General features: G+C 33.5%; 4 protein-coding genes and 1 long non-coding RNA gene across 7 annotated transcripts; 2 read left to right on the forward strand and 3 right to left on the reverse strand.

Moving 5' to 3' along the window:
• Positions 1–5,659: 5,659 nt before the first annotated feature.
• Positions 5,660–13,285, forward strand: LOC120261326 (DNA-binding protein RHL1). Of its 3 annotated transcripts, none has more exons than XM_039269184.1 (13): positions 5,660–5,981; positions 6,059–6,169; positions 6,537–6,623; positions 6,726–6,949; positions 7,762–7,834; positions 8,025–8,210; positions 10,595–10,634; positions 10,732–10,781; positions 10,929–10,974; positions 11,257–11,291; positions 11,856–11,891; positions 12,824–12,898; positions 12,987–13,285. In XM_039269184.1, the coding sequence occupies exons 1-12, from the start codon at positions 5,673–5,675 to the stop codon at positions 12,860–12,862; spliced, it is 1,236 nt and encodes a 411-aa protein (XP_039125118.1). In that variant the 5' UTR covers positions 5,660–5,672; the 3' UTR covers positions 12,863–12,898; positions 12,987–13,285. The 3 variants fall into 3 exon arrangements, with proteins under 3 accessions (XP_039125118.1, XP_039125125.1, XP_039125134.1); XM_039269191.1 differs by having other exon boundaries at positions 8,073–8,210; XM_039269200.1 differs by lacking the exon at positions 8,025–8,210.
• A 600-nt stretch (positions 13,286–13,885) lies between these two features.
• LOC120264749 lies at positions 13,886–14,357 on the reverse strand. The gene has a single exon (XM_039272577.1). It carries the CDS (start codon positions 14,189–14,191, stop codon positions 14,006–14,008), a length of 186 nt encoding a protein of 61 aa, XP_039128511.1. The 5' UTR covers positions 14,192–14,357; the 3' UTR covers positions 13,886–14,005.
• Positions 14,358–18,529: 4,172 nt separating this feature from the next.
• LOC120263172 (plastid division protein CDP1, chloroplastic) lies at positions 18,530–24,266 on the forward strand. The gene is made up of 12 exons (XM_039271063.1): positions 18,530–18,975; positions 19,774–19,887; positions 19,994–20,131; positions 21,031–21,135; positions 21,239–21,361; positions 21,435–21,803; positions 21,885–21,980; positions 22,052–22,180; positions 22,704–22,769; positions 22,851–23,636; positions 23,717–23,907; positions 23,993–24,266. The coding sequence occupies exons 1-12, from the start codon at positions 18,697–18,699 to the stop codon at positions 24,078–24,080; spliced, it is 2,484 nt and encodes an 827-aa protein (XP_039126997.1). The 5' UTR covers positions 18,530–18,696; the 3' UTR covers positions 24,081–24,266.
• Positions 24,267–29,153: 4,887 nt separating this feature from the next.
• LOC120263805 lies at positions 29,154–30,726 on the reverse strand. The gene is made up of 3 exons (XR_005537139.1): positions 30,575–30,726; positions 29,839–29,902; positions 29,154–29,319 (listed from the first exon to the last, which is right to left on the reverse strand). It is a non-coding gene; the product is annotated as an uncharacterized LOC120263805 (long non-coding RNA).
• A 2,364-nt stretch (positions 30,727–33,090) lies between these two features.
• Positions 33,091–35,980, reverse strand: LOC120261783 (thioredoxin-like protein YLS8). Its single transcript, XM_039269803.1, has 2 exons — positions 35,816–35,980; positions 33,091–33,611 (listed from the first exon to the last, which is right to left on the reverse strand). The coding sequence occupies exons 1-2, from the start codon at positions 35,933–35,935 to the stop codon at positions 33,303–33,305; spliced, it is 429 nt and encodes a 142-aa protein (XP_039125737.1). The 5' UTR covers positions 35,936–35,980; the 3' UTR covers positions 33,091–33,302.
• Positions 35,981–72,089: the final 36,109 nt, after the last annotated feature.

Genomic DNA, 72,089 nt, shown 5'->3' on the forward strand with positions numbered 1-72,089 from the left:
ATAAATTTACCAAAATGCCCCCTCTTTTTCGTATTATACCCTAAATTCTTCTCCTATCATGAATTTCCAAGATTTATTCAACTAGACCCTCTAAAGTTCCATTTTTGCATTTTTATTATAATTTTGCAAATAAATCCTCAAGCTTTTACATTTTCACATTTTTCATGCCTTTTCCAATAGACCCTCGAGCTTTTCACATTTTCACATTTTTTCTATGATTTTGTATATGTGTCCTTGAATATTTCATTTTTTATATTTCTCCATAAAATTTTCAAATAAGCCCAATTTATTTTACATTTATATATTTTTCAATAAATTTTGCAACAAAGCCCTTGGATTATTCATATTTACACATTTCTCCATAAATTCTGCTAATCAAACCAATTTTATACATTTTTTTTCATTTCTTGTACTTTTTTTAAGATACATCCTCAACCCTTTCTGTTATTTCATTTCTTCACACATATTGCAAAAGCATACTTAAACATTTCTCTATTCACGACATCTCATCATTCTTTTTTTTAGTTAAAAAAAAAACAGAGAGATTATAATCATAATGCACCTAAATCTTGTCAAAAGTAGATTATTCTCGTCCTACATTTCCAAATTAAAAAATCAAGCTAATCAGATTACCTGTTACATTTTGATTTTACATAGGCATAATCAAATCACATGGTATATCCTACCTCTTTAGGAAAAAAACTCTACGTTCTCAAAACAATAAATCAAGTAGATCAAATCATATAAACTAAATAGATTAGATTACATGGTTCATATAAGCTCATGGATTTTCCTTAAAACAGGAAAGGAAGAAAGTAAAAAGAAAACCTCGATATTGTTGATGATACTTATTCCCTTATTCTCCTTTCGATCTTCCTCTATTAATTTTAGCTTGATTAGTTCCTTTTCCTTCTCTTCTTTTTTTTGTTTTTTTCTTTACGCCTCCTTTTTCTTTATTCGCTGCTCTAGCACTATCATTTTTTTTAAAGAGTTTTCTTCCTTCCTTCTCCTTATTCTTGTCATTTTCTTCTTTTTCTTCTTTCTCCTCTTCATTTAGTTACTTTTCTTCTCTCTTAAACTTTTCTTCTTCTTCCTCCTCTTGTATTTTTTTCTTCATTTTCTTGACCTCTTGTTTTCTCTCTACTCTCAGTTTTTTTTACCCATTTTCCTCTTCTTATCTTTTTTTTTAACTTTATTTTTTAAAAAGATAAATTTGAACTTTTTAATAAAATTTTATTTAATATATGTTTTTATTAATAAAAATCTATGTAAACAATGAGATTTTCCAATATGTGATTATTTTGGAAGAAAAAGTTCAAGACGAAGACATTTGAATGCAAATAACTTTTTAAATGACATATGGTTCAAATTAGCCAATATTTATAGCCTTCAAAAGATCCTTTTAAAGACTTACAAACTATTAGCCCTCAAAAAATTAGTGGTGCAACCCATGAATTATAGATGAAAAGGGGGGATTTAATAAATCAAAATTGTATAATTGTTTTTAAAATAAGTCTTTTACATAAGCAAGTACAATAAAACATCAATAAAAATAAATTCATAATTGACCTCTACGAGTTTTCATATTTTGAAAATAATGAATAATTATTTTATTATCTATACAATCAAAGATATCTTTCTCAATATATGTCACTAGGCAGTTGGCTAAGAATTGATCACTAATTCTATTGTGTAGTCGAGTCTTCACAATTTTCATTGCAGATAAAACCATCTCCACAATTGTATTTGAAATAGGTAAAATCAATGCTAAATTTATGAGCCTGTAAACAAAAGGATACAAAATATTTTTTCTTGTTCTCACTAATCTCATAGCAAGATCATTAATTCTTTGTAGATCATTGAACTCTATGTTGGATCTCACATCAATAATATAAATCTCTAATTAATTCTCAAGAGCAAGGATTTCCACCGCTGGAAAATCATCTGGATATAGCCAAGCAAGTTGAGCTAAGCGTTCTTTATCAAAAGCTGAAAATGAGTCCATTGGACTCAAGCATGCAACATAAAAAAATAGCTTGGTGGATACTTCATTAAAATGGTTATTGAGCTCTTGAAGTTGTAAATCTATAATAGAATAAAATACATCAATTAGATAATGATGCATATTTGTCATCTTTTCTGTATTGCGTTGAGATTGCCCATGAGCAGTATGTCCCTCATCCCTGTTGATAACATTTATATCATGTTTTAGCTATTTTAACCAAATTCATGAATGATGGACTGCAATTGATTTTTAGCTATTTTAACCAAATTCATTACATTCACAATATCTTGATCCTTTCTTTATAGTACTAGTGATAAATCATTAGTCATTCCTAATATGTTTTTCATCAAAATAATTCAAAATACCATATCAAATGATTGCACTGAATCTAGCAAACCACTTGCTTCACCTCTTTTTTCAAACTTTGGATTCTCTATGATCACATCAAGTACTTCAACAATAGAGGAAAACATTTTCACTAAGCTTATTAAGGTATTATAATGAGAACTCCAGCGTGAATCACTAGGTCGTTTGAGTTGATTTTGGCCACTATCACTTAAAAGCTCACTGGTTTCAAGTGCTTCAAAAACTTTGATAGCTTGATTTTCAATGAGAATATCATGGCGCTTGCAAGATCCCCCAATCACATTAACAATATCATCACCATTATAAAAACACACTTCAATAAGAATCTTTAAGACCTTTAATAATGATTTTAGTGGTCTCAATTGCACATTTATAAACAATATCTTTTTGAATATATGGTGAAGTCAATTTGAGATTTCTTGGACATTTATCCAATGTAACCCTTTTAATATCTTCATTATGATCACAAAGAAATTTTAAAATTTTCAAAAAGTTCACTTGATTTTCTGATTCTTTAGATTCATCATGACCACAAAAAGCCAAGCCTTGTCGTAAAAGAAATCAAATACAATCATTGGAGACAGTTAAAGTCTTATGGCAGTCACTTTGAGCTTGATCATTTTTCTTGTTCATAATTGTTTGAATATGTTGTTGATTTATCAAGACTTGACAATTATTCCAAATTTCCAAGCATTATTGTGTGTACTATTAGGACCACCGATATGCTCACCAAATTTCCCTTTTTTTTTTCCAATTAGTGAAGCCTTCGGTAACAAAAGTATCTAAGCTTTTGACATGTCTCTTACTATCCATTGTAAACAAATAACAATATAAGCAATATGTTTCTTCTTTAACAATACTATACTCCAACCATGTAGGAAATTCATCAAACCATGAGTAATTAAATAGTCGCATGGCCCGCATCACATTGCCTTGCATAGTTTGCTTAAAAGTATGGTTTCTAAGTTGTCGTGACCATTTTTGCAAGTATGGCCTTAGAACTTGATCCCTTAAATCAGGATCATATTCAAAAATAAGTTTTCGCAATCCAGGATATGAAGGAAGGTTATCTAAATCAAACTCCATATAAATTCTCTTTGAGTCAGGAGATTCATGATCCATTGTATTGTCTTCCTTTTCTTTTTCTTGAGGCATGTCTAATTCTAATGTTGTTGTTTTATTTTTGTAAAATACCTCTCCATGAAATCTCTAGATAAAAATAAAAATCAAATTAAAAATTACCTTATTAACATACCTCTACATAAAGTTCCTACACTTTAAATATAACACCATAAATCTACTATTAAAGAGTAGATGAACAACATCAAATATATAATTCCATATAAGAGGATTTAAAGATTCAATAAAAATTATAACAAAAACTTAAATTTTGATAACAAAATTTAAAACTTACTCTTAAATCTTAATTCCCCTTCTAAAGCTTAGTTAAGAGTTGATCGTAACAAATGACAATCTAACCCAAATCCAACACAAAATTAAAAAAAAAAAAAAATTAGAAGTGTGGTAAAGAAACAAATTATAAGAACCCTAGTTGATGGGGAAAAAAAACTAATTGACTAATTATAAATTTAACTAGAGAATTGGAGAGGAAAATGAGAACGATGGGTACAAAATTTTGGAGCTTGTTGATGATTGCGGTGGGCGATTTAGAAGGGGGCAAGGGTGTGCTTAAGCACCACCTTGGCTATATATATATATATATATATATATATATATATATCTAAATGTATACATTTATATATCATTACAATATTAATAATTATAATTTGTATGGAAAGTGATATATATATTTTTTTTTTCAAAATTCTACCGCAAATATTTACAATAAATTAAATAAAAATAATAAGATTATTATATTATTTAAAATTGATGTTGGGTGACCATAATAAATAATATGGCTAACCAAACATGGATCTTCAAATATTTTGTTTTAAAGTTTTATATATTTAGATATATTTTTTATTGAACTTATCAATACATTATTATCAATTTTTAGGATATTAATGTTGAAAATAGTATTAATAAATATAAAAAAATAAAACCATAAATAAATGCTATTGATATTTCAAAATTTCTAAAAATAGTCATTGCAATTTGTGAGTTTTCTTTCTAGACTCAATCTCTTATGACTTTTGGGTTTATATTTTATCTTTCATTATAGAGATTTGTTATGTATTTTTTTTTAAATTGTTTTATATTTGAATTAATTTGTTTAATTTTTGTGTGACTTTTGTTGTTTAAAAATATTTGATATTTACTAAATAATTATTAGATATTTGTTAAATATTTGTTTGACTATTTGTTATGAAAATTATTGTGAAAAATGTTAGATATTTGTTGTGATGATTTGCTATGAAAAATTGATTGTTTATAGATTATTTGTTAAATAATTGTTGCATAAATGAATTTATATTGTGAATTGTTGCTAAGTCATTTTTTTTAGTTGTATTATTTGTCAATTTAGTGTTTAAGTGTTAGTTGAGTTATTTGTTAATTATGTAAATATGATAAGTTTTTCAACACCTAAACCAAAATTCTTAAATGGATGTATATTTTATATTTTTGAATTATTGATTATTATTGTCTCAAGTTTGAATTAATAAAGTTATTTAATATTCATAAAATTTTTAAATTTAAATTCAGCAGCCCTTAAATTTTGTTTCTAGTTCCGCCACGGGATGATCGTGACATTGAGTAATTGAAATTCGGAGGCTATTAAACAAAAGAGAGAGATGAGCTATCTTATGATTGCGGTGTAAAAGTGAGAAGAGGCCGTGAGATTTTTATAAAAAATGAATAATAAAAACTAAAGAGTAAAAAGCAAGGGTCAATTATTAAATTGATAGGGGGACAATTAGCGTATATTAACTAAATAAAAATTTTTAAAACAAAAAATTGAAATAATTGCTATCTTTATCTCAAACATGGCTCCGCCGTGGAAAAAAATACTTTTGAAATGTCACATAAGTCTAACAATATCAATAAAAAGTAAAAATACTCATTCAAAATATATTAATTAATTTAATTAATAGCATTGGTTTGCCGAAAGTTACATCTTTTGTCCTAAAAGTTATATTTATTTAAAATTAAGAATCTACATAGCATAATTTTCCTCCTATAATAAATGGGAAATTACTAAGACCTCATTTCGGATCCGGATCATGTAATAACGGATTTTGGATCCAAATCCATATCAAAATCCGAATCCGAAACCCGGAAAGCAAACCCATTTAGCACGAGATCCCCGCGCCGCCTCCATCACTCTCCCGGGCCTTTCGAAATGGGAAAGAAGAAAACCCCCGACGAGCTCCGGCCGGCGGACCCCGAGACGGAGGAGAAGAAGAGGCTCAGATCCCTCGCCGTATCCCAGCGACTCCTCCGCCACTCGCCGGCGAACCCCTCCAACCCCCTCCAACCCTCCAAATCAGTGCTCAAGCTCGATGGACGTGACATTGCCAAGCGTGGCCAGCGTCGGAGCCGCTACCTCTTTTCTTTCCCTGGCCTTATCGCTCCTCTCTCCGGTGGGAAGGTCGGCGAGCTCGCCGATCTTGCCACTAAGAACCCTAAGCTCTACCTTGAGTTCCCTCAGGTTATCTCTGATTTCATTGGTCTTTTTTCTTTGGTTTTGATTCGTGGATGTTGATCTGTTTGAGTTTTTGTACTTAGGGTCGGATGAAGCTCTTTGGTACTCATGTTTATCCGAAGAACAAGTATTTGACGCTGCAGCTCACGAGGTCGTCAAAGGGAGTGGTGTGCGAGGATTGTTTCGAGAGCATGGTTAGTATTTGGTGGTATTTGTTATCTTTTGCTTTGATTGTTGTACTGAGGGATGGCAATGGGAAGGGTTCGGGGCAGGGAGTGTCATTCCTGACTTCCCGACTCCTTTTCCAACCCCAAAACCTGAATTAGAACCATATAGAACAGCAACTTTGAGTAGATTCATATTTCACATTGAAGTAGGGATACCATAAATTTAACAAGTTGGGTTAGATCGCCATCCTAATTGTTCTTTTATTGATTCGCATGGTTGATCAGGAGAAATGACCTCAAATACACAAACTTTGGCATAGATTTGTAGAAAAAATTGTTGTTATAGAAGTTCATTTGATAAGTTATTGCACAACTTACTTACGTGCTTTTGTAGATTGTGTTCTCTGATGCATGGTGGATTGGGCTGAAGGAGGAAAATCCTGAAGAGAAAAGGCTTGAATTTCCCATGGAATTTAAAATGGTTGGTTTTCGTTAGTTCGCTGTTTGGATTTGTCTATATTAGCTTATTTTGAAGTGTGCTACTGTCTAATTTTATTTATTTATTTTTTGACTCGGATTGTAGGGGGAGCATGCTGGTGTTGATTTCAAAGGAGGGGCGGGTGCATTACCTGAAGAAATTTCTGATGGTAACCAACCTGGAAAAGAATACAAAGCAGTTTCTCCCAATACTGTACTTGAAGATGATTCGCAGGATGATTCTTATTCCTTAGCTGAAAAAAATACTGGTAATGCCATGGAAACTACACCAGTTCGTCAATCAGGAAGGACTGCAGGAAGAACACAAAAGTACTTAAAATGCCTCCTATTTCACATATCATATAAACTAGTTGTTTGGAATTCTTGCGGATTATATGATGACACTAGAACTTTCTGGTGATTATTCTGAACAAATTGTGATCAATTTGAATGGACCGTTTATGCACTTTATTTGGTGTTAATCATGCTACAATACCATGACCAATCTTGAGGGATTCTCTGTTGATACCATGTTTATGATGACCATCACGCAAACGGGTTCTTCTTTGCTTTCAAGTGTTGACATCTGGTTTATATTGAGAAATTTTTGAGCTGACTTATTAAATCTCCTGAGTGTCGCTTGAATTCCTTGCTGTAGCAAGAGGCAGTTTATACACCTTTTGACTGAAAGCTTCTCTGTTTTGTTCCAATCTTTCTCAAGTTTGCAGCTCCATTGCATTCTTGTGCTTAAAAGATAAACACCTTTTTGCAACCCTGGTTCTATTTTCTTTTCAAACCATGTTCCCATTTTGCACTTTACTGTTATTTTCTTTTTGTCATGACTTTCGCTTTTTTTTAAAAATTGTTTATTCTTTTTGCATATTGCATGGACCAATTACCTTTTCATTAGTTGCTCCTTTTTCCTCCCTCAAACACATCACAGTACCTATCTTGCATTCAGTATAATCATTATTTAGCAACATAAGTATGCAGTGTGGCAGTTTCTTGCATATAATGAAAACTGTTATCATTTCTGTAGGAGTTAGTGCAAAATTACCATTTGTCTTACCCCTTCTTTAATCATCTAACTTATGTTTCCTTTCTTCTTCTTCTTCCCTTCTTTTTTTTTTTGGTTTGCTTAGTTATGCAGAACTATCTTCAGGAGATGATTCAATCGCTAATGATGATGAAGTAACTGAAGTTATGGATGTAAAGGTGATTATCTAATATAGTGATATGCATGTTTATGGTATATGATTAATGGTTAATATGTCATTGTCTAAATCCTGCTGATTCTTGATAAGTTAAAACTTTCTTTTGCAAAACGTTCTTTATTTTTGGCCTTCCAAATCACAAGTATTATAGTGTTGTGCCAAATGCTGGCACTAATCAACTGATAATACAGATCATAGATACTAAAGAAATAACTATCAGTCAAATTGGTTCAAGTAAGGTGGCTGGCACAATGATCAAATCAGCAGGAAAATGTGAAGAGTCATCTTCATTATTGAAAAGCAATGTGGATTCAAAAAAGAAGGGAACAATGGTACAAGCAACTCTATCTACTTTGTTTGGAAAAGTAGCGGAGAAGGTAGGAACACATAAACTTGACACATACTAGTGTTAAATCCTTATATTTATTGGACTTGCTGTTCTGTGATCATTTCAATCATGATTTGGCCGTAATCCATATCATTATATTGTGTTTATGGTTGTGCTGCTTGAGCTGGCCTTGCTAGCAACTCTCTGTTTTCGCTTTTAATGAACTTGGACTTATATGCCATCTTGTACTTTTTCGTCTTTGTCTGACTGATAAAACTTGTAGCAGAATTCTTGCTTGCTAGGTTTGTATTCCTTTGATTAGGGACTTGTTAGCCTTGGACAGAAGGAATATATCGTTAGAGTGAGAGTATTCTTTCTTTTTTTTTTTCCGAAACAATACGGCTAAAAACCAGCTACCAATGAACAGTAACTTTAGAACTAAGCCTACAATCACTCTCTAGAAGGGACCAAGCATAAGTTGATAGAAGACTATAATCAATTCAATGCACATGCTATGCAATGGGATCACAATTTGTACTGTTTCTCCTTTTGTGGACTTAAGGCATTCCTCCTAGAATGGCTCCTACAAATCAGCTCTTCTTTTATTTGATACCGTAGTCTCTTCTTTTATGGGTGTAAACCCTAAGAATATGGTGGGCCGCTTCCCGCTTGATATGTGCCAATCTGATTTGCTATTTGATATTTTTTTTTAACAGCCTTATTTTCGGCCACGTTTGCTGCTTGATCTTTAGGCTTATTTATGTGCCTGTAACAGCCTCATTTAAAGCCATATTTGTTGCTTGATCTATGCTTGTATAATGGGTAAATTTTTGAGGAGGTCAGTGTATTATGGGTATTTTTCATTTTGATCACTGTGTTTCAATTTGTATCTTTTTGGTCATCACTTTATTATGGATTTTCACAACCCAATTGGACTAAACATGTCAATCTTGTGACATGTCACTTTCCCTTAACCATGTCATCATCCATGTAAGAAACTTTCATCTTAAAGAAAAGAAGGTTGATGTGTCCAGTTCAGCTAGGTTGTGAAAACCTTTTATTATAATGTGACGTGGCATCTCTGGCTGTTACGTCAGTCAAACTTGGCTGGAAATCCATGAGTGACCACCCGGTAATAAGAAATCAATACATGATGAAAAAAAGATACAAATTGAAACACAATGATCACAATGAAAAATACCCGTAACACAGTGACCTCCTGAAAAATTTACCTCTTGTATAATATTATGTGTTGAGCAAATAAATTATGCATGTGCTTTTGCTGAGTTTAATCGGAGGTACATTGTAATGAACCCATGTATAGTCTCACATCGGCTAATTGAGAGAGCGCCCATGTGCATATAAGGGTGGGGCTAACCCTTCCTGTTGGGCCGGTCTTTTAGGCATGTGGATCCCACTTTTGTGTGCATAATAATAGTACTTGGTTTGAGATGCCGATTGTGGGTGTCAGCATGGGCCCCAGATGAAGTTAGACCCTGGTGCCTGGGGTTGGTTGGCGTTGTGCTGGGGCTTGATGTGGGCGTCAGGCTTAACCCATGTATAGTCCCACATCGGCTAAATGAGGGAGTGTCCATGTGCATATAAGGGTGGGGTTAACCCTCCCTAATAACCTGGCCTTTTGGGATGTGGATTCCATTCTTGTGTGCATAACATACATTCATACCAATAATGGAAAAGAAGTTCATGATAAAATGCAGTGATCGTTTAGTATTTGATTACCAAATTATTGGTAACAACTTTTTACTATTCAAATTTTCTTTTTGATTTTTGATGACAATGTGCATTTGATGTGATTAAAATTCTATGTTTCTCGCTTCATCCTAGGGTAAAACTTGGCAATTTAAAAACTTGAGATCCATTGAAAATCTCAGGTTCATGTAGTTTAAATGTGGTAGTTGTTTTTGTTTCGTTGTTGACTCCAATTCTTTTTTAAGATATTAAACCGAGTATCCCCTTTCTTTTTTACATAGTATAGCTCATCTTGAACCACAGGTTTGTGTCATTGCATCTTCCAATATGGCTCTATGATAATGTGCATACTATTTCATGCACTACTCGAATTAAGTATGCATGTAGGGGCCGCTTTGTTCTTCATTCTTGTATTTATTTGACCACATCATGAACCCACCATTAGTCAAATAGTAGAAGCCATCATACTTGCTTTTTTGTCCTTAAATAAACTTCCAAGATCTTACTTATGTTTAGAAAATATTTAGCTTTGATTTATGTTCCTTTCTCTGAAAAAAAAAAATGAATGCAACTGTTTTGAGATTTTTTTTTCTTATCGAAGAATCAAATTTATATGTTTATTCTCTTTTTCTGTTAGTGAAATTGAATTTCCTCTCCAAGAAAGAATTTCTTTCCCTACTTGTATTGATGCTTTTGTCATACTTAATGATATCAAACTTCCAGAAATCAAAGCGCCAAGCAGATGAATCCCCTAGACCAAAAGGTTTTGATTTCCTTTTAATATCTTATTTATTATTATTTCCATCACAGCCATCAGTTGCAACATGTGATTCTTGTATGATAAAATTCTCTGGGTTCAGGAAGGAAGAGGCTACGTTTGGATCCTGAACAAATGGCAGACCAAACTCCAGTAAGTTTAAGTTGTCAACATTTCTTTCTATCAATAAATAAATAAATAAGTGCCTTCCAAAACACTTGTCCATTGGATTTTCTGTGGATATGGTTAAGCTTATAATCTCACCACAGCCTGATTAAATAAAATATTTTCCTAAATTAGGTGAGGAAATTGAAGAAAGAGCCGTTATCTAGGAGGAAAAAGACTGGTCAGTATTTGTTCTCAAATCACAACTTTCTTTTCTGACCTTCAAGGTTGATATTTACATTATGCGGACTCAGCACTAGTTCTTTTGTTCATCACTTTCCATGAGAAATTCTATGTTCATACACTTCTTTTCATAATCCCTTTTCTTGAGTTTTCCTACTGGTTTCTTTGAGATGATGCTGATAATTCATGTAAGGCTGGATTATATGACCATCAATACTAATTTTTATTGTTTTTGTTTTACTTTGTGATATAGTGGCCTGACTTATAGTTTTGAATGCAGGAACTGTGACAGGGACTCTGCAGAAACACTCTCAGGTATCAGCTGATTGCTAAAGGAATGAGTATTGGTTTATTGGCTTGTTTCCGAACTGTTGTTCATTCCTTACATTGTGCCAGAGACAATAATTTTATTTATTTATTTATTTTTTGTTATTCATATTTAACTGCACATATTTTGGTAGCATCTCATTTTTAAATGTATTATTGTCACCATCCTTACTTTTTCCAATCTAAACTTGCCACTGAATACATTCAAACTATAACACTATGCAACTTGAGTAACCATTGATAGTGATTTGATGCAAATGTTCTAGAAAGTGCTATAAATGGGTCTATATCCTTTTTATTACTCCTTTGTCAATGTTGCAATCAAATCGTGCTATCTGATCATATCTGATAAAAATAAGATTTAATTGAACATGTTGATAATTTTCAATGTGAGCTATGTTATAAAAATATTACACGAGGAAGTGCATCTAGGTTCCACAATTGTTTTTGGTTTTGGCTTTATAGCCTGCATGTCTTGGTCATTCAGTTGAAAGCAATAATTTTCCACTATTTTCTCAAAGATGGCTAAATCAGAGTTCTTTTTATATCCAGGATGATGATATAGAAGATATTTCAAGCGAATCTCAGGTGTGTTGGTTGCCATGTTCTTTTTATCATTTCATTATGTGCATGTAGTTTTCCATTTCAATTCTATGTTCGAATTTTATGCTTTTGATGAGAGATTGGTTTATTCTACTCGATCCTTTTTTTTTGGATGGAGAAGTGGCTTGATATCTTGAGAATTACTGTTTTTTTAAAAATCTGATACCCATTTTTATCACATGCTTGTGTTTCTTGAATAGGTCAATTTTTTTTTCAATTATTATTATTATTACTTAATCTTGGAGTGAAATTGGAATAGCACCAAATATACTCTGTCAAAAGCTCTGGATTTGAGAAGTAATCAAGTGCTCTGATTAAGACACCATTTGAGCCAATGCCATAGGGTCATAAATACACATTATCTGTCAGTTGGCATGCGATATCTGCCTCTTAATTATTTGTTTGTTTATTTATTTTTGAGATGATTTCATTTTTTTTTTGTTGTTGAAAGTTATAATGTAATAAAGTTAAAGATATGGATCAGACATGGGGCTTTTTAGTGTATATATATGTTGGTTTTAGTTTTATTGTCTTGCATTACATCCAAATTGTGGATAACATAATCTGCTGGCCATATGTATGGACTATATGTTTCTTAAATATCCTTCAAATATGTAACCACCTGTGCCAAGCTATACATACTTGTTACATGAGTATCTTGGCGTACCTTAAGGTGCGGCACTTGCAATCAAAACTATCAACCAAAACTATCAACATATAGTTTTAGAACAATGGTAAATTCTTATAGTTCTTTCGTGTTTTTATAAATTTCCTATTCTGACAAGGGATGGATCTAGGTAGATAAATATATGTCCTAAATAGAGTTGATAATTGAATTCTTGGTCAGGCTATATTGAACTTGGCAACATGCAGGGGTATAGATTCTTTGTAGCCTCTTAAAACATTTCTGGTTTCAGGATTTAAATGACAGCGATGAAGACTGGGCTGCAGAATAACAAGAATCAGACTCCATGTTTCAACAAAACTTGTTTGTAAGTACTGTTTTCATTTTCTGTATATAATTTCCCCTGCTTCTTGTGGTAATTTTGGCATAATCATCATAAACTTCTAATTGTTCAGGAAAACATATTCTGCAACTGCAGCTTCAAGAACAACCGGAAACTGTTGTAGTTAACCAGAAAGTCTGTAAAATCTATGGAGCATAAAGCAATTTCTTTGAAAGTTTAACCGCTTACTTGCCCGATGAAAACAATAAGAGAGTTGTTATGTGACATAAACAGGTGTTTTGTATGAAAAGAAGGAAAATAATAGCAAAGTTGTTGACATAAACTGGCACTGTTTCACTGCTTGATTGATGTACATAATGCAGTGTATTATTCAGAAATTCCTACTGAGTACTGACCATTCATTTTATTTCATTTCTGTTATATAGTTTTAAGCCACACTTTTGATTGTGTTATTGATATGCTGCCCTTGATCTATTGTTTCACACTCAACATTTTCATTTGTATGATTTCTTATTCTTTTATTGGCATATATCTCCCTGAAATCTTGTGAACTCGAGAAAACCAAAAGAGTAACTTATTGTCTATTTATAATTTTTTTTTTTTTTAAAAAATCTCTAGTTAGAGGTTTTGTTATTTCTAGAGCACCTCAGATCGAACACCCAAAAAAACGAGGAAACAATAAGTGTTTGTTAAGCTTATGGTTCATTTCTAAAGCACCCGAGATTGAACACAAAAATTCACACATGATAAGAATATAAGTGTTTGTTAAGTTTTTAGTTGTGTTCCATCATTCCATGCATGTTGCACATCCTATCTTTCCTTAATCGGGACACTTATTGTCTATTTATAAAATTTTTTAAAAAAAATCTCTTAGTTATTTAAATAATTAAATTAACATTATTGGCAAAATGAGTAAAAAGAAAAAAAAAAAAAAATCTTAAATGTTGATCCACTGGGGAATAACCACAAACATCTAGCATGCAATACCTAATTCACAGCAATCAGAACCTCTAAAAACTCAAACCAATCCATTCATTACAATATCTAAAAGACAAGAGGAAGACATCTGTAAAAATAAAATAAAACAGTTACAAAACTCTAAAATTAAATATATTTTCAAGGGATCAATAGTTAATCCCCAAGTTTCCTTCGGATATAGTCCCTGACGAAATCGGCTCGCGCCTTGGCCCGTGCGCGCTGCGGCTCGACATTGGCGTAAGAGAGATGAACTCCGACTGCGATCAGAGCCAGCCCCGCCGCGAACCAACACCCCGTCCACGCCAGCTGCTTCGCCGTCGGTGGGTACTGCCACACCATTATCCAAATTCTCTGTCTGTAATTACAAAATCAATCAATCAATCAATCAATCATATGATTATGATCCCCTCGATCGGGTATTATGTTATAATCTCATATCCCTTAATTAGATGAGGGACATCAGGCATATAAAGATGGAGTCTATATCCCAAAAACACAAACTCAATAACCCCACTCTTATTTACAGTAAATGAACACTCTTTTAATTAGTTGATGTGAGAATATTTTTTTTAAGGCGACAAGCGCATGTTTCCATGAAAGTGTGAGTTGGTTGCGATTTCACCTATGAGTTAATTCTTCCAACAAAGATTTGAACTTTCACCACTTTACAAGTCACACTAGACCTGTCTATGGGCCGGGTTGGGCCTCGTCCATAATTACTAAATTTTAAATTTGTCCAAATCTGGTCTGCTCTGAAAATTTGAGTCTTAACTCTTGCCAGAACCTGCCCAAATTTAATGACCTCTACCTAAAGCTCGCTCAAGCCCGCCCAAATAAGTTTTTCATCAAATAATATATATGTTATAAAAAAAAGGGAAAATTACTGTTTACCCCTCGATAATTTCAAAACTTCCCAAACAGCCCCTGTGAGTTTTGCATACCTCAGACAGCCCTTCCTTTATTGTTTCACTTCTTTTTTACCCCCTGCATTATGAAATTCCATCATTGCCCTTAAACCTTTTTGCATACATTTTTTTCATTCTTTTTTGCATTCCTTTTTGCATGTACTCATTTCTTAAACAGAAAGCTCATTTTTTAAACAGAAAACTCATTTCTTAAACAGAGAGTTCATTTCTTAAACAGAGAGCTCATTTCTTTAAACAGAAACCTTATTTCTTAATCATTTCTTAAACAGAGAGCTCATTTCTTTAAACAGAAAACTCATTTCTTTAAACAGAAAACTCATTTCTTAAACAGAAAACTCATTTCTTAAACAGAAACCTCATTTTTTTAAACATAAAACTCATTTTTTTAAACAAAAACATTAATATTTAAACAGAAAAACAAATATTTACGTGATAAATTAATCCTGGATATAAAAATCAATTAATCTTGGCCACTCGTACATATTTAAATAGAAACAACGATATTTAATCACTTTTTTAAACGTAAACGCAATATATTAAACAGAAACATCGATAGTTAAACAAAGACAAACAAGCATATAAACAGAGAACTCATTTCTTAAACAAAGAGCTTATTTTTTAAACAGAGACCTCATTTTTTTAAACTAAAACCTCATTAAGTAGGGACATTGAGTATCTCATTGTCGTTGATCTCGCGCAAACGCTTGAGTCCTGAGCTCCAGATCTGGCGAGCGATCTCGAAGGTGGCCTGCTCGTGTGGGGTCTTAAAGGAGAAATCTTTGTCGGCGTTGGCGATCCGGTTGGCGACGTTCCTCGGCGGTCGGAGTGGTGAGGTCTTCGGTGGCGACGTCGGATAAGACGGGCTGAACTTGAACGGAATCATTCTCGACTGCGGAGACCGCAACATGGATAGCAATAGGGTTAGGGTTAGGAATCATTCTGGGGTTTGGATCCATGGTGCCTAAGTCGGTGGCAGGGAACGGCGAGGAAGCGGCGCCGATGAGCGCTCGATCTCGCCCGTCTTCGCCTTCATCGCCTTTCCCCGCCGTCGACCTCATCTCTTTTCATCTTCTTCGCTCGCCGACCTCGGGGAAGACCGCGACGCCCTCGCTCGTCGAGCGAAGGCATCGAAAGGTTGCACCTTTTTTCTCCGGCAAGATCGAGATCTAGATCGAGGTGGAGATCAAAAATTCTAGGGTTCAAAATCCCATTTTTTTCATGCAACGTGATCGTGATTGTGAGTCAGTATGCTTTTGTCTCACCTGGCCCACTTAATCGCATAAAGAGATTTTGGGAGTGATAAATACACCCCAAAAAACTCATTTATTAAACAGAGACCTTATTTTTTTAAACAAAAACCTCATTTCTTAAACAGAGACCTTATTTTTTTAAACAGAAACCTCATTTCTTAAACAGAAAACTCTTTTTTCAAAACAAAAAACTTATTTTTTTAAATAGAAAACTCATTTTTTAAACAGGAAACTCATTTTTTAAACAGAACCTCATACCTCATATTTTAAATAGAAGCCTCATTTTTAAATAGAAACTCATTGCACCCAAGGGCATTATAGTCAAACCCTGTCACACTTGCCACAACTTCCCACGCGAAGGGACAATTTCGTCCAAAAAATTCCAAATTAACTCTATCAATCACTGTTAGATGTTTGGGGGGTTTAAAAAATCATTGTATTCAAAATGAAGGGGTTTTTATGGATAGCCAAATTTAAGGGGAGAATCTGTGCATATTGCAAATTTTGAGGGTGTTTTTAGCAATTTCCACTAAAAAAAAATTTAACAATAATATTAATTTGTGAATATGACAAAATATTATTCTATAAAATACTTAAAAATTAAAATACTAAATACAAATATTTATTCAATTTTAACAAATAAAATTCAATCCATTATAATCAATTGTAATCAATAATAAATATATATTATATAAATATATAAAAAAATTAATTAATACATAATCAGTGGCAATTCAAACTATTATATATAAGTATATACATAAAAAATTAATTAATAATAAAAACCAAACATAGCCTATTTTTAAAATAGTTTTTTTTTTGTCTAAAATCCTGACATCGGGCTTTATATATTTGTCTAAGCCCTCTCATTTTTCAGGTGGGCCTTCAGGTTTGGATGGGTAGCCTGATCCTTGGACAGGTCTACGCCACATGAGAGACTTATTTTGATGCAACTAATCACTTGAATCAAGTGGTTTTGGCGTTCATGTGAGATTGTACATTGGTTTTATTTAAAAAAAAAATGGTAATTTTTTTTATTAAATTTATTTCATTATAAAAAATCTTGTTTGTTAGGCCACTGGAAATTAAATTTCTATCTAATTTCTAGTAATTAGTAGTCGTGTGGTCTATGTTTTAATTGGATAGGAAATGATTATTTGACCTGTGTGTATATATATATAATTTTAACAAATAAAAATAATAGATTTTTATTAAAATAAAATAATATGTAAATATTTGATTTTCCCAGGGTATTGTTATAAAAGAGGTTTTATATAATAAATAAAAAGATAAATATCAAAACATAAAAAATTATCCAACGAGTAATAAATAAAATAAAATTAAAAGAAAAGATGATGAGTGATTTTTCAAGAATTAGAGAGTGACAAAGCCAAGTGAAGGCGCTTAGTAGTGCATGGTAAATGAGGGTTTTAAACCCCTGGCCATGGTACTATTTATGTATTGCCCCCAAACTCAGATATTATTTATATAATAATGTCAGGGGCATTTATTAGCTCAATATAATTTTTACAAATATCCTAAACATATACATGAAAGATTTTTATTACTTTATGTAACGTCTAGCCGAGTTTTTAAAAGATCCATAAATCACTATAATTAATGCAGATTTATACATGCTTGTCTTTTGACAAACTCTTAAGTAAAGACTTTTATCATCTATTGTAAAAAAAAAAAAAAAAAAAAAAAAAAAAATACAAGCAATTAATTATTTATTTTATTTTGACTAATATGAGCCGTAAGAAATCATTTAATTCTCATGTTACTGCCTCAAGCAATTTATTTGATGTTCTTGTCTGATCACCCGTAAATATAACATAGTCTGTCTACAAATGTAAAATGAAATCATTAATAAAAAGTAAATTACTTTATAAATCTTATCAAAACAAATATGGTAACAAATTTTTTTCTTAACAAGGGCGTGAATATTTACTGTAATTTCTATCTCAATTTTTTTATAAAAAAAACCTTAATTAAATGTCGTACATCATATTGAATTATGAAATATAGTTTTAAATTTAAAAAATTGGACGTGATCAGTAAGCAAATTAATTAATTAATGTTTTTTTTTTAAAAAAAAACCTCATGTTTCTGGTTCTGGTGTTGAGAACAGAGACAAAGATTTTTTTTAAAAATTTTTTAAACTATTTATTTTTTATTTAGTAAGGATAAAATTGTCATTTTAAATCCATAATATGACATAAAAATTATTATTATTATTATTATTATTATTATTAATCTCTCCTAAAATTTTATTAAAAAAATAAAATATGTCATATGACAAATATTTACCTCTATAAGTTAATACCAAATTTATTTATTTTAAAAATATATAAAAAAAATTGTTTCTAACTTGCAAAATTAGAAAACTACAAGTGTTATATATATATATATATATATATATTTTAATTTTTAATTTCACTGAATTAATTACATAGAGAAAATTAATTGTAATTCGCTTTAATTTTAGCCCTTGTTCCTTTTGCTCCTTTTTATTGTCTTCTTCTTTCTCTCCGATCGAGTAACGGCTATTCTCCGTCGTTCCGGGGAAACGAATCCCTAACCCTAACCCAGCTTTCATTGCAATCTCGATCTCTCGGAGCTCAAGGATCAAATGGGGAGCTAATTAGGGTTCCGATCCGGAGAACCTATGGCTTTGGCTCATGCTGTATCCATATCTCCCCCTTTGGGCTTCGCTTGCGTTGAAAGTAACGTTTTTGAGAGGCGGAGGACGTCGCCTCCCGGCGTCATGGTCTTGCTTGCCGGCAAAGGCGTAGACGGAGGTCTCAGGCAGCGGGCATTGGGTGATTGGCGGGATTTGGGCCGAAGAGTGGTCCGGAGATCGAGGAGGCTGAATGCGGCCGTGGCTCCGGTGGTGGAGAGTGGGCAGAATCGTAAGACTGTGGAGATCCCTGTCACTTGCTATCAGGTCAGGAAATTAACTAGCTGGATATTATTATTTTCATTCTACGTGTTAATTCATTACTACACTGTTTCAAATGCTATTAAGGTATCAAGCTGTTGATTGAGAAAACAGTGTATATATATATATATATTTGCATGTAGATTAAAGCTTGTGGCTTTAATTATTATATTAATTTAAATGTGCCTTTGTGTAGAAATACTAAAAAAAATTATTCATATAAGTTTCTATAACTTGAGGAACATAGGATTTTTGTACAGATTGCAAGGTATCATGTAAAATTTTGGTGATATTGATAATGCAATGTTGGTAAATAAAGGAGTTGGAGTAGATAAAAAGGATTAAACTTGGTCCAGGTTCACTGTAAAGAACAAACCTAGTTGAAGATCAAAATGAGATCTTCAACTGTAATGAATTTGGGAACTTTGCTTGGAGAATGTTTACTGCTATTAAGTATAAGTTGTAAAACCGCTAAACGGCCAACCTGGCAATCTTATAGTACATAGCATATATTCATTATTAACCATCTGATATAAAACTGACTGGCATCTGAAAAGGATTAGTCCACTAGACATCTATGAAGATGTAGATACCTTCACTGGTTTTGATTTGATTAGTACATTTTTACTCAGATTAAATATTTGAAAGTTCATGCTGTTGTATGTGCTAACAAATTGTTCATTTGCTAGCAAATTTTTTTTTAAGGCATGGTGTTGGGCCAATCGTCCCATTTTGCTCATCATATTCTTATTAGATATAGAGATATTTTCATGTCTACCCTACAACTTTGCAATTAATGTGCAGATTTTGGGTGTTTCTGAGAAAGCTGAGAAGGATGAAATTGTAAAAGCAGTGATGGAGTTGAAAAATTCGGAAATTGAAGATGGGTACACAGCGGATATCGTTAGAATCCGTCAGGTATCAAAAGCTTGTCACAGCCCTCTAGTTAAAACATCATTTTTTCAACATCTCAGCAGAGATCATCAAGCTAATCTGGACAATATTCTTCACCCATTATTCATAGGATATTTTGATGGATGTGCGGGATAAACTTCTTTTTGAACCAGTATATGCTGGTGACATAAAGGGAAACGTTGCCCCAAAAGCCTCACTTCGCATCCCATGGACTTGGTTGCCTGCTGCTCTTTCCCTTTTACAAGAAGTAAAAGTTTTCTCTATTATGTCTTCATCTATGTTTACTTGTTTAATGGGTTTGCTTCAATTGGTTAAATTTGCTGTTGTTTAATTTTATTTCTGTTGTTGTAATCCTGATTGTGTTATAGAAATATTAATTACTAGTTGAGCGCATCAAAGTGCATTGATGAGGTTTCAGTTTCCTATGAAGCATTGATATGGTGTTCTTGAGGAAATACTCACTTAAAAAGTATCCTATGTCTTTAAGATTGTGTTCGCTCATCCCTATTGTTAGCACTGTATAGTCTAGTTCTTGGCTCATGTGGAAATCTTAAACATCATTTCTTTGAGTTTAACCCTCGTAAATTGGAAGGATATTGGTTAGAGAAATTATTAACACAATATAATGGACTATATACAAACAAATTGTATGGACAAAATATGAGAAAATTGAACTCATAGTTCAGATCCTGGTTACTGATATTGAAAATAATTTTTAAGCTGGCATTCCTTCACTGGGAGAAAAAGCCTGACCATATATATCCAGCCAATTCTTTCAAATTACTCATATCTTACTCATATGCAGCTAAGTTTCTGGTCAGCTGCTGCTTATGCTGTAATGTAATATGCACCTTGTGCAACTTTTATGGTTCAATTAATTCATCCGTCTTTCAAGTTTCACCTATTGATTTTATTGAATATATATTCAGATAGGTCAATAAATGATAAGTATCTCCTTGAAGTTATTTGATATATATAATTAACATGATTATTTTTTGATGGGAAATATGATATAATGTGGTGTGGCAGGTGTGCTGTTTTCTTTTGTGTTTTACACAGTCTATTTCTTTTGTAAATGTTAAAACTTCTTGTCCATAGTTTTAGAAAACTTATTTGCTGAATTGTGAGGAATTGTCCTCAATGCAGGTTGGAGAAGGGAAAATAGCACTTGAACTTGGTCGGACTGCTCTACAGCATGCAGATGCCAAGCCATATATTCATGATTTGCTTCTGTCCATGGCATCAGCTGAAGTAAGAACAGGCAATAAAGTGAATAATACCATTGCGTTTATGAAGTAACATTCTTATAATGTCTTCTCAAATTTTTTCCCTGGTTTGTATCACTATTTTGAAGTGCTCAATTGCCAAAACTTGCTTTGAAAAAAGTAAAGTATCTGAAGGATTTGAAGCTCTTGCACGTGCCCAACATTTATTAAGGAGTGAAATCTCTCTAGTGAAGATGCCTTTACTATCACAGGCAAGATATTTTTCCAAGCATTTTCCCCAATGAATTTTTCCAGAATAATTGTGTTTGTCTGGAATGGTTCTAGGTTGAAGAATCTTTAAAAGAGCTTGCGCCTGCATGCACATTGGAGCTATTGGGCTTGCCCTGCACCCCAAAGAACATCGAGCATAGGCAACGGGCAATCTTAGCATTACATGAGCTGCTTAGGCAGGGTCTCAATGCTGAAGCTTCCTGCAGAGTTCAAGATTGGCCTTGTTTCTTGACTCATGCAATGAACAAGTTAATGGCTTCTGAAATTGTAGATCTTCTTTCTTGGGATACTTTGGCCATTGCCCGCAAAAATAAAAAATCTCTCCAATCTCAGCACCAAAGAATTATGATTGATTTTAATTGCTTTTATGTGGCCATGATTGCCCATATTGCTTTTGGATTTTCATCAAGACAAACTGAAATGGTATATGTTCCCCATCGCCGATGATGTTAACCATTGCACCTTGGGATGAATTCATAATTGTCTGTCTCATATCCTATGCAGATAAGTAAAGCAAAAACCATTTGTGAGTGCCTGATGGAATCAGAAGGCACAAATCTGAAGTTTGAAGAAGCCTTTTGCTCCTTCCTTTTGGGGCAGGTATTATCTTTTCACATAGCTTGAAAATATGGTGTTTGTTGGTTATTTTGAAACTCTATTAATTTGATCAGGGGAGTGAGAAAGAAGCTGCTGAAAAGCTTTCCCAACTTGAAATTAAGGGAGCATCAGTCACCCGTAGTTTAGAATCCCCATACCCAATTAAAGAAAACAAAGACAAGCACGCTGTGAATAGGGCACTGGTATGGTACATGCTACTACATCCCATCTTTCATATTGAATTGATAAAAAACAAATTAAGTTAGGAACAATGAGATTTAAATGCTAGTTGATTTTTCCTGACAATGTAACCTCTTGTGATTATTTTGAAAGCTAAAATGTTGAGGTTCCAGGATCATGTGCCTGGCCATTTATTTTGGCAGTTTAAGTGCATTGCATGGAATTTAATCCATTTATTCCCTGTATTTATATCTTTGTGATGGCTACTAAATTCTCTTGTGGAATATGATAATCATGTAACACGAGGCACTCCTCTGTGTGCTATATACAGAATATTATTCCCTTGCATGGCTCTTTCATATTATATGGAGTTTCTTGTTTCTTTAGGTCTTTATATCTGGTTGCTTATCATTTGTTCTAGTGATTTTATTAAAATAAAAAGTTGCCCATTAGTCATGAGTTAGATAATACACACTGTAGCTGCTTAATGAGCTTGCCTCAAAGCTGAAATTGTCTTATGCCAGATGACCTGCTGAAATTTACCAGGAAAATTGGCTGAAGGAGTCTGTTCTTGGTGTTTTTCCGGAGACAAAGAATTGTGCTCCATCTTTGGTGAGTTGTTCTCTTGGAGGTTTTTTTTTGATGTGCAATGTGGCTTGAGACAAAAACTAAATTCTGATCATCATATTGTAGACTGGTTTTTTTAGTGGCCCAAAGCGAATTCTTAGTGGGGGCAAGCAAAAATTAGGCAATGTTGATAGTGTCACACTTAGCCATCGATCATTGCCTCACAGCCTTTCAACAAATCAAGTCCCTGAAGAACCTCTGCATTTGAATTCAACTAGACATCTTGGGGAGGCTGTTAGACAATTGGCACCAGTTAACTTGCAGAACCGGCTGAACATGAGCAAGAGTAGTGGTACCATCAAGGGACCGTCCGTTCAAGTAAACAGAAACCCTGGACAAGCTCATCTTAAATTTTGGGAACATTGGTCGCTGATAGGAGACATAACAGTACAGATTGGATGTGCTACTTTTGCATTATGCATTCTAGTGGGATCATGGAAGTTGTTTCTGCTGCAATCTGGACAGAACAAAAGCATGAATAACCTGCATCCTAGTCAACAAAGTTTGAGCAGAAGTTCCCATATTTGGACCATGGATCATACACCGGATTTAAAATCAAATTTTGCTCGCAAGAACATGTTTGCGCTTTTTGGGGAGCTGCTGGCAATGTTCAGGCACCCCTCCAAGCATGCATCAGATGCGGTATCTTCTCCAAATACCAGACCTGATGATATTTCATCTTTATCTGTGGCATATGCTTCTCCTGCCAACATGCTTCACAGAAGACAGATGCCTCTGGAAGAAGCAGAAGCTCTAGTAAGACAGTGGCAAGACATCAAAGCTGAGGCTCTAGGGCCAAATCATCAAATTCAGGCCCTCTCCGACATTCTGGCTGAATCCATGCTTTCAAGGGTAACATTCAGAGGTCCACTTCCAATCCTGTATTGTGTGTGTTTTTCTATAGTAACAAATGATCCATTTCTGTTTGGCAGTGGCATGACTTGGCAAATGCAGCAAAAACCAGCTTGTGCTTCTGGAGGTTTGTTTTACTGCAGCTTTCTATCGTGCGAGCTGACATCCTCTCAGATGATCTTGGCGGTGAGATTGCAGAAATCGAGGTAGTACTCGAGGAAGCTGCAGAGCTTGTTGATGAATCCCACTCAAAAAATCCAAATTACTACAGGTTACTTATTTCCACCTAAATACATCATCCAACCATTGAACTTTAGTTTTTTTTAACCTCATTATCATGCTTTTTCATGCTGCAGTACATACAAAATCAATTATATCTTGAGAAAACACGACGATGGCTCCTGGAAATTCTGTGAATGTGCAATCGAAGAAGACGTCAGGTAAGACCACAATTGATTTCTTGATATTACTCACAGATTTTCTAGTGAAGCTAATTAGTGTAGTGTTTCAGTTCTGTGAATGGGTGAGTAGGCTACCTGCTATTTGTTTCTTCATTAGTTCGCTTTGCTTGTAGTGCTAACCATTGTTTCAATTTATTGTTATTATAATCAAGCTCACGGTTTTAAGTTATTTGTTGCTGTGAAGCATTTCTAACTAGTTTTATCTACTGGATGTACATGTTTTTCTTCTGATTTTGATTTTTTTTTAATTATTATTGGTTGAGGCCTTTCTATAACTAATCATATATTATGCTTTGAATTTTAACACTATTATTTTGTATTATAATCAATTAAAACTTTAAAAGTATTTAGAGTAAAACTTGGATAATTAATTTATATATATTTTTTGGATTTATTTGAAAGCGGAAACAGATATTCTCTTTGTCATGTGGAGCATTTGTTGGATTGGTAGAATTTATTTTTTATTTTTTTTATTTTTTTATATCAATTTTTTTTTAATGTACATATCAACTATCAAGCCCTGCGAGAACTTTTGTCCATTAAATTGTTATCCAACCGTGTCATGATCATGGTTGCATTATTATGAAAACAGTACAAATATAAAAGAAAATAAAAGATATTTTTTTATGATATTCAAAATCATGCGAAAAATTGATAAGAACGTGCGAGAGGAGGAAAAATACTACATTTATAGTTTTTAATATTATTTTCAAATTATTTTGATTTTTTTTTACATCAATGTATTGGTAATAGGTACCACCATTGGCTCTCTTTTTTCTTTTTCTTTTTTAAATATTTCTATTGAAAAAATAACATAAAATCACAATTGTTAACATTTTTTACTCAAGTCTAAAGTAGTTTGTCCCTCGTTGTAATTAATGATCATCCTAAAATGAAAACAATAAACATATCTGACTGAATAAATAGTTAGCATAAATCAATTTTACATTACAAAATTAATAAAAATATTAAATAAAACAAGCAAAACACGATCAAAACCTAATTAAGAGAAACGAAGGCCTTTCCATATTATTTTGAACTACTAAGGGGCAAAATAGTAATTTTGTTAAAGCAGAGGTGTTGGAAATATTGTTTTGAACAACCAAGAACTTTTAAGTCATTTTTCCCTGAATAGAAGATTCATTATTTAAAAAAAAAACATTTACATAAACACATCTAAAATTTAGCAAAATTCACAAACTTCATCCAAAGTACTCATAATTATGGGATAAATATCTTGAGTGGATATCGTAGTATTATGGTCATTTTTTTTTATTTTAAGTATAAAACTTCAATTTTATTATTTTGGTTAACTTTAATTTGTATTTACTAAGAAAATTCCAAAAGAGTTCTGGAGAAAATTTCATGATATATGCTATGTCAATCTCATGAATTAGTTAATAAAAATGGCCATGTGATATATCCACAGATACCCATGAATTAGTTAATAAAAATGACCATGTGATATATCTACAGATACCGACAAATGAATTGATGTTGAAATAACATATCCGACATATATGTCATTGGAATCTCCGATAAACACAAATTAAAGTTAAATAATCAAAATAATACAAATTAAAGTTCAATGTTTAAAATAAAAAAAAAACCTATTATATGATACCCACCACCCAAAAAAAATTTAGCCCATAATTCTGCATCCCACCATAACCCTAAAACTATATATGCTTCCTTACTTTCCAGTTACCAAGATTCATTGAATATTGTTGGATTTGATAAAATTAATTAAAAAAAAAATCTCTCTTTTATTTTGAATGGGATAAAGTTATATTTATATTTGATTTTAATTAAATTATAACATACCACATAATTTTAATCAGTCAGATATAATTTAAAAATACATTTATTTTATTTTTTATTATATAACATCGGCTCAAGAGATATTTTAATAGTATTAATATTTACCCTTAGCTTTTTTTCTTCCTTAAATTACCCTCAAACCAAAAACATACATTTACTTTACTTTTTCCCCAAAAACATATGTTAAACCCACTATTTCCCTTCTATTCCACTCTTTTACTTTTTATTTTATGAATCCGGACTACACCCTCATCCAAGCAAGCCCTAAAAATTCACAGGGTTCTCTTTCTCAATCTTGATCCAAAGTGGCTACTTTAAACAAAGAAGGCAAAGAAAACTCCAACAAAGAATTGGGATCCATCTCTTCTTCAGGGATTGTGTCAAGGGTTCTGCATTGCTTGCGCTTCTCTCTCCTCAGCAGCACCGGCAGCGCAACCTCCATTGAAATCCTTCCAGCTTTTGGGCTCTCCATTGGAATACTTCAAATCAAAAACTTGAAACCAAAGACTTAGATTATTAGACTAACCAAATGAGAAGAAGAAGAAGAGATATTGAGGAGGTTTAGGGCTTGTGATTCGTTGAAGAAGAGTGGGATTGGGAGCGTTTATATAGGGCTCATATGCCATGCTTCTTCCAAACAAGTAATAATAATAATAATAAAAAAGTAGTTGTTTGGAGCTATCTCCGAAATTTCCCCAAAAAGGTTAAATGCCTCTTGGCCTTTCTTATATATATAAATATATATATATATATATATATTTTAAATAAAAATAAAAATTTTATTTTTATTTTTAAAAAAACTAATTTATCATGTCATCATAAATAAAAATATAAATAATAAAAGAGTTATATAGCAAATGCAGATATTTGAAACTAAAGTATTGTTATTAGAAACTGTGGGCTAGCCCACTGGTAACTAACTATAAGACTAGTCCATTGGTAACTAATCGTGGTTGTGATTGAGAGATCTTGAGTTTGAGCCTTTCATATTATAATTCACTTTTTATGGTCCCTATGGGAGTTATGTGTGAGAAATATTTATCGTTTTCCCTTATAGGGTTGCATGACTAAGGGGTTTATCTCTAGGAGGTCTGTCAAGCCACCGTAGTGAGAGAAATACCTATCTTTATCAAGCCACCGTAACTATTACACCTCTGTACTCACTTGCCCTTTACTTTATCTTTTGTTGACCTTGTTTAAAAAAAAAAAAAATCAGATTGTTGTTGTTACATGTGCTTGGATAATAATATACAATATTGAAAATAAACATGGACCAAAATAAAAAATTAATATTAAGTCATTTTGTATAATTAAATGTTTATCGAGAGGAATTTATATATTTTCAATTTTTTTAAAGAATGATTTTAATTGTCTATCTGACCATGTCTCAACATTATAATTGTTTTTACATTCTTAAAACCCCATAAAATTTGTCATGAATTCTTGAAGTAAACCCTACAAATAGGGAAACATTGATTTAATTTTAAGATAATTTCAAATTCTTTTTACTTAATTAATATTAAATTTTGAATAGGCAATTTTCTTGAAAAAATAGGCATGAAAGCATATTTGTGTGGACAAACATACAATTATTGGTATAAATTTTTTTGATTGAATTATCAAAAATTCATATTTATATTTATATTTATTATGTCTTTGATCTACTCGTTTCAAGAGTCAGAGACGGTAATTAACTCGATATTGAGAACCCGGTAAAAATGGTAGATCTCTACCAAATAATGGCCACATGCAAATATATATTCAAATTAATTTATTGATTAAAATATATAGGGTGTGCATTTGGCCACATGCATGTTATCATTTGATCACACACATTTTCAGTTGTGTTTCTTTTGTCTTGCCATTATTGATTGCAAACAAGAATGGCTGCAATTGCTTGCACGTTTTCCATCATCCTTTTATTTGGAAAACAAACAAGAAAGTAAAGAAGTTCTTTGGACTCATTGATTGCAAGATATTTTTCGGTCTCACTTTCTTTGATTTCATTGTCCTTTTCTTTGTTTCTTTGATTTCATTGTCCTTTTCTTTGCTTCTCACTGAATGCAAGTTTGAATCTTCCTTGAAATAAGTATATTTTGACAAAACATATTTATTCATGTTTGTCTATATATATATATATATATATATATAGATATTTGTGTTTTTATTTTCTAGAAACTGTTAATTGATACGTGATTGAGGATCTAGAAGCTAGTAATTCTATGCTCAATCATGTATCAATTAACCGAACCTAGTAACTTTTTTCAGTATCAGATTATAATATATAAGTAAAAACTTTTAAATTTGGAATTAGGCTCAACAAGAAGTCATGGTTTATTTCTCCTATATTTTTTTTACAAAGAGAACAAGCACCGTCAAAGGAACATGCAAGTATAGAGGTGCATTAGTTATAATGGCTTAGCAACCACCTGTGTATTTACAATGTGGGGCTAGCTAATATACGAGCAATGAAAACTTGTCATATGTGCCCAAGATAAAATATCAGGGGCTTAACAATTTAATGATATCCTTCAATTGTTGTTAATAATTTTGATGTTATCATAGTTGTGGTTCTAATCCATGATTATAAGGTTACTTTTATAATAATCATTAGGAAAAAATAACAACTTAATGTTGCTTGTTAGAAACTTACCTGAATGTTTACTGCAATTGGTAGACGCACCCATAGTCACCAAAGTGACCTCTATTGTGGAACTTTTTGTTTGCGAACAACTAAGGTATTGATACATGCTTATTCTCATGTGGGTAACACATCAGCCCAAAGCAAGGCTATTGTCTGGTGAAGATGCGTTTGCATGCGGTAATGAGTTTTGATAGCTATAAGGTGTTTGTTGTCAATACTAAGTCGGCCTAAAAGAAGACTCTGTGCTTGATTGGATCTTGCAATGAAACTTGATTACTACTATAATCAATACTAAGTTGAATCCTTGTTCAAAGACTAGGTTTAATGTCACATAGGTTAGCTTAAAGATGAGTTGTTATTTGTATGTTTGATTATTAGACATTTGGTTATTTGTGTCACGCCCCAGCCCAACAAGCCGGGTCCACTGACAGATCGGCCGCATCCAATGGAACTGGGCCTCACTGGGTGCAAGGCCTTAGATTAACCTGGTTAGAGTCAACCCTAACAAGCAGAACAGAAACAATAATATCGACTACAGAGAGAGTCACAGAAATATGAATAATACAGAAATGGACCATGACAGTCCTACAGAGTACACAAATAGTTTACATGCCAAAATACACAAACATGATACAAGTCTCACTCGTATAGAATAAAATAGCACACAAGGTTCACAACCTCAAGGATCAGGTACTGACAAATCACAACTACTGAAGAAGCCCCAGAATAACCCACTGAACCTAAGCTTGATCTTTTCCTGCGAAAGGAAAATTCACAGAGTACATGAGCCACAAGGGCCCAGTAGGATCGCAGAAAATAACAGAATAATGCAGATATAGCAGAATAATTAATAATTCAGACAGAATACAGAAATAATCAGAAGATACAGAAAACACGCAGAAAACAGACATGTACGTCTCCCTGACTGATAACAGAAATCAACAGCATGAAGCTGGATCATCGACTGTGAAGTCAGAACAGAACAGAATATCAACAACCGGAGCTGGATCTTCGACCGCAGTCAGAACGGACACGCATGTCTGGTAGCGCTACTACAGAAAAACATGTGCACATGGCTAGGACTTACTTCTCCTAGATGGGTGAGCCAGAATTGGAGATGTACTAAAAATCCGCAGAAATTCAAAATACAGACAACAGAGATACTGAATAAATAATGCAATAATAGAATAAATAATAGATGAAATTATTAAACAATGCAATAATTAAAATAATAATTATTGCCAGAAATACGGAATTATATAGTGCGAGAGCCTACCTGGCTCTGATCTACAGAGTTGGGTTCACCAAGTCCCGCAAACTACAGCTCGCTACGAATCTACCTAAACAGAACTATACTTAGATTACAACTTTAGATCGGGCCTAAACTTACAACTAATACCCAAGAGGATGAATCTGAAAAGAAGATAATATTCTAATTTTTAGAACATCCACTTTACCACTTAACTTAATAATACAAAATAACTTAACAAAACCAAGCATTTAAACCATGCTTTAAATAACATGAAACCAGCCAAATACCTAACCCAATCACCAAAATGAAATTCAGAGAAAATAAATAATTAAATATATAAACATATATATATTTCCATATTCTATGGTAATAAACCAGAACATCTTGCATCAATATTTAAACACACAAATATAATATATAGTTTCATAATATCATGCATTAATATATACACATATACCAACTAAACTAAAAGCATGCTTAAAAGATGCTATGCTTACAAGGTGGATAGGTTAAACATAGATAACATGCTTACAGCATTTTCAGAGCACCTACACAAGTATAAATAATAAACTATACAATGATTGCATGCTTACAAGAAGAATGAAATACATCACACTGAGATATTCATGCATAAGTGAATATGTGAACAAAACAACCAAATCAAAGCTTTAAAATTACTCAAGCATGGACAGAGATGTTCATGGCTTGCCAAACTAGAACAAACATCAAGACAAACTACCAAAAACACAGATTCACCTACCGCTAGCCTCTCCGAAAAGCTACTAGTGAAAAGATCCTCCCTCTATCCCCAAGCTTCAAGTGAAGTTCAGCTGAAATCCGGCCTACTATGGACACCAACAACACCAAGTTTCGGTTGCTTTCAAGGAGGAGAGTGTTGTGGAGAGGAGAATGATTGGTTGCACAGCTAAGCCTTTAAAAGCAACCCTTAAACTCAATTATAAGCCTCCACTAAATAACAACAGGCAAACCAATAATTCCACATTCAGGCAAGATCCGGAAAATAAGGGCAATGAAACAAACAGTGGGGCCCACTCACCAAACACTCAGTCAAACCAGTCAAAGTTCTCACTCAGCAAACATTACAATTTGATTGTGTGCTAATTATTGTTTATTGCTCTCTGTGCAGTTGACATCATGAGTGTTGCTAATATGTCTGTTATACTCAATGGTATTCATGTGCTTAATAGCACAAACTTCAAGACTTGGAAAAATAAAGTGACACTTGTTTTGGTATGTATGTAGATTGTGCATTAAGAGAACCTTGCCCTGCACCTTCGACAAATCAAAACTCCATTAAGGATAGGAGTCTTTGAGAAGTGGGAGCAATCTAACACTATAGGTCTAGTGATCTTGAAGAATACAGTCACAAAGGTTTTTTTGGATTCGATGTTTGAGGAAATGATGCTAAGTGGTTCCTCGACATTCTAGAAGAATGATTTATAAGAAGTGATAAGGCAAAGATTATTGCTACACAAGTAAACTAGTCTTTATGAGATATAAGGGTGATGGGAACATACGGGAGCACATCCTCAATATGTTTTATCTACATGGAAAATTGAAGGGTTTGAAAATTGAGCAGTTAGAAGATGCTTTGGTTAATCTGGTGTTCATTTCTCTTCTTCCTTGATTCAGTTAGTTTGAAGTAAGCTATAATTGTCAAAAGGAAAAATGGATGTTGAATGAGCTTATCTCGCATCTAGTACAAAAGGAAGACTAGTTGAACAACATAAGGTTGAGAGTCCTAATTTGGCATCTTCAAGCTCTTTGAAGAAGAGAAAGTGTTCAGAATGGTTTTGTGAGTATTGAACTTAAAGGGACAAACTCTATAATTGTGGATCCATTCACATTGGCATTATTAGTTTTTCATAAGCATGTTGCTGGTATAGACGTCGTTAGTAGAGATACTTTTGATTAGTGGTAGTTTATATGTAAGTTAGCTTGATACTTATATTAATGCCATGCCATTTTTTAACATATTTTATGAAATTTCTAGTTTACTCATTATTTTACCCTGAACTATAATCTCATAAAGTTTTTAAAGTTGGACTAGTTAGAAATAGGCAAGCATATGTCACATTGGCTTGTAATTTTCATTCTACATATCCACATTTGATCTATTTTGTTAGTTTAGTCAGTATATGTGATCATCGTGGGTTTAATTGCAATGTATTGCTGATGATGCCCCTTTGTTCCATGACAAACGAGCCTGATAGATGAGATTGATTTAGATGTTTTTAAAGTTGTCTATATATTATGGTTGTTGATAGTAATTTATACATAGTTTTGGATTCGCAAAGGTGTATGATTGTGTAGCCTAAGTGAGAGATTGTTAGGTTGTGGACTATACATTATGTAGGGATTTAATAATGAATATGTATTAAATTGGGTAGACATACACGAATCACATTAATAATTGTGTATATATATTACTATTGTTAATTTAAAGTATGATAAATTTTCTCACAATTATGTTGGTAAAAGACCAATATATATGTAATCCATGGGATTGTTAGAAAAAAATTTAGTAAAAATTTATTTAGATGATTAAATAAGATGTAAGTTTTATTTTTTACTCTTAATAATAAAGATGTCTTTTAAAACAAACACATAATCAAAATGAAAAATTTATATGAAAATTAATGAACTGAAATAAAAGTAAAATGAATATCATATGATAACAAAAATACAAATGCTTCATTTATCTACCATATATGACACACATCAAATCTACCATATATGACACACATCAAACTGTTGTGGTGCAATTTTATGACAAATTTTATCCTTATGGGCGTTTATTTCAGAGAAAGCGATCTTAAATGGAGAAGTTGAGAAAATGTCATTTCTCTAAAGTAAGAAAAGTGATACCAGTTTCAGCACTTCTATTGTTCATTTGTCTAAAAGTGAGATTAAAATCAGCAAATTCTGGTGTTGGGTGGAGTTGTATATATTAAAAAAAAAAACTTTGAAAGCGAGAGAAAATGAGGTTTTATAGATTTACTCACTTTCTCTCACTTCAGTAAAAAATACTGAAATAAATTTAGTTTAAAATTCACTTCAGACAAAAATAGGGGAAATATCATTTTCCCCACTTCCCCTACTAGTTTTTAAAATAGGGGAAATCAGACCACTTCCCCCACTTTGCTTCACTTCTCTCAAAATGAACACCACTAAGATGTGGTGCGCTCTTTGTTACATCTACTACATAAATATACATGTACATAGTGATAAACTCACAGAAAGCCACAACCCACATATCAGAATAACATATTGTCATTATCTTTGCATTATTCTAAATAAGCCACATAAAATTTCATGAGCTACTGCAACAAAAACACATGTTTAACAGGAGAACATTGCACCCACAGAATTTCATAAGATTTACTACAAGAAAAAAAAGCACATATTTAATAGGAAAACATTGCAACATATCTATCAGTTTGATCAAGGGCGTAATGCCAGCAATGTCAGTAACGATACTTGGTGGAGTAATCTTTGGGGGCGATGACCAAACCGCGCCCTTTCCTTGCGCCTCTATATACAGTCTCAATAATGTCGATGAATTCTTGTTTGTCCTTCAAGGCCCAATTGATCTTGTTGTTGTTGCCAGTACCAAGATCGATCATGATATGCTTGTTGCGGAAGAAGAACATCACCGTTGAGGGGTCATACAGTTCATACATGGTGTTAAAATCAGGCACCTCGGTGATGTCCACTAGGTATAACACTGCAAAGTTTTTTATGGTCTCGGCAACAGAAGCCAGCACTTCATCCATCTGTGGCAAAATTTAAAAATTCGAGTCACTTTCTGAAGCAAGGAAGAAGAGAGACAGAATTTACTCAGAATTATCCATTTTCATCATGTCAATGAGCTAAACATTTCAAAATTATGTATCATGGCGAAAACCAAATACAGGCTTTGTGTGTATGAAAGAAAGAACACAAGAAACACATGAATCGTGTTGTTCAGTCTGCAAAATATGATTTTGAAGAAGTTTAACTGAAGTCCAAAGGAGATTCTATCTTGTCCATTGCAAGAAGAAAATCCAACAATGATCACGAGAAACAATAAATCAAATATATTGCATAAAACAATTAAATGCACAGATATTCAAATACTGTTGTATGTAAACATCTTCAGCCTCCATCACACTAGATGAGGACCACTATGGAGGCAAAGTCTACAGTGCTCCTTTGATCAAACTTTACAAGGTGAGTGAATGAAACACATCATAAAAATGCATTCACGTAAAAAGTTTAAAATCATTATTTTTTTCCTTTCAGTAAATCTTTCAGGTTTATAACCTGAACACTGTAGTTGCAAACATGTCACAACTATTTTGCATTCTCGTCTTTAGAAAAATAAGAACAAACTTAATTAATGTATGCTCCTTGAAACATGAATGCACTTATTGAGTTAAAAAGAGAACAGTTGGAGGAAGTTATTATGAGTTCAATATAAATATGCTCAGTAACACACATGATGGTCACAAGGTCTTGCATCCTCCAACCTAAATTTGAGTTTGATCTCTCCATGCCGATTGCTTAGAAACTAGATCAAAAGGCTCCAGAGATTTCAGAAGAATGCGAGGAATGCGTCTTTTACAGTTAAATCACATGTTCCCCACATGATCCTACCAAAGGGTTTTTGTTTCACTTATCTCCTTTTCATCTCATTCTTCAATTTAGCCTTTTCCTTTTAATATTAAATCATAATATTATGTTTTATTTTGAAGTACCTTACCTATATATTATCGTTTTGAACTTCATAAGTTTTTATGCTTTTCTTATCTTTATAAATTGATTCTTATATTTCAAAATTCTTTTCATAGTGATTTTTTCGTGATTTTAACAATTCTATTGTACTTTAATTTCAATTTTACTATGATTTAATCTCTTAGAATTCTAAGTTATATTACTTTTAAACAACTTGTTCTTTTACACTGTTCTCCATCCTTCTTAAAACAATGTAGTTCATAGTGTCTAAATATCAACTTGTTTCACTAAAATGTTCCCCACACTTCTAATACATAATGTAGTTCACAGTGTCTAAATATAAATACACACACCATGGTATTCATTAAATTCAAGTGTTCAATACTCTCCTACCTTTGGATACTTAGATACCGTATCAAGTGTCCTAGAATCAGTGGAAGGCTATCATCCTCCTCCCGACAACACAACCAAATGATTGTTTTACCACATCAATCGATGAGAGCAGAGACTTGTTAGATGTAGATGAAAGGCCCCCACGAATATGCATAAAATTACTAAAGTAGAAAGAAAAAAGAGACAGAGGAGAAGGACATAAAGATGAGGCAGAAACAAAAAAGAAAACCGATCACACAAAGAATAAGAGCCAAAAATTCCATCTTCTTAGTAACACTAGTGATTCTATTAAAATTGAATCATTTGAAAGAAAGGGAATCCAAAGGAAAAAGAGACAACTGATATCCATCATGGTGTTCCAAATTACTAGTTCACTAAATATTTTGGGGCTTTAAGGGTTACTTGGGCAAGCTATTTTTGATTTGATAATTTCCAAATTCCTTCTTTTTCACTTTTCGAGCTATCCATTTTATTTATCTAATTTCATAATATTGTTTGAATTGTATAAGTAGATCTTGTGTTCAACAACAAATAAATAAATAAATAAATAATAAAATGATAACAAAAAACAGAATAAAAAATCCCCAACTCTTTACAATGAGAGACTCAAAATCAACGGAACAAAGAAAAAGGAGAGAAATTTATCAATAAATTATCCCCAAATGTCAATCAACCAAACAAAAGAAAACATCTTTCACCTCAATCCAAGCAGATCCCAAACCTAAAGGCCTAAAAACACTCAAAATCAAACAAATATCTATTTCAAACAATCAGACGCACTAAAATTGAAAAGAAATCTAGGGTTTAAGCATAATGAATCATAAAAACCCTAAGAAAAAGCAAAAAAGAGGAAAGAGAGGAAGGAGAGGACCTGCATGCAGGTCTCGTCCCAGTCATGGCCGAAGCGGATGACGACGAGGCGCTCCTCCTCGGCGAGGATGGCTTGATCCACGGCCCATCCGGAGTGAAGGTGCGGCAAGAGGTACGACATCCCCGATCTCTCTCTCTCTCACGCCTGCGCTCAAATTTTCGATTTGGACCCTCGCTTTTATAGGGTGAAATGTTTACAAAAACCCCCTGCTTGGATTTCTCAAAATTTCGATTTGCACCCTGACTTTAATGGGAGAATTTTTTGAAAACCCCCTGTTTGGGTGAACTTGCTCCTTTCCTCGGGTAATCAATATTTTAAATTTAAAGAATTAATTTTAAAAAAATTACTAAGTAATTTATTTTAAAATATTTATCACACAATGAGTTTATTGCTGTTGTATTCATCAAAATGTCTGCCCTCAAGTCACCCAAGTAGTGCTTTAATTCTAATAATCCAATCATTAACTGTTGCAAATCTTAAGCTTAAGAGGCATTTCGACCTTAACCACAACTTATTGAATGAGTTAAACATCAGTCTATAGTTAGTTTGAACTTCATTCTTGTCATAGATAGATCACTCAAGTTCGGTTAAACGATGACAATTGCCTTATGAGTTGCTAGTTTATTTTTTAATAGGTAAATATTGGTCAAAGATGACATTTTCTTAATCTTCTTTGGGGAGTAATATTATTCCTTCCAAATAGCTTTGATGATGAACTCCTAAGCCGAATGACGTAGATGCTCATGTGACGTCCATGTTATATCGCAGATAAATATAAAAAAAAACAAGACTAAAGTAAAAAATCGCAAATAAATACCTATAATGAGTTTTTTAACAAAATTACCGATATTGCTACAAACCTATTATCAACTAATAATATTTTAAAATTAATGAAAAAAATTTATTTTTTTTTATCCCAGTTGAGGTGAGAAACGAACTAACAAATGATTATTTTGCTTATATTAACTAGATAAAATATTATTAATTTAATTTAGTTATAGTAATTAGAGTGAAATAATAATCTTTAATTTAAATATTTAATTATAATAATTAAAAGTGAATAATGTTATTCAAAATATTTTATAAACTCATTATTTATTTATTTATTAAAGTTCATTTTTTGCATTAAGGGTTTGAAGCCAATTTGGAGAATTAAAAAAAAAAAAAAATTAGAGAGATGCATTCTGTGTGTATATAAATATTAGCTTTTTACCTTCTGTACGTATTATAGGTTTGTCCTGGAGGATGGGAGGCTCGAGGCATTTCCGACTATGGCTGGAAGGGATTTTGGCGCCAGATGTGGTGGTCTTGTTGCTAGCTTCTCGACAGTGGTGGGGTTAGCTGAAGATTAATGTGATGGGTGGTGCTTGGGACGAAGAAGGGGACAGATGGTGCTTAGGGCAAGGAAGACGATAGTGGAGGGATGGGGTGAGGGATCGTATCGGGTTCTCGGATCCAGAGAAGTGGAAGATCCAAGAGTGGGTTTTTATTTAAGGAAAAATTAGTGTTTACCCCTCGTGAATTTCAAATATTCCCAAACAGGCCCTCCAAGTTTGGCAAACCCCGGACAGCCCTTCCGTTATTGTTTAACTTCCCTTTTACCCCCTACCATTCACTTCAAATGGGTCCATGTTGTGAAATCTCATTTTTGCCCTTGAAAATGGTGGGGAAAAAAAGCGCACAATCACATCATGTCCAACCTTTATGTGGGGCTTTCTGCTTGCTTTCTGTTAGATAATGTTTAGGAGTTGCATTACATCTTCTTGTTCTTCTCCTCATTTGGTTTGTTCGATTTCAGTTCTGCCAGTTTCGTAATACGTGAGAATTTCTTCGTGAATTTATAAACAATGCAGGTTTATTATGGAGAGTTTTTGTGGTATTGATAGATGTAAATCTGTTTCAAAAAACAAGTCAGGGTGAAGTTTATCATACCCGATAGATATAAATCGGTTTGTCCAACAGAAAATGAAGTTGACTTCCAGCGGATTGGTCAAGTGCACTCCATCTTCAAATGAACTATAGTTGATCTTATTGTCGAGACAGACGATGTGCCATTGTTGAATCCTACTGAAAACGAGTTCATTTCGTTGTAAAGTTCTTCTCGTTTATGTTTATCTAGTTGTATATGTTAAATACTGTTTAACTGTGCTATTCTATGTTTAAATATATTACATATTTGTTTAAGAATTGTCGTCTCTGTTTAAATTTGTCTTTATCTTTTTAACTATTCATATTAACGTTTAAATATTGACCTAACGTGTAAACTCTTTAAGTCTCTGCGTAAAATATTGATCTTTTTCGTTTGAACTGAAGTGTTGGCATGTGGCAGATGACAAGTTTATGGTATCCTGTGCAGAAGAATTAATGACGGCATTAAATTTTCTAAATTTTAACATAAATATCGGAAGACCCGTTCATCGTGATCAGTCAAGCTCGGTCCACCGTGCGTTTCCCTTTATTTTTTCAGATCTGAAGTGTCAACCGGCTTGTGGACTTCACACCATAAATGAGAAGGAAGAACCCTTCCCCTGGACAACACCTCCTTGTCGTCGTCCTCCTCCTCTGCTTCTTGTCCAGGATATTTGCTGGAGTCAGACCAAAATTTTAAGATCAACTCTATCTTAAAGGATGTCTCATGATCCTCCTCATTTTGAGAATCAATCAGCCGTAATCACGAAACAAGTTAAACTATCTTTTCTTGGCCAAGTCAAAATTCCCGCGTAATTGCCTGAATGCAGAGGATTCTCCAGCGGTAGATGACGAGCAAGCAATTAAGTGGGCATTTCGACTTGAGCAAGAAAAGAAAGTTTTCACTTATTGCTTGATTGCGGAGGATTCTCCAGAGGAGGAAGATCATGAAACATCTTTTAAGACGGAGTTGATATTTATCACTTGAGAATTGTTCTCACCCTTTAAAAACTTTTCATCAGTGTACAAATATTATTTTATGTGTTTAACTCTCAGGATCTTCGCTTAAGTCAGACCATGACACATTGATTAATAGACGTTTTTATCAATGTGTTTGCTTAACCTTTTTTAACTGTTTGTGTTCTACGTTGTGTAGGTTCAAGTTGATGCGCATGTTATGCAACCGTCGTGAGCATTCGAAGGTACAGATACTTGGTGAGGAAAATCGAAATCTTAATAGACGAATGAGGGTCGACTCGCAAGTGTCCGAGGTCCGAGAAGACGTTGTAAATATTGTAAATGTTTTATTTTAAATGAAACAAACTTATCTGAGTGTGAACTTCTGATATTTAATCAGAGACCATTGTAAATGTTTAAATATTTTAAATGAAACAAACTTATTTGAGTGTCAACTTGTGATAACTTGTGATATTTAAACAGAGACATAGTAAAAACAATTTGAGAAACAAAAAATGGCATTGTAAACAACACAAAATGTTAAACAAAATCGATTTACTCTTTAAACAGTGACAACGGTGTTTAAGCAAATACATAAAGATGTTTAAACAGTGACATGATAATTTAAACACTATATACCGCCCATTCATATCGTCTCAGGGCAAGTAACTCATCGACATAGTCAACTCTCCAGTTTGGATCTGAGCAGGAGGTACCCAGGAGGTTTTAGAAAAATATCGTTGGTTTTGGCAAATTTATCCATCTTTAACGCGATGTTAGTGAAAGCATTCAATTTAAACAATAACATATATTTTAAAACAGTTAAATCACTATACTTAAACGGTTTATATATTGGTTTAAATGATATAGAAATTATTTAATCAGTTAACTGTTAGTTTAAACACTATATGTAATGGTTTAAACATAAAAAGCTTGACGTTTAAACAGAGACTCATGATAAGGTGAGAACTTTCCTTTGAGCGATGACAATATTGCTTCCTCGGGACAATGGTGGAAAGCGGAGGCCAACTTCTAGACAAGGATGCCCGGCCGAAAAGAAAAGCTGAAGATACGGAAAGAAGAGAAAAAAAGTACAATGGCACCAGTAATATTTATCTCTAGGGATTACCCATTGTCTGCCACTTCAAGTGGGTCCACACTAGTTATTTCCTTTTTTGCCCTTGGGATGGAGGGAAAAATACCACCCAATCATATCATGTCTAACCTTTATGCATACAACTGTGCACTTTTTTGTTTGCCTTTCTGATTGCTGTTTGTTCTTTACATCTTCTTCTCTTCTTCTTCTTTTTGTTCTTCTTCTCTTCATTTGGTTTATACGATTTGGTTTTTGGCCGATATATTATGGAGAGTTTTTGTGGTATTGTTAGATACAACGGGGAGGAAGAGTGCTAATGTTCACAGCTCAGACTTCTTGGGAGTTGGTGTTAGCTGAGATATGTGAGCGATGGGGTCTCGAAGTTTCCCTTGTCAGGGTTAAGTTTATCACACCCGATGGATATAAAACGGTTTGTCCAATAGAAAACGATGTTGACTTCCAGCGGATGTGTCACGTGGACTCCATCTTCAAATGCGCTGTAGTTGATCTTGTTGTCAAGACAGACAATGTGCCATTGTCGAATCCTACTGAAAATGAGTTTTTCTCTTTGGAAGTTTCTTCTCTTTTATTTGATCCAGTTGTATAGGTTCATTATTGTTTAAGTATGTCAGTCACTATTTAAAATCTTGTATTATTCGTTTAAGTTAATTATTCACTATTTAACTATTTAATTTAGCGTTTAAATTTTTAATTTATCACTTAAACAGTTTATTCTCTGCTTAAAATATTGATCTTTTCCATTTAACTGAAGTGTTGGCAGGAATTCAGATTCTGCGAGTGCTCCCGTTTAACCCCATGGTGACCCTGACGGTGTGAGATGTCTTCCTTCTTCGTCAGATCATTCTGAAGTGCTGTCGTTGGATATCGGACAACGTTTTGACGGTGTTGAACATTTCAGGGACGTACTTCAAAATTTTGCAATCAAAAGGAATTTTGACTTCAAATTCATAAAGAATGAAATACTTCGGGTGACTGTGGAATGCGCTGCCGATGGTTGTCAATGGCGCCTTCATGCATCAAAAGAATATAATAAAAATACTTTCAAAATCAAGACAATCAACCCGTCACACACTTGCGGTGGTGGAATAGGTTCGGCGTCACATCCGAAAGTGTCCAAAAAATGGGTAAGCGCACGAGTGATTCAAAAGCTCAAGGACCGGCCCTTGTACAAGGCCATCGACATTCAGAAGGATATGTTGCGGGAACATGGTGTCCACATACCATACAAGCAGGTTTGGTTGGGAAAAGAGCATGCCCGGGTGATCCTCGACGGCAGTGACATCTCCAGCTACGATTTGTTGCTTTGGTACGTGGATAAGGTGGCTGAGATAAACCCGACAGCATTGCGATCGTGGAAAGAGATGACGATCGTTTTAAACGTGCATTCTTTTCTTTCAGAGCGTGTATTGTGGGATTCAAGAGGGCTTGCAGGCCGATGTTGTTTCTCGATGGTACCCACCTCCTTGGAAAGTATCAGGGTACTTTACTGGGTGCCATAGGCAAAGATGGAAATAATGGTTTTTTTCACATTGCCTTTGGTATTGTCGACAACGAGACCGATGTCAATTGGACTTGGTTCATATCCAAGTTAGGCGATGCTTTATACGATGAAGGAGATTATCATGAGATAATTACCTTCGTGTCGGACAGGTCCAAGGGTCTTGTGAACGCAATTGCGAGAGTCTTCCCTTCTTTGCCACATGCATACTGTCTTCGACATTTGGAGGCCAATTTTATGAAAGCCAACGTCAGACTTGGGAAGGCATTGAGGGAGGAGTGCTGGTCTATATGCTTTCACATTACGTGGGCATCCATGGCTAAAGAATTCGATGATACCGTGAATGAACTGCAGGCCACATCACCCGAAGCCCATCACTGGTTGATTAATAAATCGGATATGGCACATTGGTCAAATTATCTGTTCAGAGGTGATCGTTGGGGTGAGATGTATTCAAATGTCATGGAGTCGTTCAATGCTTGGATCAAAGAAGCTCGCCATTTATCGGTGACGAAAATGGTCGACTCCATAAGGTCTTTGAATGTTGATTTACACTTAACATTTGGTGTTATCCTTTAAAACGTTTCATAATTGTTTAAATATTATTTTCTGTCTTTAAATATTATTTTCATCATTTAAATATTTATACTGCTGTTTAAAATATTTTACCAATTATTTAAGTATCACTGTCTTTGTTTAACCTTGTTTGACATTTGTGTTCTATGTTGTACAGGTTCAAGTTGATGCGCATGTTATGTAACCGCCGTGAGCAAGCGAATAAATGGAAGACCTACTTATGGCCAGACATACATGCGAAGGTAGAGATAATTGTCAAGGATAGCCAAAATCTTCGTGTTGGTCGTTGTGTCGATGATCGTTACGAAGTGATAGACTAGTGCAGCAACTCTGTAGATCTTGCCATTAGAACTTGTTCATGTCGAATGTGGCAAGTTTATGGTATCCCTTCCAAACACGCTTGCACTGCAATAATGCAGACAGACACCAACATTCATCGATTTATTAGCGGCTACTTCACCGTCGACAATTACAAACTGGCTTATAAGGAAGCTATATTCCCCATACCCGACGATGACAAGCCTTCGGACGGAAATCGTGAGCTTCGTTTGCGACCGCCTGTGACGAGAAGGTAGCCTGGGCGTCCTAGACGAAAGAGGAACGAGTCGCAAGTGTTTGATGTCCGTGAGTTACATTGCAGCTGCTGCCACGGCTCCGGTCACAATCGTAGATCTTGCAATAAAACTGTCGCCGACTAGGCATTGTAAATAAGCTGATTTCTAAAGAGAAACAAACTTAATTGAGTGCCGACTTTTCATATTTAAACAGAGAAACTCTTATTCTTAACAGTGAACGCATTTATTTAAACAGAGATAGTGTAATTTTAAATAGAGAAATTGTAATTTTAAACATTTAACACTGATATTTAAACGATGATTGGTAAATTTAAACAATGAAACTGAAAGTTAAACAATGACACTTAATTGAATTTAATCTGCTTTACAATTGAAAACAAACAAAATTTACATTGAGAAAATTTGTCATGTTCTTCGAAAACAAAAACAATAAATTGGATTTGAACTGGTTTACATTTGAAAACAAACAAAAAACAAGGAATTTTATCAACCCGCTTGCGACGACCCCCCTTTTTCATGAACGCCGGCTGCCCTCCCCTCCTTAAGTATGCGGGAAACATACTTTAATCTTAGATAAGGGACATCTGTCCGCGGTAGCCGTAGCTTCTCATCAGCGAGTAATTGCTCGATAAACCGCATGACATAGACGGCGCAGTCGACACTTTCTTATTTTCTCGTGGGGTTTCCATATCGTGAACTAGTGGGTACTTTGAGGTCACCGACTCGCCAAACTCCATATCGACACAAATGTCGAATAGATTCCGCTGTCGAGGTATACAAGTTGAGATTAGAATACCGATTATTTACCAAACACTATTAATCGGACACAATTTATTAAAGAACTTACCATGTCCAACGCGTCTTTATCGTACCCCACGCTTTGGCATGAAGAATAATGCTTGTATTCTTGTTTCTCATTGTCAAGGACAACGACATGGAAGTGGCCATTCATGATTATCGGGAGGATGACAATGTCAACATCATGCAAGTTGTGTACGACATCTCCGATCATAGCTATAGTGGTTTCATGTGTGTCTTCCTGCTTTGACATAAACAACGCCAGTGGTCGTGTGATGGAGGCGCGCTTCTTATAAGGATATGACACTTTGCTCAGCGACTTTTGTATTATGCATACGAAAGCGTCCATCACATTGTATATGACCATCTCCTTCCCCTCAAGCATACTGTATAGTTTGTCCCATGTGGTGCTGACAGCGTCATTCTTTCACATGACAGTGCTGAGGTTAAATGATAACAGATATAATTAAACCATATTGTAACTATTTAAATAATATAGACAATTTTTAAATGATATTATAAATACTTAAACGTTACATAGATAAATTAAGTGATAATATATAAAAATTTAAACACTATCATAAAAACTTCAAACTTACCTGTCCATAGGGCAGTTAAGGAAGATCCTTATCAACTCCTGCTCATATTTGTTAAGACGCGATTGGCTAACCCTTTTTTCTTCTTCGGAACAAAGACTTTCTGAGCCTTCTCGTCTAATTTTTGATTGCCTCGATCATATCTCTCATTGCTTGGTCGGGGTCATCATGCGGCACTGTTGTTGAGCCTTGACGGTGTTCAGCACCAGCAACATCTTCCTTCGATGCAGGGACGACGACAGCATCAACCGCAGACATATCCTTACATGCTTCTTGTTGTTGTGGGATTGTGTCTGGCTTCGAAGCGGTACTGTCGGCCGTTGGTTCCACCGTTTCTATGCTTTCGTTGACAACAGAGTCAACAATCTTCTCAACAGTGGCCAAGGCAACAACATCAATGGGAGACACATCCTTAGCTTGTTCTTGTTCTTCAGGGATTGTGTCCATCTTTGATGTCGCACTCTCGGCCGCCAGTTCCACCGGGTCGGGGATTTCGTTAACAACAGAGTAAACGATCTTCTCAACCGTGGTAATAGCAATATCATCTACGATCTCCTCCTCCGTTACGACCATGTCATCAACGGCGATAGACTCAGTAACAACATCAGCCGCCGATGATGTTGATATTGTTTTATCGTCAGCCGGCGGTGGAGACAGAGGCATTATTGTTCTCCTCTTTTTCGCAAGTCTCTTCGAATGTGGCCGTCTTGGAATGGCCACCCGGATGATATCATCGTCATTAAATTCCGACGCCTCCTGCATCCCGGGTGCTTCATTTCTTTGGAGGGACGACGTAGTCGATTGTGACCGTCCTTCTAGTGCCTCAACCTGAGCTACAAGCCGAGGAAAGTCAGTCATCAATATCTGGCACGCCTGCAGAAGAGTTGCAGTGATATCTTCGCCTAGTGCCGTCGATGGGGCTGCCACGGTCAGAGGGGCTGCCATGGTCGGGGGGGGGGACTGCCACAATCGGGGATACTATCGTTGTCGTGGTCGGGGGATTGTTGCAATCGGGCGGGGTAGGGGAGGGCTTCTCCGGCGTTGAGGAATGCGTGCACGTGGTGGGCTGGAAGTAGGAGAACGACGTCAAGCGCGCACGGAAGAGGCTGGCCTCTCATCCTGCCTTCGAGCAAGTGGTTCCGGAGCAATAACATCCATCCGTCGGTTGGCCCGAACAAATATATCTTCTTCAGCATTCGCCGGAACCAGCTCAGGAAACTAACATATGTAAACCAAACAATTTCAGCGAAATCATTCAGTTTAAACAATAAAAACTATATTTAAACAGAGTATTTATATATTTAAACATTATAGAATATATTTAAACGGAGAACAAAATTTTTAAACTTTTATGAATAAGTTTTAAACTATAAATAATATAGTTAAATGCTAAATAATATGTTTAAACATTAAATACTTCTGTTAAACATTGTTCATGATTTATTACCACTTTTCCTTCGAACGATGATAAGCTGGTTTCTATCGTCGTTTATTTCCGGTAAGTACTTTCACCGTAGCACACCATCCTTGGGATCTTGCCGAAACGGACTTTCTTTCTGGTTCTGGTCAGCTCGTAAAACCAGATGTTAAGCGCATCTATCTTGAACTCGAGCGGCTGCTTGTGGAATGTCCTCCATAAGCCACTTGTGCATCGCCTACGGCCATGCGTATCTCCCCATGGCGGGTAGATCATCGACATAATCAACGATTCAGTTCGGAACGAGCATGATGTATTTGGGAAGAGGACTGTACCCATGAGGTACACCATCAGGAGTTTGACAAAATTTTCTTCTTCTCCCCTTTGTCGAACAAGTTGCATAAGAGTGCTCTTGATGGAGTCTCTGTGTCTCTCGTAGGTTTTTAATAAATACCTACCTTCAAAAGCTGAGAGGGTTTTCTTCTTCTGAAACATGACTGCATCGCCATCGCAACGCAGACCAAAAACGAGGGCCACATCTTGAGGCCTGAAACTCAGCAGGCTTTCCCCGATCCTGAATTTATTGGTGCGGCCATCGTACCTTTACAACAAAGAATCAAGAAGGGCCCGTTCTTGGAATACAGCTTCCAACTCAGTAAATGCTGCAAACGGTGTCCTTCGGATGATCTCCTAGTATCGAGGGATCATGTGAACTTTCAATTCAGCCAAGGTCTCCACTACCGGTGTCAAGTAGCATTGCCCATTAACTAGGTTGACCGCCATAATCACTAGCCGGTGACAATGACAACACATTCAGCAGTATTCACAAATTTTTAAGTGGGAAATGAAAAGTTTTAAACAGTAACATGTCAATTTTTAAACAGAGATATCATTTGTTAAATGGTGACGTAGTTTGTTAAACAGAGACAACAATAGTTAAGTGGTGACATATTGTTTTAAACCACAACTCATATCTTAAACGGAAACCTCATTTGTAAAACTGCAACCATATCAAATGAAAGGGGAAACGTACATTATAAACATTACACAAATCATAACAATCGAAAAACTAATTCGATCGTGTAGGCAGACGAAAATGTAAAACAAAACAAAACCCTAGCCGAGAAATCTCCGTGCAGACTAACAAAACCCCAGCCGATAAATCCCCCTGCAGGCTTCAATGTCTTCCAATAAAAACAGAACCACAAAAAAAAATCGAAAAATCTTTCTTTGTAACAGAATAGTTAACATAAAACCATAATCACAACTTCTTCAATACCTTAGATTGCGAACTAATGAAATGTCGAATACTTGCGCGGGACTTCTCCTTCGAGACACTGGTGGAAAGGGAAAAGCTAAAATTACAGAGGATGTTCTGGCAGAGATGAAAGGGAAAAGCTGAAGATGCGAGTTGATAAAAATCAAGTATACGGCTCTAGTAAAGTTATCTCTTATGATTACCCTAACCCCCACTTCCTCTCTAACCGCCGAAATGATGGCAATGCCACGACTTCCCATGCGCGGGCAATTTCGTCCATAAAGTTTAAAAATCACTCCGTTAACCACGGTTACATGCTTTGGGGGTTTGGAAGAGAATGAAATTAAAAGGAAGGGGTTTTTAGGGATTCCCAAATTAAGGGGGTGTTTTTGGAAATATTGCAAACTTTGGGGTTTTTTTTGGCAATTACCACTTTTTTTAATGATTCACTTTCTAAGGTTTTAATTTTTTTTAATTAGAAATAAAGCATCATGTTTGCCATGCCAGAGGCATTAGATGGAAAATATGACGGTCGTTTGCTCCTAAACTAATGCGGCGCATTTTAGAAAAGTAAGGGGACCAAAAAGGCATAAAAACAAGTAGGGGGACCAAACAGGCACATTTTGAAAAGTAGAGGGACTGTACAGAGAATTACTCTCTCTCTCTCTCTCTCTCTCTCTCTCTCTCTCTCATTTTCCCAACAATCTATGCATTTATACGTGGATTTGTTGATGACTCCTATTTTAAGAACTTTGAGGGTTTGAATGTAGGTAATTAGGATGTGTTTCTCTGTTTAATAGTGACTTTCTATGTGTTTATGGTCCCATGTAGTAAGGTAGAGGAAAGTTTCAATGTCAAGGTATACTTAAAAAACCCCATCATGATTTTTCTTAGTGAAACCCTACAAATTGTTGTCTTGTTCACTAGTGCATATTTTTTTAATTGGCTTGTATTTCTCTGTGTATGGTCGGGTTCATGATTGTTTTGTGTTCCTAATTTTTTTTAAATGATTATATCAATAGATTATTTCAAATTTAAGATCAATGAATTTAAGATTTTTCCTTTTAAAGTTTTAGTAAGATCCGCAGATTTATGAGACACCAAAATATTGACATTATGTACATGAATTGCCTAATTTTCCAAATGATTTTAATATTTTGCCACTTCAAAGGCAATGACCTCAAGCCTATCATCTTATGGGCCTATGGTAAAAGAAGTTATTGGAGACATGATGTTGATTCTATCATTCTATACGCCTATCACCTTGTTTAACACATTCTCCATATTTGTATTTTCAATTTGACCTGCTATAGGTTGTCTTGTGACAATTTTCTTTCGAGTTTTTGAAATTGTTTCTCTTTAGTGTCATGCTGTAATGGTTTTGTTTTGGGATACTTTATCAATTAAGTGATGCTTTAATGTTTTTTTCAGTCAATTCATGATTTAATTTACTGTTGTCATCATGTTGAAAACTCAAACTCATCAACTTGTTTGGTGGAACTAAGTCCATAACATGTATGTTACTTGAAATTTTCTTGATGATGTATAATACTTCCTACTAATATTAGTTTGTTTAATTTATATGACAGGTATTGCTCCCTGTATTTCTATAGGTATTCTTGAAGAATTTATTTTAAATATGAAGCAACTGTCTTTTTTTCTTAGATTTGTCATTGCTATTTGCTATGTGATTTACTTATTAATGCCTTATACACATTAAATTTATGTCATGCATCTTGTTTCTCCCTTTTGCATATTATTATGACCATCAATTTTGTTTTTAACTCATTTATTCAGCCTTGGGAATGATTATCTTCTTAAGTTATAGATATAATATGAAGTGCATTGATTCTCATTACTTGTCTACATTTTATGTAAACTAGCTGTATTTGTCATGTTTCTAAGTTCCTATCATTTATTCAACTTTGAGAATTATTCTCTTCTTAATTTTCCATCTTTATATGTAAGGTTGATGGATAAATGATTGTTTTAATTGTTTATGCAAAATTGGTTTTATATGCAGCATCCTTGTTTTGGGTTTATGTTTGCAAGCCAAAGTATTTTTTTTAAGGAGCATTGTAAGGATTTATTCTGGTTGTATATGTCATGATAAATATGATACAATATATGCGGTCAATTTGTTTGCCTCCTTACATGCCTTGGGTAAATGGTCACTATATAACATTTTTCCAATTTGGCTGCTCACTAGTATAGTGCCAATTGATAGCTAGATTTAGGTTATGCATAGATGTGAGTTTATATTACATTGCAAGTTCATAAATTTGTTTGAAATAGTTGATATTCAATATATGTTGTATATGCATTTTGTTTGGTAATTTTATGAAAGTATCATGTTTATTGAAATTTTGTAGCAGATTCTAATCAAGTTCCAGAAACTTTTGGAAACTAGTGATAGTTAGATTAATCAGGCATCATTTTTAATCTGAGTGGGTTTCGGGTTTGGGTATTGGAGCAATTTTTTATTGTATTTGGATAACCCAATGCATTTTATAACACAATAGTGCAAGGGGAATGGAATTTTTTCTCTGTACTACTATTCTTTTATACCGTTCATGGACTGTATATTTGGGTCAAAGTATTGTTCATAAGTACTATTTATTAGGTTCTCGTGTGCATCTCTTGTGGAAGGAACAATAGTTTCACCCTTCTAGGGTTACATGGCAAGAGAATTTTCCTAAGAGGTCCATTAGTCACAGTAACTGGTGCACCTCCATGCCTATCTATCCCTTTAACAATCTTAGTGCTTATTTGTCCCTTTGACAATCTGCCTATCTGTCCCTTTTACACCTATTTGTCTTTTTGACAATTTAGGTATCTGTCCCTTCTATACCTGCTTGTTTTTTTTTTTTAAAAAAAAAATTGTTTCAAAGTGCTATTTATTTGTTTGTGATATGAATAGGAACTTGCTTTTAATAAATGTCAAAATTTTGTTTTAAATCCTTTTCCATGTGGTTTTATTGTCAAATCTAAATAATACAAAACTATCCATAGCACTGCTCTTTTTGTTGAAATAGTATGGATGATATGAATTATAAAATATAATTTATTTACATATAAATAAAAAATACTCTATAGATACCATCTCAAATCTAAAATCTCATATCATAAAATAAAGTTTACAAACACTTTGTGAACAATCAATATCGCAGAAGGGATAGGAATAGATATTTTAAACGTAACTGTATCATACCAAACAACATCACAAATAGAAAAATAATAACACCAAGCATATATCTTAGGGCTAAAAACAAGAAACTCTTGAACGTCCAAGGGCTAAAAAAAACCCTTGAATGTTAGTAATAATATCAGATGTTGTCGTAACCCAAGTTCTTATTGCTGAGTACCTACCTAGTATTTTGAGGGCAATCCTTAATGACTCACCCAATAATAGTGAAAATGTAGAACACATCAAAGCTAATATCTCATATGAGATAATAGCATTGCGAATCTTTTCATCTGGGATCGTTTCTTGCTCGCCAACCCACATCGGGTTATTGATGCCAAATGATAATTTAATTATTAATACTCTAATTCATATGGGAAAATGTGACATATATCCAGAAAAAGAAAATAGACCTAAAATATTAAAAAAAATAATTAGAAAACTATTAGAGTGTATATGATAATTTAATATAATTGATTAAGAATACAATTATGAATAAAGTTATGAATTTTTTCTTTGAAGTATTGTTATTTTATATTGCTCATGAATACTCTTTATTGGGTTCTGGTGTGCGTCTCTTGTGGAAAGAATAGTAGTTTCACCTCTCTAGGGTTGCATAGCAGAGAAATTTTAGCTATATCTTTAACAATCTCTATGCTTGTATGTCCCTTTAATTCCTGTCTGTCCCTTTAACAATTTGCCTGTCTCTCGTTTTCCACTTTTCATTTATTTATTTATTTATTTTAAAAAAAAGAAAAACAAGAGATGCTCTCCGGTTTTCTCCGGTTTCCATGTTTAAAAAATAAAAAATAATAAAAAAAATGGAGAAAACGGAAAACTTTTCCCCTTTTCTCCAAAAATGCGCATTCTAGTAAATAATCCAGAACATGCATATTTTAGTAATTTATTATTTTTTTGTAATATTTAAAAAAAACCCTTAAAAACTCTAATAGAGCTATAGAAATTTAAAAAAAAAACTCTTTACATATTTTTTTAATATATCCTACAAATTAATTGTACAAATAAAAATGGGCTTCTTACCATTTTTATAAATAATATTTTAAATATTATACATTTGCATTTATGTTAGTTTATGGATTAATTAATGCTTTTTTGTTTTGTTTAAAAACCTTTATAAGTTTGCATTTAAGTTATGTTATTAATTGAATAATGCTTTGCCATTTGCTAAAAACCTCTATAAGTTTGTAAATTGGCCACATCACAACACACCCACAAATGGATACAGTTTTTATGACAAAAACCCTAAAAAAAAATAATTTTACATTCAAAATTAAAAAAAAATACTTGCATAAATGTAGACATTTATAAAATGACGTAATATTTGTGTTACAAATAAATTTGTAATACAACATTATATGACGCAAACTTTGTAAATTAAAATTTTACAAATAAAACTATATAAATACATATTTTACATACACTAGTAATAAAGTTTCTAAATTCGCTTTCACATTTATGAATAGCCAACATGGTGTTTTTGCAATGAACTATTATTTTTTATAGTGTTTATTTGGATTTAGTGGCTTAAGTAAACATGAAACCTTATTGTATATTTGGAAATTTAGTTGCTTAAGTAACATAAAAGCTCAATATGAACTTTGATGAAGAACTAAGCTTCTTTTGGTGCCGTCAGCGGTTATTGGAACTTTATTTGAAAGATGTAATGAAATGGAGGTCTATATGTCTGTGTCATGATTAACTAGTATTATAATTGTTAATATGTTATCCCATAAATTAGTTTAATATATTTTAATTTTCATGTGCTTCTCTAAACTTAGAGGGATTTGGACGACCTTTCATTCTCCATGCTCTAGCTCACCTGCCACCTACACTGTCTTTTATTCACCCGTTACCTGTTAAAAGACCGTTCACCCATTCGCTCCAACATATCCACAAATTGGTAGCAACCTGTCATCCAGTTTAGATACTAACTAATAGCAGCAACACATACTGTCAGTTTGAGTTTTAGTGCTGTCAGTCGTTAAGTTATTTGGTCAGTCTAAGTTTTAGTGCAGTCAGTCATTAAGTCATTAGATATATATATTAATAATTTAAATGTAGCAATCGAAATCTTACGCATTTATAAAATTTTCAACAATAAATAAATAAAATAATCATATAAAAGGGCGAGAGCAGGCGGGGGACGGGACTGCACTGCCGCCCAGGGTCTGCTTTCTTCCCTCCCATCCGCCCTCCCTCACCCAGTCGTCCCTTTCCCCTCCGCTTGCTTTTTTTATTTTTTTATTTTTTTATTTTTACTTTTTATTTTTTTAAGTTTATATATATATATATTTTATAATTTTTAAATTTTTTTATATTTTTATATTTTTATATTTTCATTATTTTCTATTTTTTTAATTTTTCATTTGAATAATTTGATTTATTTTCTTTTTTTTGTTTCTTTCTCATTTATTAGATGCTTTTGTTGAGTTTGCTTTTTTTAATTATTTTGAGAAAAATTGTAAAAGTATGTATGATTAATTAATGTGCATTGATTTAGGGATTTGAGAAATATTAAACCTTTGATTTAGTAATAAATAATTTTATTTTAAATTATGGTTAATTTATATAGAAGTTTAAATGAAAGTTATTATTTTTAAAAAATATTTAAATATTGGTTTATTTTGTATTTACTGAAAATCTTAAAGGTAAATAATTTAAAAAATTATTTAAATGAATTCAGATAAATTATTAAAATACATATGTCCTGCAAATGAGATTTTTTTTAATTTAAAATATTATCTATATTAGTTTAGATCATTTGTTTTTTAAAATCCTCATCTTTAGAATTTTTTTAATAATAATTTAAAACAATCAAATTTTGAAAGACTACCAAAAATTATCATAATACAAAAATACTTTAATTTAATATTCAATTTAATCTTAGTTATTTTTTAGATTTTAAAATAATACATTAAAATATTAAATATTTTATTTTAATGCTTAATCAGTCAAATCTTCTTCTTTAACTAACTTTTCAAAATTCTATTGTGATCATATGTACTGGCTTTTCATGCATTTATTTCTCCAAAATTAATATAATATTTATTTTTTTAATTATAAATAAGAGCTTTTATAGTTTTTATATTTTTACAATTTTATTGTTAGACTTTTATTTTGTTGATTTTTATTCATAAATTTTAAATATATCTTTTTATCATGAGTTTAGTAGTATGTGAAAAAATAAATAAACATCTCAAATAAGTATTTATTAAAAAAAAATCTAAATAAATTTAACTTTTATTAAATAAATTTTAGGGTTTATTCTAAATTTTGATAAAACTATATCTATTTTGATACATTAATTAATTTTAATTATTTCTCTAAAATTTTACTTGTTATAAGAAAAATTAAATGTATTTTATAATTTTAAATTTTAATTTAAAAGTTTTGTTATAGCAGCAACACAAACTGTCAGTTTGAGTTTTAGTGTTGTCAGTCGTTAAGTTATTTGGTCAGTCTAAGTTTTAGTGCAGTCAGTCATTAAGTCATTAGATATATATATATATATATATATATATTTAATAATTTAAATGTACCAATTGAAAACTAACGCATTTATAAAATTTTCAACAATAAATAAATAAAATAATCATATATACCATTTTTAATTAGAGTTAATTCAAGCTAATCTAAAAATGATTGAATTATTAAATACAAAAAGATTACTTAACGACATATTTAATTCAAAATAAAATTAATGATCTATCTCACTTTTACAAATAGTAAATTATTATTATGTAGATATAAGAGAAAACACATGTTGGTTGACCATAAGGTTTAAAAAAATTAATACAAAAAATAGAAGCCCACATGTATAGAAGGGACATATAGCTAAATTACCAAAATGACAGACAGGTGTACAAGGGACAGACAGACAGATTGTCTAAGGGACAGATAGGCATTAAGATTGTTAACGGGATAGATACACATGGAGGTGCATCAGTTATGGTGACTTATGGACCTCCTAGGAAAATTCCCTTGCCATGCAATCCTAGAGGGGTGAAATTAGTGTTCCTTCCACAAGGAACGCTCACCAGAACCTAATAAACAGTATTAATGTAGAATTCTTTAACCCAAATATACAGTGCATGAACAATATAAAAGAATAGCAATACAAAGAAAAATTTCCCTCCCCATGCACTATTGTGTCATACTATGCATTGGGTTATCCAAATTCAATAAAATTTGTTTCAATACCCAAACCCTAAACACACTTAGATTAATTTATCTTTAAATCTGATCACATATAAAAAAATAAAATAAAATAATTATTTTATTTCATTAATCTATATAAATAAAAGTTGTTCTAACAAATAAAATAACTATTTTAATTAATGAATTAATTCATATACAAAATGTGTGTAAAAAAAAAATACTCATAAATAAAATGTCGTTGAACCAATGCCATCTTTTTTAATGGATGACAAAGCAGCACTAGTGCCACAACCACCATCTCTCCCCTTAATGCCTGAATCTCCATCAGGCTTTTTTGGCTTAGCCTTCTCGATTCTAACCTAAAAATGATGCCTGATTAATCTAACAATCACTAGTTTCCAAAAGTTTCTGAAACTTGATCGGAATCTGCTACAAAATTTCAATGAACACGATACTTTCATAGAATTACCAAACAATATGCATATACAACATTTATTGAATATCAACTATTTCAGACAAATTTATGAACTTACCATGTAATATAAACTCACATTTGTGCATGACCTAAATCTAGTTATCAATTGGCACCATACTAGTGAACAGTTAAATTGGAAAAATATTATATAGTAACCATTTACCCAAGGCATGTAAGGAAGCAAACAAATTGACAACATATATTGTATCAAATTTATCATGACATAAACAACCAGAATAAATCCTTACAATACTCCTTAAAAAAAATACTCTGTCTTGCAAACATAAACCCAAAACAAAGATGCTGCATATAAAACCAATTTTACATAAACAATTAAAACAATCATTTATCCATCAACCTTACATATAAAGATAGAAAATTAAGAAGAGAATAATTCTCAAGGTTGAATAAATGATAGGAACTTAGAAACCTGACAAATACACCTAGTTTACATAAAATGTAGACAAGTAATGATAATAAATGCACTTCACAGTATATCTATAACTTAAGAAGAGAAACATTCCCAAGGCTAAATAAATAATGTTTGAGTTAAAAACAAAATTGATGGTTATAATAATCTGCAAAAGGGAGAAACAAGATGCATAACATAAATTTAATGTGTATAAGGCATTAATAAGTAAATCACATAGCAAATAGCAATGACATATCTAAGAAAAAAAGACAGTTGCTTCATATTTAAAATAAATTCATTAAGCAAGTGTGTGGAGTAGAGTTTTTAAGCATAAAAAAGAATACCTATAGAACTACAGGGAGCAACACCTGTCATATAAATAAAAACAAATTTGTTGATCTTAAATTTGAAATAATATGTTGATATAATCATTTTAAGAAAATTAGGAACACAAAACAATCATGAACCCGGCCACACACAAAGAAATACAAGCCAATTAAAAAATATGCACTAGTGAACAAGACAACAATTTGTAGGGTTTCACTACAAGAAATCATGATGGGGGCTTTTTAGGTATACCTTGACATTGAAACTTTCCTCTACCTAACTATATGGGACCATAAACACATAGAAAGTCACTATTAAAGAGAGAAACACATCCTAACCTGCATTCAAACCCTCAAAGTTCTTAAAATATAAGTCATCAACAAATCCACGGATAAATACATAGATTGTTGGGAAAATGAGAGAGAGAGAGAGAGAGTTCTACCAATGATTGTGGGACAGGAATAGCTTTGGATTCCATTTAAACATTATTTTCCATGAAATCAACCTCGTCTTCTTAGAAGTCCGCCCCTCGCAAGCACCTCCAACCTTTGAAGCTACTTGTGTAGGATTAAGGTAAACAAATCTAAAAGAAAAAATCCTAGTAGTATTATAACAGTTGTTTCTGAAAGAAAAAATGCCCTAGCTGAGTTTCCTATTTTTCAAAAGATATATATCTGCATAGCTGCTGTCAGAGATGGGTTTTTGACTGGTTGCAAGAGGTTGATAGGGCTTGATGGGTGTTTCCTAAAGGGGATATTGAAAGGCCAATTGCTAACTACAGTTGGAAGAGATGGGAACAACCAAATGTTCCCTAAAGCATGGATAATAGTAGAGAAGGAAACATCAGAGAGTTGGGCATAGTTTATTGAGCATCTCAAGGAAGATCTCTGCATGGGAGAAGGACTTGTGTGGCCTTTGGTTAGTAGCATGCAAAAGGTTTGTAAAATTCAGCTCAATTTTTTTTGTAATTTACCATGAATTTATTTATTCATTTCAGTTATGTCATCGTCTACCTTGCAGGGTCTCATTCATGCAATCAGTAACCACCTTACTTGAAGACATCAGAAAACATACGCGAGACCTTTAATGGGGTTATCCTTGAGGAAAGAAACAAGCCAATAATTGCCTTACTTGAAGACACAAACAATACATCATGAACAGGATAGTTAGCAAGATGAAGCGGAAAACAGAGTGTGGACCCAATATAATTGAAATGATTGAAAAGGAAAAGAGGCAAAGTGGAAGATGAGAGGTTGACTGGATTAGGGGAGCATGCCATGAAGTGTTTTGTGATAACCTTGCGTAGCATATAAGGCAGGGATATGTAGTTAGCCTTGCAACTCACAGTTGCACTTGTGGTAAATGGGATAAAAGTGGTATACCATGTCAGCATTCCATCGCAACAATAGTTTTCTATGGGACAGGCCCTCTTAACTACTTGTCTGAATGGTTCAACAAAGATACATATTTAAGTGCATACCAGTTTAATGTTAGACCACTAAGGGATAGAGAGTTCTGGCCTACCAGTGAAAAGGGAGCTGCCACTCATTGGCAAGAGGATGCCTAGAAGACTTGACAAAAAAAGAAGAAAGAACCACTGGAAGGGAAGCCAAGAAGCTCGACAAAAACTTTCTAGGGCAGGCAGGAGCAATTGATGCAATATTTGTCATGTTGAAGGCCACAACAAAGTGAAATGTCCAAAGACAACAAATAATGTGAGTTTCTTCTTCCTTACATGCTTATTGAGTTGTTTAAATGTTCATGATTCAATTTTTAATATTGTGCCTGTGCAAGGTATATATGATGGTACACAGCCTGAGTCAACCACAACAGTAACTGCTTTAGATGCACAATCATTTAGAAAGAGGAAGAAGTTGTAGCCAAAGCTAAAAGAAATACAAATGCTGCACAAGCAAAGAAAAAAAAAATAAGACCTACTGCTTTTCAAGGAAAAATTAGTATTTTGACAGTAAGTGATCCATTTTACATTCTTATTATTGCTGCAAGAATAACTAACTTTCTGTCTTGTTTGGTATATATTTCCAGGGTCCCTATAGTGAAGGACTTATAGTTGGGAAGGAAGCACCACAAACTTACGCATTCTTCACAGCCAGTGATTAGTAGGAAATCAACGCTTTGAAAGATCTTTGATCTCACCTGGAAACAAGTCCAACAAAGCACTTTTCCCTACCAAATTCTATCTATCCTTGAATGGTTCTTTCATTCGCTGAGCTCTGAGCTGAACTAATGGTAATAAATTTTTTTAGGTGTTTTAGGATCCCCATAATTAATTCTTTTTGGCATGTCTTTGTCGGGCAAGGAGAGTTGAAAAAGCAGCTAGGCAGAGTGTACCCAGAAAACATTTGCAACCCTTGATGTGCCACAAGTGTCAACCCAATAAAGCTGTGCAGAGGAGACAAGCCTAGGATGCCCTTAGAAAATAATGGGTCAATGTTTGTTGTAATGATTCTTGGCTGGAATGTTAGAATGTTTCTTTTTTAGCTAGAATGTTTCTTAACTGAAATGTTATAATGTATCAATATTTTTTGGCTGGAATGTATCTTTTTGAGAATGTTGGAGTGTTTGAATAGATCAGCTTGATGTTGCAAAGTTGGAATGCTACATTGAAAACAATGTCATTTAATTAATTAGTGCAATTTTGAGTGTCCTACAATGCTGGAATGTTAGATTAGCTTTAATAATACTCTGAAGAAATGGAATGTTGTTTGAATGTTGAGAGTCCTAATGACAACTTGAGTGAACATTATGAATTAAGATGTTATGTGGATTTATTTTATTTTATTTTATTTGGCACTATTTTTATTTGGATTTAATGGTAATAAGTGTGAACTTGTGGAATTATTCCAGGACATAGTTGTTCATCATGGAGAAACACCCAATTATTTTGTATCAATGAATGCCTTGTAAAGATTCCCTTGGTTGACGGAGATGTGGAAGATTTCCAGTGGCTCTAATAGATTCAGGAGTTTGTTGGGTTGGCCGACGGTTCAGACCGCAAGATGGAGAAGCCTATCCTGGCGGGTGAGAGACTTAAGACATTTCAGGCGGTGGCCGGAAGGGATTCCGGCGCCGAATATGGTGGCCCCATCGTTGGCTTCTCGATAGTTGTGGGATTAGTCAGAGATTAATGTGATGGATGGTGCTTAGGATGAAGAAGGGGCAAATGGTGCTTAGGGCAAAGAAGGTGACAGTGGAGGGATGGGGTGAGGGATCATATTAGGTTCTCAGATCCAGGGATATGGAGGATCCAAGAGTGGGTTTTTTAATGATTCACTTTTTAAGGTTTTAATTTTTTAATTAGTTATCCACTATATAAAATGCCACTTTAGCGTAACTTGTCCAGTGGGGCATAAAATAAAGCGTCATGCTCACCACGTCAGGGGCATTAGATGGCAAATATGATGGTCATTTGTCCTGGACTAATGGGGTGTGTTTTAGAAAAGTAGGGGGGCCAAAAGGGGACGAAAACAAGTACAAGGACCAAACGGGCACATTTTGAAATATAGAGGGACTGTACGAAGAATTACTCCAAACTTTTTCCTCTCCTCGGGTAATCAATATTATAAATTTAAAGAATTAATTTTGAAAAAAAACTAAGTATTTTTTTAAATTTATTCTTACCACAATGAGTCTATTGCTCTTCTATTCATCAAAATTCCTGCCCTCTATTACCCAAGTAGTGTTTTACCTGTAATTGTCTAATTAATTGTTGTTCCTTAATGTATTCGAAGAAGCAACCAATCTTGCGTTCAAGTGGCATTTCAGACTTAAACTGCAACTCAATGGATGACTTCAACATCAATCCACGGTTTGAACTTCATTCTGGTCATGGATAGATCACTAAGTTTGGCTTCATAAACAATGATAATTGCCCCATGAGTTGCTAGCTCATTTTTAAGGAGGTAAATGGTCAAAAATGACATTTTCTTAATATTCTTTGGGGAGTAATGTTATTCCTTCCGATTAACTTCATAGAACTCCTCGGCCAAATGACGTGAATGCTCATGTGGCATCCATGTCATTCTTCCCCTATCTCTCTTATTTAGCATATTTAAAAAATAAAATAAAAATAAGAACCCTAATTCCTCATGTATTCTTCTTCATCTTCAGTGCTGCCACCCTTCGCATTATAGTCATTGTCCACCACATCCTTTTTCTCTCTTTCTTTGTTGTGAAAAGAGATGGTGATTTTTACTTTAGTAATTTCAAAGAAATTGGGATTTTTTTTACTTCGGTAATTTCATGGAAATTGTGCTTTTTAGTGATTGTGAAGCAAAATTAATCAATTAGTAATCTTTTGAGACCATTCAGGTGTAGAGAATTTGAAATCCAAAGATTAACGAAGAATTAATTATCAAATTAGGGCTTTCTTTCTTACAACAGTGCAAAGAGAAGGTGTTAGTGTAAGCCCTAGCCCCAATACATTGTATGAACTCTTATTATTTGGATAATTATTATGAGACATCGTTTTATCTATTATTATTTCTATGTATAGTTAATAAGATAAAATATCCTTGAATATTGGTTCTGCTCAAGTTGTCAAATACGTGATTTGGATAGTAAAACCTTGAAGCATAAACTAGAACAATATTCTAAATGTCCCTAGTCGATTATTTTCATGGGAATGAAAATAAATTATGACTAGTATGTCTTTCGTGAGATGATCTTGTTTTACGGGTCATAGGATATGAGATATCAATCAAAGGACATAGATACATGTTAGGGAACAGTGTATCTGGATCGATCCGCTCTTGAGAACACTACATGGTTGTAAAATCATAAGTGTTTTTCTCAAGCAATTCTTGTACTCGAATCCTTCGACCTGAAATCACAATGGATCTCGGATGAATTTTTACATGCTTTAAATTACGCCTAACGTCATTTATAACTGAGTGGCAAGTACAGGTATGTTTGGGCATGTCGCGGTTCATGCTGAGAGACATGAGTGAAGAAGTGAAAGGATTGTCTCTCTCTGTAGAGAGAGTGAATATCACCGGCTACTTGATTTGTGAGACTGAGTAGTGCGTGGCCACGCCTAACGGAAATGATAAGAGTTGTCATTTACTTGTTCTAGTCAGTTCACTAAGAGATCAAGAAATTAATTAGCATTAAAATAAGGGTGACTCGCTCCATGCCTTATGCTAATTAAGATATTCAATGGCAAATTATTGTATGAGGTTGCAATAGGTTCCGTTAAATTTCGAAATTGACCTTCATTTATTATTGGGTAATCGTATTATCTTGCTAGAGAATAATTATAATTTATGAGCGTTAAAATTGTTTAAGCTCATTGCCAATGTTAAATAGACCTACATGATCATAAACTAAGAATGCCGGGATCAAGGTTCTTACTTATTGGACCACCTATTTAGGGTTTTGGTGAAAACCCTATATTAGGTGGAGCGAATAGCTTATTCGGGTTGGGTCTTATTGAGTGTTGATCCAATCTAATTGATTTGGTTAATTAAAATAGTTTAATTAATCAAGTAAAGAAGAGATTCCTAATTTGATTTGAAGGCTTTTTTTTTTTTGTAAATTAGGGTTTTGGGTTTCTAATATAAATAAATGGTCTAACCCTAATATAAATGGTGAGGAAAAAAATAGAGTGATTGAGAGATTGTCTTTTAAGAAACCATAGCCGCCACCCACTCTTCTCCCTTGCCCGCTGCCATCGGATCCTGCCACCGCCGCGCCTACAACCCCTTTTCTCTTGAATCTCGGGTTCTTGCTATTCGAACCAAGAAACAAGTGTTGTTTCTTGAGGTATTAGCATACCTGCTTGATTCCCAGAGGCGTTCGTGTGTACGTGATAGTAGAGGGGAGTCACGATTTGTAGTCCCTTTTGATTTCGGAAAAACAAGGGTGCGTTCAAAATCGTCATCAAAGGAAAGGTATAATTTTTAATTATCTATTTATTTAAAATTTAATCCTAGTTCTAGTATGCGTTAGGATTTTATCATGTTTATTTGCAGTTAAAAATTTTGTTATCCGCTGCGTTTTGGCATGTATTTTTCGCATGATAATTACCTTGTAAGAGTGATAAGATCCCAACAGAAGTACCAACTAAAACTGGGGGCAATTTGGTCATTTTGACCCTTTCTTATTTATTCTTTTAGCAGAAGGGCAAACTGGTATATTGTTATTTCCTCAAAAAATGTGAGAGAAAACCTATCTGACTTCTTCTCTTCTTCTTTCTTTCTTTCTTTTTTTTCTTCTTCTTCGGCCGAAAGTTTTTTCTTCTTTAGAAAATCTCCCGTGACCAATTCTGGCGATCCAAAGCCCGAAGATTCTGTCTCTCTTACTCTTGAATTCGATAGGAGCTTTGATCCGAGTTTTTATCCCATATTATGTTCACATTTGTATTTGATTATTTGAAAACCTAGATCCAACTCATAGAGTATGCTTGATTTGTGGGAGATTATGGGCTTAAAATAAAGCCAATGGTCTTGTGATTCATTGTTGTTGATGATTGTAAAGAAATTTCATTGTTTGATGATGTAAATTGAGAGAAAATCATTTGTTAAGGTCGGATTTTATTGTAGCAGTTCTTAGTTATTGTAGCAATCCTGATTTTTCTGTAGCACCGAGATCTTTCTACCAATTCTTGTACTTCTTTGGTCCAAATTGAAGCTCTTCATACTTAGACTTTATTTGAATTAGTTTAACTCCAGTTTAAGGTCATGTTCGACATGTAATATCGCATTTGCATGCATTTTAGTTTTTCATTCTTGTGTCTAGGTAGCGAAGCATCTTCTAAGATGAAGAAAATCTTTAATCATTGAGCCCATCTCAAAGCGAGATGACTAGTTTTGTGAGTGGCTGAATTCGTATTTACATATACTTAATAAGAATATTATAGTTTTTTTTTTTGTATGTTTTATATCATCTTTCTAATATTAAATTGTATTTCATTTTATATGTCAAGAGTGAATTTATTGGACTAGTTAAACCTAGAATACTTATTCGTATTTATTTTAAAAGAAGTATGCTCGTATGTGTATGCATTTACATTGCAATGAAATATGGTTTGATGTGTATTTATTTATTTAGCGATTGTATGATGGATTTCTTGAGTTGGAAAATTTTGAGATATCTATATTGATTGTATTCGACTTTGATGGTGACTTTGGATTTTAGTTTGATATTGCAGTGAAAGTTCCACGGCCGGACCTGATGGGAGGCGGCGTGGTCAACCTTGAGTTTTCCCCTAGTCAAAAGGTGCGTATAGCAATTGATAAGGTTTAGGAAAGGATAATACTTTCATTTATGTGAGAAACCCGGGTCATTACATGTGGATCTCAATGGCAAACACCAAGGAGGGTATTATCTTGGATTTTAAAAAGTTTAAAAAGTTTGCCTTGGTGGTCCCATATCTAGCCGCAACCACGTTTACCTTGGGAATTATGTGAGGCCAACCTATATTTTGAATTGTGTTCAATTTGTTGAAAATTTTACTTGTGCATACTATTGATGAATTATGCTTTAACTGTTAACTTGTTGAATTCTTGGAACTTCTTTTATATGTTATTATTATTATTATTATTATTATTATTATTGTTGTTGTTGTTGTTGTTGTTGTTGTTGTTGTGATTACTATTTGAAATGCTTTATTACTCCATTATGTCTATGTTGTCAACACTCACTGGGTAACACCTGTTACTCACCACTCTTCTTCTTCTTCTTCTCTCTTAGAATGCGATGTTGGATTTGGTTGTGTTGGGCTGCCAGTAAAGTGACCTGTCTTCCCCCTGTGTCTAGGTTAGTTTATAGTTGACATGTAAACTCTATGGATCCATTAGACCTAATTTCTATGTTTTGTTCTTGTATTTGTACTCTTTGGTTGTATTTTGAAACAAGAAGGGAACCCTTCTATTGCCTTAGTGTAAGAGAACCCTATTATGCTTTTATTCTTGAAATTATCTCCTTCTTTTAGTAAGTTTGTGATAGTAGGTTTGTGTTAAGTCTTACGGTGAATCGGAGGAGGGGAGTTGTGGAATCCTCTAGTTGTTGTTGTGGCAATTGCCACGTGCCTAGCTAGGGTCAGGGCGTGACATGTACTATACAAGAGGGCAATCGCCCAAGGAGGAAGCCTTACCATTCTACAGTCCCCAAAAGTTGACTTACCTAGGCCTAAAGCCTACAGTAGGACTAGGAACACCAAAGACATTGACAACTTCTTATGAGGGCTATATCAATATTACAAGAAAGTTGTGGAGGATGCCAAGAAAGTTGATTATGCAACTCTCTACCTCATCGACGCTGTTATGATTTGGTGGAGGCGACGATGTGGAGATATTGAAAGAGGTACTTTGGCTATTAACTCTGTTGATAGTTTCAATCGAGAACTTAAGAAGTAATTCTACCCCGAAAATACTGAGAATAAGGCAAAAGCAAAGCTTCGTTGACTATCTCACAAAAATGGCATCCAAGCCTACGTGAAGGACTTCTCTGAAGTACTCTTGGAAATCCCTAACTACCCCAACAAAGAAGCTCTCTTTGCCTTCATAGATGGTCTACAATATTGGGCTAGAATGGAGGTCCAACAGAGGGGTGCCCAAGACCTCGCTACCGCTATTTCCATTTGTGGAATCTCTTATCGAATTCAAAAAGATGGAGAAACCCAACTCCTTTGAAGACGAGGGTTTCAAAGGCAAGAGTGGAGGAGAAAATAAGAAGGAAAGCTTCTCTAAATTTCATAAGCCTAGGGAGTTCTGAAATACGACGGAAGGCAAAGAACGCTCGCCTCTTAAATGCTACTTATATGATAGGCCTTACTTTGCTAGGAATTGTCAGAACAAGAGCAAGATCTCCGCCTTGGCAGAGGAGAAAGCTCATGAAGAGAAGAAGATGGGGTCCTTGCAAATTCTAGATTCCATCAAAGCCAAGGTAGAGACCAACTTTGAAAAAAGGGCCGCTTGTTCGTAGAAACAAAAGGTAAAAAGCCAAGTTGTAAAGGCCTTAGTAGACTCCGTCACCTCCAACAACACTTACTTAAGTTAAAGAAAGCCAAGAGGTTAGGGGTCTCCTACAAGATGGTGCAAGGATGGCTCAGGGTTGTCAACTCCGAGAACAAGTCCCCATATTCGGTGTAGCCCGTGGAGTAGAGGTATGCCTTGGAGAATGGAGGAGCCAAATTGATTTCTTCATTGTACCAATGGATGACTATCCCATGGTCCTCGGCATGGACTTCATGGATAGTCTCAAGACGGTGCCGATCACCTTCGCCAACACCATGTGCATTATTAGAGAAGGAAACCTGAGCATGATACCAGTGGCAAGGGAGGTAAGCTTTCAAACTAAGCAAATCTCGGATTTGCAACTTTAAAAGGAACTCAAGAAGTCTTGCACTAATTTCCTTGCCATACTCAAAGAAGAAGCCTGAGGCCTTATGAAGTGACAAAAGAGGTCATGCCAATCTTTGAGAAGTTCAAGGATATCATTCCACTAGAGTTACTGAAGAAGCTTCCACCTAAGAGAGAGATGGACCACAAGATTGAGCTAGAGCATGGCTCAACACCACCATCCGTCGTTCCATACCGAGTGGCTCCTCCCGATCTTGAAGAATTGAGGAGGCAGTTTAAGGAGTTGCTTGACACCGGCTACATCTGAACATCTAAAGCACCTTACAGCATCCCCATATTCTTTCAAAAGAAACATGATGAGTCTTTAAGGATGTGCATCAACTACTGGGCTCTCAAAAAGCTAATGGTGAAGAACAAGTATCCAATCCCCCTTATAAGAGACTTGTTCGATAGGCTTAGAGAGGCAAGATGGTTCACCAAACTTGATCTAAGGTCCAGCTATGACCAAGTAAGAATTGCGGAGAAAGATGTGTTGAAGACCCCATGGGTAACAAGGTATGGTTCCTTGAATTCCTTGTGATGCCCTTCGGACTCATTAATGCCCCAGCTACTTTTTGCACTTTGATGAACCATGTTTTTCACGCCTTCTTGCATAAATTCGTGGTAGTGTATTTGGATGATATAGTAGTCGATACTAAAACCTTGAACGAATGCATCCAATACCTACAACTAGTTTTTCAAGTTTTAAGGGGAAATCAATTATTTGTAAAAAGAGAGAAGTGTGAGTTTGTAAAGTTGGAGGTCTCATTCTTGGTATATGTGGTCGGACATGGGATGATCAAGATGGACAAGGCCAAGATCCAAGCTATTGAGTCTTGGGAGACACCAAAAGAGCTATAGAACTATGTAGTTTCCTTGGCTTTGTATACTATTACCTCAAGTTCATCTGGGGACATTCCTCCATTGCTTCCCCTCTCACTAACCTACTTAAAAAGAAGGCATGGGAGTGGGACGTGACATGACAAGAAGCATTTGAGATGTTGAAGCAAGCCGTAATGGAGGAATCCATACTTGCACTTCCAGACCATACCAACCCTTTTGAGGTACAAACCAATGCTTCTGACTTTGCCATTGGTGATGTATTGATGCAAGAGGGACACTCCATTGCCTTTGAAAGCCGAAAGCTCAATAAAATGGAGAGAAAGTACACAGTGCAATTGAAAGAGATGACGGTCATTGTACATTGCTTTAGAACTTGGAGGCATTATTTGTTAGGAGCCAAGTTCAAGGTGAAGACGAATAACGTTGCCACAAGCTACTTCCTTACTCAAAATAAGTTGACGTTGAAGCAAGTAAGATGGCAAATGTTCCTCACTGAGTTCAACTTCACGATGGAGCACAAGCCCAGAAAGGCAAATTGTGTGGTGGACGCACTAAGTTGGAGGGCTGAGCTCGCCTCAATTTCTTCCCTGACTTTTCCTTTGGCAAGCCGCATCCAAGAGGGCTTGCCATATAATCCTCAAGCAAAGAAAATCTTGGAGCCCACAAGTGGAGGCAAGACTCACCAATTTTGAGTGAGAGATGGGCATCTGTCACTAAAAAAGATTGACTTTATGTACCAAAGTGGCAAGGCCTATGAAAGGAGATAATGAAATAATGTCATGACTCACTTGGGCGAGCATTAGGGATACAATGCACCCAACCACTCATTGAAATGGCCTATTATTAGCTTCACATGCGAGACAACATCGAGTTATATTATCAAATCCCTCCCCCGACAGTACTGTTCACAGTACTGTTCATATACTGTTCGCCCGGGATTCTTATATTATTATCATACTGTATATATACTGTACATCCGGGTTCCAGTACTGTTTGGTACTGTTTATATTCATATAAAAAGAGCGCTTGTCGTCTATTATTCAAAAAAAAAAAATTGCAAGAGTGGTTGATGTATTAATAATAATAACAATAATATGGGAAAAAATGTTTTTTTTAATTCTAATGGGCTATTTTAAAAAATTTAATAGATAAGATGGGTTAAAAAAAGCTCATAAACTTTTAAAAAACAAGAAAAACTCTTTTGTGTGTGCTATTGGGTACCGCGGATAAATATAAAAAAATAAGACTAAAGCTGAAAAAACCCTAAATAAATACATATAATGAATTTTTTTAAACATAATTACTGACATTGCTATAAACCTATTATCATTCAATAATATTTTAAAATCAATGAAAAAAAATCTTTTTTGTTTATCAATCCCATTTGAGGGGGAATTGGGAGGAATGCACTGACAAATGATTATTTGTTCATATTAATTAATTAGATAAAACTATTATTAATTTCAAGTAATTATAATAATTAAATTGAAACGATACCTTCACCCAATAAAACTTTTACATTAAATAGTTAATTATAATAATTAAAAGTGAATAATGTTATTCAAAATATTTTATAAACTCATTATTTATATATTAAAATTAATTATTTGCATTAATTGTTTGAACTTTGAAGCTAGTTTGGAGAATTAAAAAAAATTAGAGAGATGTATTCAGTGTGGATGTAAATATTAGCTTTTTACCTTCCGCACATATTATAGGTTTATCATGATTTTTTTATTTTATTAAATATTACATCTAATTAATTTTAATCAAGAAATTTTTCCACCTAAACTGCTTTTATTCCCGTACCATTCCTATTTTTCCAATTAACATGTGTTTGAAATTTTTTTAATAAAGTATACTCTCTTCACTCCTATTTATATATCCATTTTTCAGACTGATTAGTTAATAATGTTAATTTTATTTAAAAATTATACCAATTTTCTAAAATTATCAAAATCTGAGAAGTGTATGATTTTATTAATTTGTTGTTTTCTTTTTCAAAATAGTGTTTTAAATTTTTCAAAAAAACATTTAAAAATTGTAGAAATATATTAAAAATAAAAAATAAGTTTGAAAATATGGTATTGTTTCCAATTTATGTTTTTTTTTCAATTTCATAATTTGAAAACAAAATTAGTAAAACATGTTTGGTGCTTATTTTTTTTCTTTCAAAAAATTTTGACAATAATCTTCATATTTCTAAAAAAAGACTTTTTAAAACGTTTTTAAAACCTCTCACCCATAATAAAACGCCTCCTCTACTACTACTACCACTACTCTCTCTCTCTTCTATTGGTTTTTAATTTTTAATTTTTTTAAAAAATATTTTTCTCTCTCTTTTATTGGATTTTTATTTTTTATTTTTTAAAAAATATTTTTTTATAAATTAATACTAATCGTCTAAAGAAATAATATATTTAAGAAAAATATTTATAAAAATGTTTTATTTGACGTGTTGATATTTTACAAAATAATTTATGTATAAAAAAATTTTATTTTTAGAATGTATTTGCAAAAATTATTGTTTAACCGTTGTTTTTCTATAATCTACGATATAACATAATATATATATATCTATATATCGAAAAATATTTGTAAAAATCTACTATTTAAAGCTATTGACTTTTTACAAAAAAATTATTTATAACTACTTCTCTATAGTTCCCCCTCCCCTTTGGTTTTTTTTTTTTTAATTCAATAGGTTCAATTTAAGATGTTATTAATTTTTTTAGCTTCAAATGGTTAGCACAAAATTATTATGACTTTTTTTTTTGTCATTTTTTTAAAATTCATATTTTTATATTTTTTTTAAAGTTTATTTTTTCACATTAGTTTACTTGATTGTATTATTAAATAAAAAAATATAAATTTTTAAAAACGAAAACTTTATTTTGGGCTAACCAAATATATTTTGTATTTTCAGCTTCTTAAAATGCATAACAAACTAGGGTTGTTTAGTTGGCAGTAAGTCAAATTACATGTAAGTGGACTTATAGTGTAAGTGAAAATATTGTATTTCAAGTTTTCAACTTACATTATTGTTGTTTGGTTTGATGTAAGTGAAAATATTATATTTATTTTTATGTGTTTGGTTTGATGTAAGTGAAAATATTATATTTATTTTTATGTGTTTGGTTTGATGTAAGTGTGAGAGATATGATCACCATGTAAGTGGTATGATGAGATTACCTCCATTAGTTTTTTATTACTAATTATTTAATACTTGTCATACAAATTAATTGAAGCCAAAATAATTAACTTAATACAATATTTATTTAACATAAAAAATATTTATTTAAAAAAACAACATTAAATTTAATTAACAAATAATATTTTTTTTAACATAAAATTACATTACAAAATATTTAAATCAAAATACAAGATCATTAAAATTCATCCGAATATAGCATTCAACATTTAATATTAACCACATTATTTTTGTATACGACAACACCTAACACACATCCAAAGCATAAGAACATTAAAAATCCATAAAAAAATATTGTTTAAAATTACATCATCCGAAATCCATCCAAGTTAAAAAAAAAAATACGACATACCAAACAATAAAATACAACACAATGTTTGTCTCAACAACAAAATAAAATACAACATGACATTCATCCAAACAACAAATAAAAACTGAACGTGGTACTTGTCCCATGAACAACAAAATAAAATTCAACATGACTCTTGTCTAATCAAAATAAAATGCATCATTGTTCTAAGTACAATATGACAAAACAACATGAGAGTAACACCCAGTGTTATGGCAATAACTCATGCTTGACGACCATTCCTCAATTGATTGAGAAAATCATCCATCCAAAGGTAACTAAGAGAATGAGTTTTGTTCATAAAACCATTTGCTAATGGAAGATTTTGGAGCAAATAGTCATATGCTTGTCCAAGATCATATTCGGTGTAGTATTCACTTAGGTGGTGGATCCATGCGTGCACCTAAATTTCTAGAGCTTTGAATACTAGTTCTTACAAAAGATCCCCTTGCTTGGTCATTTCCACAAACAATAGCCATCTCCTCATAATCTTGTATTGGCTAATTGATATAAATCTCTTCTCCAGGGTGTGCCTACATACATAGACAATGCATTATCTTCTTATGATCAATGTATAAATGCTATAAAAAATAATAATAATAATAAACTCTAGCTTAGGACTTACTTGTATGTAGATTTGGTATTCCTCCTCCTCCATGATTATTTTTTTTCTCCACATCATCCCATGACACGCCACTTAAACTCTTGATTTCTTAATAATTAACCATATTTTTCTTACATGTCGAAAACAATTGTTGACATGTGTCTCACTCACAACTAAGTTAAATCTTGCACTAACAGCTCTAGCAATTGCGTTGAGAGCAACACTCTTCAATCCCTTGTTAGACTTAAGCCCAGGGTTTGCTTGCTCAACTAGAGATGCTAACATGAATGATGCCATGATAGTAGTCCATCGAAAGTCAGTTGATGTTCTTTTCCCAGTCAAGTTATGGATTTCTTGTGTAATGTCCTGGGATTTCATCTATATTGTACAATTAATATAACAGTAATTATTTTATACCAGAAAATATTCAATAAAATCAATGAAGATAACACACTCATAGAAGTATCTAAAGAAAATGTTAACATAGTCATCTTCGAAGGCAAGGTAAAAAACCAAATTTATAATGAACATATTTAAAAAAAAAAGTTCCATTCAAATAATTTGTTTTCCAAGATCAAACAACAAAATTTACAAACACTATGCAAAAAATTTTTAAACCAAGCCACATTTTTTGTTTTTTGAATACAATAACATAGGAAACTAGTTAATATCATCTATTACTTCACATGTCATTCATGATTGCTTCTCGCATTGCTAACCATTCTCTTGTTTCTTCATGGACTTGTGATTGTGTTCTCACCTCGGGCACATTAAGATTTGGTTCCCACTCAAGATTTGGTACATATATGTTACTACCTCTTAGTAGAATATAGTTATGTAGAATACAACATGCGATAACAATATCTACTTGTGTTTCAAAGAGAAAAAAGGGGTCGAGATGTTAAAATTTTGAAACGTTTTTCAAAGCTTCAAAAGCTCGTTCCACTGATGTATGCAAAGAAGAATGTATGTAGTTAAACAATTCTTTATTATTTGATAGAGAATGTGCACTAAATTCTTTGAGATGATATCGAACACCCTGAAAAGGTGATATAAAACCCGGTCATGTAGAATATCCTGCGTCTACGAGGTAATATTTCCTTATAACAAAATAGTTTGAAGTTATTAAATAGTAATGTTAGAGAAAAATTTTTAATTTTCATAAAATGGTTTGATACCTTCGGGCACTGTAAGCCGATCTTTTTTTTCCAAGACATTCCGAAGAACAAGTGCATCATGTGCAGAACCCTCCCAACCGGCTAGTATATATGTAAATTATAATTCAAAATTAACTACAGCTAATACATTCAGAGTGGGATAAGGTTTTCTTCACTGAAAACTTGCGACAATATCATTTGGAATAGATGTGTTAATATGTGTGCCATCAAGTGCTCTATTGCAATTCTATTTGTTAACCAAAAAAAAAAAAATAGTACACTGAGCAATCATTCGGTGACCATCAGCATGGTCAATTCTAATTTTTTTACCTTAAAATATGGCATAAATCTTGAATCTTGTGCAATGATTGGACTAGTAGATGTGGTAGGTGGTAAAAATCAACTCAAACGACTCTATTTCTCACATTATGGCCAACAATGTGAAAAAATATAGTCATTTGTTCTTCAACACTTAAAGAGTACATAAGATGTTGTAGATGATGGTATTCATTGTTTATGCCTAGTTGAATTATTTCCTTAAATAATGCGACCTGGTCTGTGTTCTCAAGATCTATCAATTTTGCATAAAATCTAATTGGTTTATTTATTTGTATTAATAATTTACTGACATTCCATTGTGCTGAACTGTTTCACGTGTGCTCAGTTTGATTCTTACTTTGTTATCCTTTTTATTTAAGCTTTTACCTTTAATAGATACATGTTTTTACTTTTCCTATTGTAATAATGACAAATTCTTAATCCCATTTATATCTAGGAATAATTATATGGACTTGTAGGTACCAGTTATGGTCAATCGCACATAAATTCTCTTACAGATAGTTCCCCTCCCAAAATGCAGTATTAAAGGCTTGGTATTTTTTATATATCAAAATGTAGCACAATAGGATAACAATAAAACTAATTAGACATCAACAGAATAGACAGTCATTCAACTATTAGATGAACAAAATTCAAGCATGAATGCATGGATTCCCCAAACAATTGAACCAAATCCATATTTCACTGAAAGCAAACACCAAAACATCAATGGAATAGAAAAGCAATGATAACAAGCATCCAACCAAAGAATCCATATTTCACTGAAAGAAAACAACAAAATTGGCACAATAACAAACATTAAATTGAAGTAATAACAAAATTCAAACCAATAAATAACATAAATTGAAACTAATAATATGATAAACACAAATAGAATAACCTAATTCACTAAACTATGAACTTTCTTGAGTTTAGAAAAGCAATAACACTGTAGCACCAATAAACATCAACAATTCAAAACTCATGCTCAGTTGATCTAAAGAAACTCTAGAAAACCCAAAAATTCTTAAAAAGGGGTTAAAAATCCTAAATTTAATCAATGAAACACACACATGCAAGAATCACATATAATAAGATTAATCGATCAAATTAACACTAACATAGCCATGGAACAACAAGAATAACAATTAAG

The sequence above is a fragment of the Dioscorea cayenensis genome, chromosome 1 (assembly GCF_009730915.1).
Source record: "Dioscorea cayenensis subsp. rotundata cultivar TDr96_F1 chromosome 1, TDr96_F1_v2_PseudoChromosome.rev07_lg8_w22 25.fasta, whole genome shotgun sequence".
Classification (NCBI taxonomy): Eukaryota; Viridiplantae; Streptophyta; class Magnoliopsida; order Dioscoreales; family Dioscoreaceae; genus Dioscorea; species Dioscorea cayenensis.

Bases quoted from the DNA above. Each gene is read 5' to 3' on its own strand.
- LOC120261326 (XM_039269184.1), top strand. From the start codon at position 5,673: ATGGGAAAGAAGAAAACCCCCGACGAGCTCCGGCCGGCGGACCCCGAG. The intron at 6,624-6,725 runs GTTGGTTTTCGT...CTCGGATTGTAG, and splicing joins TTCCCATGGAATTTAAAATG to GGGGAGCATGCTGGTGTTGA. The intron at 10,975-11,256 runs GTCAGTATTTGT...TTTTGAATGCAG, and splicing joins ATCTAGGAGGAAAAAGACTG to GAACTGTGACAGGGACTCTG.
- LOC120264749 (XM_039272577.1), bottom strand. From the start codon at position 14,191: ATGGTGTGGCAGTACCCACCGACGGCGAAGCAGCTGGCGTGGACGGGG.
- LOC120263172 (XM_039271063.1), top strand. From the start codon at position 18,697: ATGGCTTTGGCTCATGCTGTATCCATATCTCCCCCTTTGGGCTTCGCT. The intron at 20,132-21,030 runs GTAAAAGTTTTC...TCCTCAATGCAG, and splicing joins CTCTTTCCCTTTTACAAGAA to GTTGGAGAAGGGAAAATAGC. The intron at 21,362-21,434 runs GCAAGATATTTT...GAATGGTTCTAG, and splicing joins AGATGCCTTTACTATCACAG to GTTGAAGAATCTTTAAAAGA.
- LOC120261783 (XM_039269803.1), bottom strand. From the start codon at position 35,935: ATGTCGTACCTCTTGCCGCACCTTCACTCCGGATGGGCCGTGGATCAA. The intron at 33,612-35,815 runs GTCCTCTCCTTC...ATTTTGCCACAG, and splicing joins GGGACGAGACCTGCATGCAG to ATGGATGAAGTGCTGGCTTC.